This window comes from Lithobates pipiens, unplaced genomic scaffold (assembly GCF_037356315.1).
Source record: "Lithobates pipiens isolate NorthernLeopardFrog02 unplaced genomic scaffold, aLitPip1_a1.2 Scaffold_13, whole genome shotgun sequence".
Lineage (NCBI taxonomy): Eukaryota > Metazoa > Chordata > Amphibia > Anura > Ranidae > Lithobates > Lithobates pipiens.
The window spans coordinates 388,084,569-388,156,657 of NW_027507718.1; the positions used below are offsets into that span (position 1 = coordinate 388,084,569).

At 43.4% G+C, this 72,089-nt stretch overlaps 2 protein-coding genes across 2 annotated transcripts; both read right to left on the minus strand.

The window, feature by feature from the left end:
* Positions 1–568: 568 nt before the first annotated feature.
* CCDC110 (coiled-coil domain containing 110) lies at positions 569–38,017 on the minus strand. The gene is made up of 6 exons (XM_077478442.1): positions 37,987–38,017; positions 31,620–31,675; positions 27,441–27,506; positions 25,846–25,965; positions 21,494–22,597; positions 569–2,133 (listed from the first exon to the last, which is right to left on the minus strand). The coding sequence occupies exons 1-6, from the start codon at positions 38,015–38,017 to the stop codon at positions 2,074–2,076; spliced, it is 1,437 nt and encodes a 478-aa protein (XP_077334568.1). The 3' UTR covers positions 569–2,073.
* Positions 38,018–59,856: 21,839 nt separating this feature from the next.
* Positions 59,857–69,984, minus strand: LOC143975896 (uncharacterized). The gene is made up of 4 exons (XM_077478443.1): positions 69,961–69,984; positions 67,124–68,278; positions 62,092–62,260; positions 59,857–60,040 (listed from the first exon to the last, which is right to left on the minus strand). The coding sequence occupies exons 1-3, from the start codon at positions 69,982–69,984 to the stop codon at positions 62,219–62,221; spliced, it is 1,221 nt and encodes a 406-aa protein (XP_077334569.1). The 3' UTR covers positions 59,857–60,040; positions 62,092–62,218.
* Between the last annotated feature and the right edge of the window lie 2,105 nt (positions 69,985–72,089).

Below are 72,089 nucleotides of genomic sequence, written 5' to 3' on the forward strand. Positions count from 1 at the left end.
CGCTATCATCTCAGACACCATCCAGAGACAAACGAGTGGATTCCAAGTGGAGCGGAGCAGTTGCCGGCCACACAAATGTTATGCAGCATGGGTCTCATGGATCACACATCCTGAATCTATCCAGGTCATAGGTGAACTCAGAAGGAGCGAGTCTCCGTTAGTATCCAGCACAGGGAGCTCTGAGTAGAAAATGCACTAGTCTAGTGAGAACTGAACAGAAAGTCTCTATACAAATGCCCAAAATGGCCGTAAAGATGGGGGATCATGCAGGGGCGCACAGGAGGGGGTGACAGCAGCGCTAGACCACGCTAGGTCAACACGTTTCGTGCCCTCAAATGGCACTTCAACTGGACATTTTTGGATACCAGTGAGCGCTGTATAATCGACTAAGAAGGGAGTGGCACACACTGGGTCTCTGTTATCCTATATGATTGCACTACCAGATGACGGATGATACTTGCACTTTCAGGTAAACACACCAGACAGGTCAGGGATAAAGCTCTCCGCAAGTGGTTCTTGGCTCTTGCACAACTCTTCTGATAATTATTTTCACTCCTCTGCCCTCCGGGCGGCATAGTCTAGCCGTCTCTCATCTAGCAGTAAAAAGGGTCGCTTGTTCGAATTAAAACCACGACACTACCTGCCTAGAGTTTGCATGTTCTCCCTGTGCCTGCGTGGGTTTCCTCCGGGAACTCTGGTTTCCTCCCACACTCCAAAGACAAGCTGGTAGGTTAATTGGCTTCTGTCCAAAATTGGCCCTAGTATATTAATGTGAGTGGGGCACCTTGAATTGTGGACTCATTGAGGGTAGGGACCTGTGTGAGTGTGCAATGAATGTGTAAATTGACAGCACTATATGGGTATCTTAAATAAATAATAATATAATAGATGAGCATCTTGATGAGATGCAATGTACAGGGTTAGGGTTAATTGTAGACATACTCACTCAGGATGGACTGGTGTCTTTATTCAACCTTACTAACTATGTAAGAAATCATGTGAGAAGCACCTGGTCGTGGTCAGTTTATGATGAAATTATGTTCTTTCCACTTCTGGATTATTGCCCCAACAGTGCTCACTGTAACATTCAGAAGTTTAGAAATGCTTCTGTAACCAAGGGTATCAGTATGTTTTGCAACAATAAGGTTGCAAACGTCTTCAGAGAGCTCTTTGCTTTTACCCATCATGAGATGTTTTTTGTATGACACCTTGGTAATCAGACACCTTTTTACAGACCATCAGTTGAAACTGAACCAGTTGATATTAATTTGCACTGACAATGGCCAGAATTGCTTTCTAATTACTGATAGATTTCATCTGGTGTCTTGGCTTTCTGTGCCTTTTTGCACCTCCCTTTCTTCATGCGTTCCATACTTTTTCCCTGTGTCATTCCATTTTACTACACAACTTAATTTCTGAACTTATTTGTTTTTGGTTTCTTTGTATGTATGGATTGCATGGGTTGTTACCAACATGCGGGGAAAATGTAATGTCAATAGCAACTTTAGCAGTATATTTATCTAGAAAAATGGTTACGTGTTCAATACTTATTTTAACCGCTATATAAATGATTTTCTTTAATGCATTCACTGTTGTAACCTAATCCCCATGCTAAAACCATTGTAGTCAAACTGGTATAAAGGCTTAAGCCCAGTACACAAGGGCCAAAATTGTCTGGTTCAGCAGAAGCTGGTCTAACGTCTGGGTTCTGTTGAATGGAAAACCAGCATTAACTGATGAGTGTATTCTGGAGGGGGGGTCAGTAATACAATACAATGTCAGAATACAATGTCTCAGCAGGAGAGATCCCTGCATTGTTTATGTTGGTGTGGGTATCTGTCAAAAAATAAAAAAAATAAAACGGTGTGATTGTGTATCCAGCAGCCAGAGCAAGACATAATGGTTGTAGTTAAGGGGAAATGAAAATATAGATAGTATAAGTAAAATTTATCTTAACATCAGTAATAATTTAAAGTATGCATTTTTGTTTATGTATCTCTCTCATATTGGTCCTTCAGAATGTCATAATCAGACAATGCAAACTATAGATTTAGTGTTTATTCAATAGATCCATCACTCTGATGGTTCCTGGCCACTCTGGTCTTCTTTCTTTTTCTGGTATTCTTGTGTTATCTGAAAATAAACTTTCATGTAAGACACGTATTCTGCCGCAAGGAATTGTATAACAATTTTTGGATCATAAAACGACAAATTACTTTTTTTTTTGCAATACACAGAAAATATAATTCTCTTTTGGAAAGCTTTGATAGTATCCATGCTTAGAACTACTGTTACTACTTCTTTGATGTCAAGTATGAAATAACTACTTAACAACTTGAGCTCTGGAAGGTTTTAGCCTCTTTATGACCAGGGCATTGTTTACTATTCAGCACTGAGCTACTTTAACTGGCAATTGTGCAGTCATGCAAGATTGTACGCAAAATAAATTATTTTTTTCAAACAAATAGAGCTTTCTTTTGGTGGTATTTGATCACCACTGGGTTTTTATTTATTTTTAACGATATAAACAAAAAAAAGACAGAAAATGTTTAAAAAAACAAAACGTTATTTTTACTTTCTGTTATAATATATATATATAATAAAATGAAATGTTGTCAGAAATTTAGACCAAAATGTATTCTGCTACCTATCTTTGGTAAACAGAAATCCCCAAAAGTGTATATTAACCACTTCAGGACCGCCGTATTGCCATTGTACGTCAGCACAATGGCACAGGCAGGCATAATCACGTACATCTACGTGATTGCCTTCCAGCGGGTGGGGGGTCCGATCGGACCCCCTCCCGCTGGATACGGCGGTCCGGTTCGCTCCAGGAGCGCTCCGTGATGAGGGGATGGCCGTTGGTTTTCGGCCACCCCCTCTGGATCGCTCCTGGCCAATGAGAAGCTTCCTCCCCTGTGTATTGTTTACACAAGAAGGAGGAAGTGATGTCATTCTCCTCGGGGCGGTCTTTTTGACCGGACTACGAGGAGAACAGTAAAAGTAAGTGTGCACCAACACTACACTGACATGTAGGTACACACAGGCACACAAACCCCCCCCCCCCCCGATCGCCCCCCGATCCCCCCCCCCGCCCCCCCTCCCCCCCCAGTCACAGTGTCACTGATTGCATTGATCATTTCTTTACTGATCAATGCATTCAGTGTCAGTTGTGACAGTAAAAACTGTCAGGACAGTTAGTGTTAGGTCCAGGGTAGCCCCCTATCACCCCCCAATAAAGATTTAACCCCCTGATTGCCCCTAGAGTTAACCCTTTCACCCCCTTTTGCCAGTGTCACTAAGCGATCATTTTTCTGATCGCTGCATGTGTCGCTAGTGTCGCTAGGTAGCTAGTTATTTTTTTAGGTTCACCGCCAGGTTTTTATATCGCTAGGTACCCCGATATACTACCCAATAATGTTTTTAACCCCCTGATTGCCGCTAGTTAACCCTTTCACCCCCTTTTGCCAGTGTCACTAAGCGATCGTTTTTCTGATCGCTGCATTAGTGTCGCTACAGTCGCTAGGTAGCTAGTTATTTTTTTAGGTTCACCGCCAGGTTTTTATAGCGCTAGGTACCCCGATATACTACCCAATAATGTTTTTAACCCCCTGATTGCCGCTAGTTAACCCTTTCACCCCCTTTTGCCAGTGTCACTAAGCGATCATTTTTCTGATCGCTGCATGTGTCGCTAGGTAGCTAGTTATTTTTTTAGGTTCACCGCCAGGTTTTTATATCGCTAGGTACCCCGATATACTACCCAATAATGTTTTTAACCCCCTGATTGCCGCTAGTTAACCCTTTCACCCCCTTTTGCCAGTGTCACTAAGCGATCGTTTTTCTGATCGCTGCATTAGTGTCGCTACAGTCGCTAGGTAGCTAGTTATTTTTTTAGGTTCACCGCCAGGTTTTTATAGCGCTAGGTACCCCGATATACTACCCAATAATGGTTTTAACCCCCTGATTTCCGCTAGTTAACCCTTTCACCCCCTTTTGCCAGTGTCACTAAGCGATCATTTTTCTGAACGCTGCATCAGTGTCGCTAGTGTCGCTAGGTAGCTAGTTATTTTTTTAGGTTCACCGCCAGGTTTTTATAGCGCTAGGTACCCCGATATACTACCCAATAATGGTTTTAACCCCCTGATTGCTGCTAGTTAACCCTTTCACCCCCTTTCACCAGCGATCACAGTATAAGTGTCACTGGTGACGCTGGTTAGCCAGTTAGTTATTTAGGTTCCCCGTCAGGTTTTTATATAGCGCCAGGGACCCCCATATACTACCTAATAAAAATTTGAACCACCTGATTGCCCCTAGTTAACCCTTTCACCACTGATCACCGTATAAGTGTTACGGGTGACTCTGGTTAGTTTGTTTTTTATAGCATTTTATATTCAAATCCGGAAGGCAGTGCTTGGTTTTCGGGGTCCCGTACGTGGCTAGGCTCCCAAAAAGTCCCCCACATGTGGTATCCCCGTACTCGGGAGAAGCAGCAGAATTTATTTTGGGGTGTAATTTGACTTCTGCCCATAGCATGTGTGAGCAATATATCATTTAGTGACAACTTTGTGCAAAAAAAAAAAAGTTTGTAATATTCCCGCAACTTTTGGCAAAATATAAAATATTCCATGGACTCAACATGCCTCTCAGTAAATAGCTTGGGGTGTCTACTTTCCAAAATGGGGTCATTTGGGGGGGTTTTGTGCTATTTTGGCATTTTATGGCCTTCGAAACTGTGATAGGTAGTGAGGAGTTAAATCAAAAATTTGCACCCTTAGAAATCCTGAAGGTGGTGATTGGTTTTCGGGGTGCCGTGCGCGACTAGACTCCCAAAAAGTCCCACACATGTGGTATCCCCGTACTCGGGAGAAGCAGCAGAATGTATTTTGGGGTGCAATTCCACATATAACCATGGCATGTGTGAGCAATATATCATTTAGTGACAACTTTTTGTAAAAAAAAATTTTTTTTTTTTTTTTTGTCATTATTCAATCCCTTAGGACAAAAAAAATAAATATTCAATGGGCTCAACATACCCATCAGCAATTTCCTTGGGGTGTCTACTTTCCAAAATGGGGTCATTTGGGGGGGATTTGTACTGCCCTGCCATTTTAGCACCTCAAGAAATGAGATCGGCAGTCATAAATTAAAAGCTGTGTAAATTCCAGAAAATGTACTCTAGTTTGTAGACGCTATAACTTTTGCGCAAACCAAAAAATATTCGCTTATTGACATTTTTTTTACTAAAGACATGTGGCTGAATAAATTTTGCCCTCAATGTATGACTAAAATTTAGTTTATTCGATTTTTCTTATAACAAAAAGAAGAAAATATCTTTTTTTTTCAAAATTTTCGCTCTTTTTCCATTTATATCGCAAAAAAAAAAAATCGCAGAGGCAATCAAATACCATCAAAAGAAAGCTCTATTTGTGGGAAGAAAAGGACGCAAATTTCGTTTGGGTGCAATATTGCATGACCGCGCAATTACCAGTTAAAGCAGCGCAGTGCGAAATTGCAAAAAGACCTCTGGTCCTTAAGGTATTTATTGGTCCGAGGCTGAAGTGGTTAATTGGTTTGTGTGAAAGTTATAGCGTCTACAAACTATGGTCTATACCAGTGATGGCGAACCTTGGCACCCCAGATGTTTTGGAACTACATTTCCCATGATGCTCATGCACTCTGCAGTGTAGTGGAGCATCATGGGAAATGTAGTTCCCAAACATCTGGGGTGCCGAGGTTCCCATCACTGGTCTATACAGGCTCTCCTCACTTAACGACCAGGTTCCGTTCCAGCGACTAGGTTGTTAACTAATTGGTTATTAAACGAGGAGCCACAAGTAATTATTTTAAGCATCCTTAACTACTGTACTGTACTACATTCTGAAAAAAAGGTCTAAACACAAAACTCCAACTCAGTTACATTGTTTTACTTTGCATAAGTACAGAACACAAACATATAAACAACAAAAATCTTGCAATACAATGATGTACAGTGCACCAAAAGTAAAAGTTAGAGCTGGTCGCAAGTCCGCGTGGTCATTAAATAAGTTGTTAAATGAGGAGAGTCTGTATATATACACACACACACACACACACATACAGTAGCTCACAAAAGTGAGTACACCCCTCACATTTTTGTAAATATTTTATTATATCTTTTCATGTGACAACACTGAAGATATGACACTTTGCTACAATGTAAAGCAGTGAGTGTACAGCTGTAAATTTGCTGTCCCCTCAAAATAATTTAACACAGCCATTAATGTCTAAAACACTGGCAACAAAAGTGAGTACACCCCTAAGTGAAAATGTCCAAATTGGGCCCAAATAGCCATTTTCCCTCCCCAGTGTCATGTGAATCGTTAGTGTTACAATCTCTCAGGTGTGAATGGGGAGCAGGTGTGTTAAATATGGTGTTATCACTCTCTCATACTGGTCATTGGAAGTTCCACATGGCAGCTCATGGCAAAGAACTCTCTGGGGATCTGAAAAAAAGAATTGATGCTCTACATAAAGATGGCCTGGGCTATAAGAAGATTGCCAAGACTCTGAAACTGAGCTGCAGCACAGTGGCCAAGACCATACAACAGTTTAACCACTTGCCGACCGCCGCACAACGATATACGTCGGCAGAATGGCACGGGCAGGCATAAGGGCGTATATATAAGTCCCTGCCTTCCCACGGGTGGGGGGCCCGATCGGGCCCCCCCCCGGTGCCTGCAGCGGTCGGCATTCGTTCGGGAGCGATCATTCATTCATGGCCACCCCCTCGCGATCGCTCCCGACGAATGAAAATCCTCCGTGACATCACTTCCTCTCCTGTAATGTAAACACAGGAGAGGAAGTGATGTATTCTCTCCTCCGTGTCGGTATTTTTCGTTCCGGCACCGAGGAGAGAGCATCGGTGAGTTGCACCAACACACCACACATACAGTAGAACATGCCAGGCACACTCACACCCCCCCTTTACCCCCCGATTACCCCCCCAATTACCCCTGCCCCCCCAGTCACAGTGACACCAATGCATTTTTTTTTTTTTTGCATTGGTGTCATTTGTGACTGTAATAACTGTTAGGGCAGTTAGGGTTAGCCCCCTTTAGTTCTAATGTGCCCCCCTAACCCCCCCAATAAAGGTTTAACCCCGTGATCACCCCCCGTCGCCAGTGTCACTAAGGCTGGGTTCACATTGCAGCGGTTTATGAGAAAGGATGTGATTCGCACCGCACTGCAGTGCAAATCACATCCGATCTCTGTGCGATTCGAGTTCAGCCATACAGATAGTATGGCTGAATTCGTGTCGCACCCGCCGCAAACTCGCACGGGACCCTTTTTTTGGTCCGCAGCAGAATCGGATCGCATGGGTGTTCACACCATGCGATCCGAGTTTGCAGATCGCACTGCGATATGCGAACTGATCTGGGGGTGTCATTAACATTTCACTGACACTCCCAGCAGTTCGCATAGGGCAGTGTGAACTGCCGCCGGGAAGCATGCGATGCGGGAACCCGCGGCGGATTCGTGGCGTTCCCGCATCGCTCCAGTGTGAACCCAGCCTAATAAGCGATCATTTTTCTGATCGCTGTATTAGTGTCACAGGTGACGCTAGTTAGGCAGGTAGGTATTTAGGTTCGCCACAGCTTTTTATAGCGCCAGGGACCCCCATATACTACCGCATAAAGCCCCCTGATTGCCCCCTAGTTAACCCTTTCACCAGTGATCACCATATAACGGTTACAGGTGACGCTGGTTGGTTAGTTATTTTTTTATAGTTTCAGGGCACCCGCCATTTATTACCTAGTGTCACTAGTGTACCCCTAAATTTAGGGGTGTCTACTTTCCAAAATGGGGTCATTTGGGGGGGGTTTGTGCCATCTTGGCATATTATGGCCTTCAAAACTGTAACGCCCTTAGAAAGCCTGAAGGCGGTGCTTGGTTTTCGGGGCCCCGTATGCGGCTAGGCTCCCAAAAAGTCCCACATATGTGGTATCCCCGTACTCAGGAGAAGCAGCAGAATTAATTTTGGGGTGTCATTTCACATATGCCCATGGCATGCGTGAGCAATATATCATTTAGTGACAACTTTGTGAAAAAAAAAAATAAAAAAAAAAGTTTGTAATTTTCCCGCAACTTGGGGCAAAATATAAAATATTCCATGGACTCAACATGCCTCTCAGCAAATAGCTTGGGGTGTCTACTTTCTAAAATGGGGTCATTTGTGGGGGTTTTGTGCCATCTTGGCATTTTATGGCCTTCAAAACTGTAATAGGTAGTGAGGAGTGAAGTCAAATATTTACGCCCTTAGAAAACCTGAAGGCGGTTCTTGGCTTTCGGGGCCCCGTACGCGGCTAGGCTCCCAAAAAATCCCACACATGTGGTATCCCCGTACTCAGGAGAAGCAGCAGAATTTATTTTGGGGTGTCATTTCACATATGCCCATGGCATGTGTGAGCAATATATCATTTAGTGACAACTTTGTGAAAAAAAAATAAAAAAAAATTAAAGTTTGTAATTTTCCCGCAACTTGTGGCAAAATATAAAATATTCCATGGACTCAACATGCCTCTCAGCAAATAGCTTGGGGTGTCTACTTTCTAAAATGGGGTCTTTTGTGGGGGTTTTGTGCCATCTTGGCATTTTATGGCCTTCAAAACTGTAATAGGTAGTGAGGAGTGAAGTCAAATATTTACGCCCTTAGAAAACCTGAAGGCGGTTCTTGGCTTTCGGGGCCCCGTACGCGGCTAGGCTCCCAAAAAATCCCACACGTGTGGTATCCCCGTACTCAGGAGAAGCAGCAGAATTTATTTTGGGGTGTCATTTCACATATGCCCATAGCATGTGTGAGCAATATATCATTTAGTGACAACTTTGTGTAAAAAAAAAATAATAATTTTTTTTTTGTCATTATTCAATCGCTTGAGGCAAAAAAATAAAATATTCAATGGGCTCAACATGCCACTTATCAATTTCCTTAGGGGGTCTACTTTCCAAAATGGGGTCATTTGGGGGGGTTTTGTACTGCCCTGCCATTTTAGCACCTCAAGAAATGAGATAGGCAGTCGTAAACTAAAAGCTGCGTAAATTCCAGAAAACGTACCTTAGTTTGTAGATGTGACAACTTTTGCGCAAACCAATAAATATACAGTTATTGACTTTTTTTTTACCAAAGACATGTGGCTGAATACATTTTGGCCTAAATGTATGACTAAAATTGAGTTTATTGGATTTTTCTAATAACAAAAAGTAGAAAATATAATTTTTTTTCCAAATTTGCGGTCTTTTTCCATTTATATCGCAAAAAATAAAAATCGCAGAGGCAATCAAATACCATCAAAAGAAAGCTCTATTTGTGGGAAGAAAAGGACGCAAATTTTGTTTGGGTACAACATTGCATGACCGCGCAATTACCAGTTAAAGCATCGCAGTGCCAAATTGTAAAAAGACCTCTGGTCATTTACCAGCAAAATGGTCCGGTCTGAAAGTGGTTAACTGGACAGGTTCCCCTCAGAACAGGCCTCACCATGGTCTATTAAGGAAGTTGAGTGCACATGCTCAGCATCATATCCAGAGGTTGTCTTTGGGAAATAGACGTATGAGTGCTGCCAGCATTGCTGCAGAGGTTGAAGGTTTGGGGGGTCAGCCTGTCAGTGCTCAGACCATACGCCACACACTGCATCAAATTGGTCTGCATGGCTGTCATCCCAGAAGGAAGCCTCTTCTAAAGATGATGCAAAAGAAAGCCCACAAACACTTTTCTGAAGACCAGCAGACTAAGGACATGGATTACTGGAACCATATCCTGTGGTCTGCTGAGGCCAAAATAAACTCATCTAGTTCACAGAGTGTCAAGCGTGTGTGGCAGCAACCAGGTGAGGAGTACAAAGACAAGTGTGTATTGCCTACAGTCAAGCATGGTGGTGGAAGTGTCATGGTCTGGGGCTGCACGAGTGCTGCCGGCACTGGGGAGCTACAGTTCATTAAGGGAACCATGAATGGCAACATGTACTGTGACATACTGAAGCAGAGCTTGATCCCCTCCCTTTAGAGACTGGGCCACAGGGCAGTATTCCAACATGATAACGATCCCAAAGACACCACCAAGCAGTGGCGGCCCGCCCCCAAAGCCAGTCACAAAAAAAAGCCCCTTAAAAAAAAAGATCCTTTAAGTGCACTGTGTTCGGGGCATATGCCCGGACACAATGCACTATGGAAGCGTCATGCCAATGCAATCCCATGATTGCAGGCAAGACGCTTCATTTGTGGTGTTTTTTGATGCCCTGTGGTGCTGTGGAGTGCGCCTCTAGATGTTCATTGGGGCATTCTCCTTCATGCCTTCATGTCTGGGCGGTACTGTCCTCGGGGCGGCGTGTCACTTCCTGTTTCAGCTCCGTGTGAATGGAAAAGCCAGGTATGTGTTACAAAACAGACTAATTTTCTGTCCACCCCTGCCATATACAGCAGCACCTTGTGCTGTATATTTTCTTCTCAGTCTGTGATCAGAGGGAGCCGTGCTTCACCTCTGCCCTGCCTGGAATCAACCTCCTCTCCAGCCCTTCACTCAACAATGTGCTGGAGCCTTCATTACACATCTTCTGTATGTGTATACCATGAGGGCTCCCGTCCTGCAGTCATCCTGTACATTCTCTCATCTCTCTCTCTATCTGTCTCTCTCTCTCTCTCTCTCTATCTGTCTCTCTCTATCTAACTCTCTTCTCTCTATCTGTCTCTCTCTATCTAACTCTCTTCTCTCTATCTGTCTCTCTCTCTATCTCTCTCTATCTAACTCTTTCTCTATCGGTCTCTCTCTCTATCTAACTCTCTCTGTCTGTCTCTCTCTCTCTATCCGTCTCTCTCTCTCTATCTAACTCTCTCTCTCTATCTGTCTCTCTCTATGTAACACTCTCTCTCTATCTAACTCTCTCTCTCTATCCGTCTCTCTCTCTCTCTCTATCTAACTCTCTCTCTCTATCTGTCTCTCTCTCTCTAACTCTCTCTCTCTATCCGTCTCTCTCTCTCTATCCGTCTCTCTCTCTATCTGTCTCTCTCTCTCTGTCCGTCTCTCTCTATCTGTCTCTCTCTCTCTATCTGTCTCTCTCTCTCTCTGTCTCTCTCTATCTGTCTCTCTCTCTCTCTTATCTGTTTCTCTCTCTCTCTATCTGTCTCTCTCTCTATCTGTCTCTCCCTCTATGTGTCTCTCTCTCTCTATCCGTCTCTCTCTATCTGTCTCTCTCTATCTGTCTCTCTCTATCTGTCTCTCTCTATCTGTCTCGCTTTCTATCTGTCTCTCTCTCTCTTATCTGTTTCTCTCTCTCTCTATCTGTCTCTCTCTCTATCTGTCTCTCCCTCTATGTGTCTCTCTCTCTATCTCTCTCTCTGCAGATATATCTTTATCTATCTATCTGCATATATATCTATATCTAGCTATCTATCTAACTGCATATATATCTATATCTATCTGCATATATATCTAAATCTATCTATCTAACTGCATATGCATCTATATCTATCTATTTATCTATCTGCATATATATCTATCTATATCAATCTATATATTTATCTGCATATATATATCTATCTGCATATACATCTATATCTATCTATCTATCTGCATATATATCTATCTATGTAACTGCATATATATCGATATCTATCTATCTAACTGCATATCTATCTAACTGCATACATAGCTATATCTATCTATCTATCTATCTATCTATCTATCTATCTATCTATCTATCTATCTATCGAACTGCATATACATCTATATCTATCTAGCTAACTGCATATAGATCTATATCTATCTATCTAACTACATAACTATCTCTATCTAACTGCATACATATCTATCTATCTATCTAACTGCATATCTAGCTAACTGCATATCTATCTATGTATCTATCTATTTTTCGGCCCCATCACGGGCGAGTGACGTTGGGGGGGTGGGGTTGGTTGGGGTTTTGTGTGCGCCCCGCTAAATAAATGGAGCACCAGCCGCTACTGCCTTCAAGACAATCACTGCCTTACTAAAAAAGCTGAGGATAAAGGTGATGGACTGGCCAAGCATGTCTCCAGACCTAAACCCTATTGAGCATCTGTGGGGCATCCTCTAATGGACAGTGAAGGAGCGCAAGGTCTTTAACATCCACCAGCTCCGTGATGTCGTCATGGAGGAGTGGAAGAGGACTCCAATGGCAACCTGTGAAACTCTGGTGAACTCCATGCCCAAAAGGGTTGAGGCAATGCTGGAAACTAATGGTGGCCACACAAAATATTGACACTTTGGGCCCAATTTGGACATTTTCACTTAGGGGTGTACTCACTTTTATTGCCAGAGGTTTAGATATTAATGGTTGTGTGTTGAGTTATTTTGAGAGGACAGAAAATTTACACTGTTATACAAGCTGTACACTCACTAATTTACACTGTAGCAAAGTGTCATTTCTTCAGTGTTGTCACGTGAAAAGATATAATAAAATATTTACAGAAATGTGAGGGGTGTACTCGCTTTTGTGAGATACTGTATATGTGGAAAAAGCATCCCAGATTTGAAAACTCTATCCTGTTTATGTTTAAAGGATAAGTTTACTTTTTTTGCATTTTTTTTTTTTTTTTGAGCCTGTAAAGCACTCAACCAGCGATCAGCAGATCACTGGTGCCATGCAGGTCTCCAGCAGATCTGACAGTGTATCTAGGCAAGGAGATACAATCTGACAGAAAGAGAGAATGCACTACTATGGCGCTCCACACCGCAGGGGTGGGGGTGAAAGAGGGGGTGGAATGCTCTACATGCGGACATTCGGGGTGGGGGGTCTAGTCTGTTCGTAGCATGTTACATGTTATGAAAGGTGAACATATCCTTTAGGGTCTCCTTCAGTAAGGGAGCCTATTGTATTCTAATATTATAAAGCAATTGTGTTGGATCAACTGAGATATTGGTGGTCCCTCATTAAAGATAGACAATGGATACAAATAAGAGCAAGCTATAGGCCGTAAAATCTCCACCCATTGAGAGCACTTCTCATGGGCTATCTTGACTTCGGACAGTCACTGCTGCTCTTAAAGCAAAGTTCCACCCAAAAGTGGAACTTCTGCTCATTGTACTCCTTCCCCCCTCCGGCGCCACATTTGGCACCTTCCGGGGGGGGGGGGGGCAGGATACCTGTCCCCACTCCGGGGAGCCTCAGCCACGGGTATTTGCATCATCGTTCCCTCCACCCCCCTGGCCATCTGTCCAGTAGGAGAGAGGAGCGGAGCGCAGTAGGGTTCCCTTTGTGAAGCTGTAAGGCTACACTGCCTGGTTCTCTTACTCGCAATGGACGTAAATGCACCCGACAGCTGATGAAAACATCAGCTGCAGTGCCGACATCGCTGGACTCCAGGACAGGTAAGTATCTGATTATTAAAAGTCAGCAGCTGCAGTATGAGCAGTTGCTTGCTTTTCATGTTTGCAGTGGTGGTCAGACCTCCTCTTTAAGGCCCCCAATTCACTTTATCATATGCCTACCCAACACACCCTTTGGCTACCCTGGAAACTTTTATTTCTGAACTTTCTTTTCAGATTTGGCTATCCATAGGCGTCAAAGATATTGGGAAGCTTTATGAGAAAGGCCTACTAAGGTCATTGGAGGATTTAGATTACAGCTACCTCCTCCAAAACAAGAACTTTTACAAATATCTCCATATTACATCTAAGCCTTATGAATTCCAGACTTTGTTTACACATTTCCTTATAGCAGGAAGGAAAACTTTTGCTTTAGCCTGGACACAAAAAGTGACCCTAAAAAGATGTGCCTTCTAAACGCTCTTAAAGTGGATGTAAACCCTTTCATAAAATCTGACCTAGGCACATATATCTGCAGTGTTTACTTATCTCCCTCCAAAGCTCCCATGTCTTTTTGCTGCTCCGTTCCTCTGTTATCAGCATGATCACTTCTGATAAGCTCTCTGACACAGGAGTTAAAAGCAGCTGGAAATTTATGCCGGGGTGGGTGCATAGAGATAGATTATCAGAGAGCTGTTCTATTCATAACACAGCTCTTCATTCCCCTGCCTATGTGTGTGTGTGTGTGTGTGTGTGGGGGGTGCCTTTCTTCCAATCAGCTCTCACAAAGTGTATGTCAAGACTCCACACCCAGTGGTGGAACAGGAAGAATGGGATGTTCACTTTTTAAACAATGTAGAAAGCTGAAGACAGCAGATATACAAATAAAACGTATGTAGGGAGATTTGTTTCATCTCTGTGTATCATGCGAGGCTATTCACTTCACTGGGTATATGTGAGGGTTTACATCCACTTTAATGAACAACTCAATTTAAATATAGGTTTGTTATTAAAATCGGCAAGAGGGAGATATTCTGGAAGCAGTGGAACACATGGCTTATGCATTAGGAATGTACGGCAAGTAATTGAACCGGTGTTATCCTGCTCACAGTAGACCCGGTAGGCATCAAAAAAGCAACTAAGCAAAGTCACTTATGTAGATAGCTATAATCTACAGTACTTGTATATGCAACAAAGCATGTTTTTTATTTGTTGGTTCTGTTATTCTATCTGTAGTGTTATTGATCCAATGTGCATATCCCGTATAAGAAACCGGCAATATTATATTATACTGCTACTTGACTTAGAACAACTGAAAACCTTGCACTTTGCTAGTTTTTCACTTTGTAACTTTCCTCGTTGAAGTGTATATTCTGTTTCTTGTAAAACTGTAAACTAATAAAACTCAAGAAGAATTCCAAGTAAGGCATTTTGTACACCATTACACTGGTCCAGCGTGGACCAATCTAACTAGGCATATGCCATACCTGTGGGATCCTTCTAGTAGCTGGAAACCACTGCAGAATACACTGCTGCTTCACTAGCTTCCAGATCCAAAGCTGAGCGACTGCCCTGCTGCTTAGTGAACACGGGTCTGCTGCTAGGCACAGTGGCCAATCAGAGGACACTTGCAGTCACCACTCCACCTCTCTCCCTTGTCCAATCAGAGAATGCTTTGCAATCATTAAGAAATATGCAAAGCATATCCCTATATCTGTTTCATAATTGCACTATACAAGCTTTTCTGAACAATTTCAAGCTACTTGTAGTTCTATGTATAAAGCTACTGCAAAGAAACAACTAGAAAAAGTAGAAATACATTTTAAAAATTGTCTAGGTATGCAGCAAGAATGGGGACAAATAACATATAGTGGGGGGTCATCACCAGGGCTTGAAATACCTTCAGGAGATTCTTCAGACTCTGATGAACCGTCAGAATATTTGTTCGACTTCCAACTCATAGACCCTTACATTGTAGCAGTGAAGGAGGCCATAGACTGGGAACAAGACCCTCAGCCTCCGGAAAAAATTAAAAGATATTTCCCTAACTTGAAAAGGCAAGGGGCAACCTTCCCGTTCATGACGGAGATCCGCAAATTATTCGATGAGGAGTGGGGAAAGCCGGAAAGGAAGGCGAACATACAAAATTGCTTTTTAAGATTATACCCATTTAACACCCCAGAAGATGATTTTGGGAGTCACCTAGCATCATCTAGCAAGTCAGTTGTCCCTGTAATTGCAGGATTCTACAACCTTCAGAGACCCGATGGACAGACGCACAGACACAGATCTAAAGAAGAGCAGCTTGTCGCCCGGCCATAGCCCTAACCTTGATCTCCAGGGCTCTGAAGGTCTGGGTCACAAATGTGAAGACGGCCTTGAAGTCTGACGTAGAGACGGCCAGAATCATTTCAGCAATGAAGGAACTTTATCTCTCAGCGGCCTTGCAAGAATTATTATGAAGTTTTCAGTAACGGCGAAAAGGGCCCTATGGTTACGCCACTGGGTGGCAGACAGTACCTTGAAACAGGCACTTTGTAACATTCCATACAAGGGCAAGATGCTTTTCGGGGACACCCTGGAGGAAGCTATTAAACAAGCTACTGAAGGGAAGTCGGGTCTGCTACCACAGAGACCCAAAAGGAGACAGCAAACCACTCAGGCCAATCAGAGTTCAGAAGGGCGCAGGAGGCCAGGTCATATAGACCAGGCCGAGAATATACAAGACCCCAATGGAGAGGCTCACAAAGCTCCTTTCTTCATAACGTGAAGACTAAGGCCGCTCAGACCACTAAGAAACTGGAGAAGTCCTTTTGATGGGTTGACCGCCCATAACCCCCAGGTGGGTGCCAGACTGGCATCCTTTTGGAAGTTATGGGCGGAGAAGGTCAAGGACCAATGGGTCCAGAAAACAGTCAAGTGAGGGTACAAGATAATGTTTCAAGAAAAACCACCGGACATCTTTGTCCAGACAGAATGGCCACAAGATCAGAAGAAACAAAGGTGCTTGCAAGAACATGTGACCGAATTACTTCAGAAAGAGGCAATCTCAGCGGTTCCTCAAAAGCAGCAGGGAACAGGGGTTTACTCCACAATTTTTCTGGTGCCCAAAGCGTCCGGAGATCTCAGACCGGTCTTAGATCTCTAAACCACTACATCGACCCCAAGACATTCAAGATGGAATCAATATTTACAATTATATCAATTCTGCTACCAGGGGACTGGCTAATATCAGTCGATTTAGCAGATGCCTACCTTCATGTCCCAATCAACAGGCATCACCAAAGATCCCTGAGATTCATGGTAGGGGAAGATCATTTCCAATTCAAATGTCTTCCCTTCAGAATCAGCACAGCACCTCAAGTCTTTTCCAAGACCTTGCTAGCTACAATCGCTGTTATACGTTTGAGGGGCATAAAAATTTTCCACTACTTAGACGACAACTTGTTAGTCTAGGGCAGTGATGGTGAACCTTGGCACCCCAGATGTTTTGGAACTACATTTCCCATGATGCTCCAGTACACTGCAGAGTGCCAGAGCATCATGGGAAATGTAGTTCCAAAACATCTGGGGTGCCAAGGTTCGCCATCACTGGTCTAGGGCTTGTTTTCAACACAAGCAAAGGGCAGGTCTCGCTACCACATTGCAAGATAGCTGAGCTAGTAGCCTGCGTGAACAGCGTGATGGAGTCCTCGTCACTGTCGGCGAGGAACTGTATGACGCTTCTGGGAATGTTTACCGCAGCAACCCCAGCTGTTCTCTGGGCAAGATTCCATACAAGGGCATTCCAAACGTAATTTCTGAACCAGAGGGATGGCATATCACTCCACCAAAAAATATTCATACCAAGACGGATCCGCCAGGGCTTGGCGTGGTGGATAGCGCCAGGAACTCTGTCACAGGCATGCCTCTTAGCCCTGGAGATTGGATCCAAATAACCTTGGATGCCAGTCTCTGGGGCTGGGGTGCTCACTGCCTCGACAGACGGGTTCAAGGCAAATGGAGCAGGATGGAGTCCAGACACTCCAAACTTTTGGAGTTACAAGCAGCATACCTAGTCCTACTGGCATTCGAGAACCTGATTCAGGGAGCTCGGGTCAAGCTTATGTTGGACAACCGGACGGCGGTCGCTTATATAACCAATCAGGGAGGAACCAAGAGCTTGCCACTGCTGCAGCTGGCAACCGAGATATTCGTCTGGGCCAAGGCACATGTGGAAGCCTTGATGGCAGCCTACATTCCAGGCAGTCAAAACTACATAGCAGACCATTTGAGTCTGGATTTTCCCAACAAGAACGAGTGGGCACTCAACAAGGACTATCTGAAAACAATCTTTTACAGGTGGGGTACACACTCGGTTGATCTGATGGCGACCCCAGGGAATGCAAGGTACCCCAGTTTGTGTCAAGATTCCACTGCAACGAAGTGCTAGCTTAAGATGCCTTCTCAATCCCGTGGGAATTTCCCCTAGTCTACCTTTTCCCATCGGTACCTCTGATAATGAAAACCCTATTAAAAATTGTGAGGGCGAACGTCCATGCAATTGTAATCCTACCCTTTTGGCCAGGAAGGCCATGGTTCCCACTGCTCCTGCAGATAGCCGCAGTTCCCCCAATATGGCTGCCGCTGAAGAGGGACCTTCTACAGCAGGACCAATGGTGTCACCCAAACCCAGGCAGATTGCAACTGACAACATGGCTGTTGAATCAGCCAGACTGCAGTCTCAGGGCATCTCAGAGGAGGTAATCTCGACACTATTGAAGTCAAGAAGGGCCACAACTAATGACACATACACCAGGATTTGGAGAAAATTTACAGCATTCGCTTTACAACAAAATTTCTCCCCATTGTCTGCAAACATTGCTCAGATGCTGGAGTTTTTACAGTCAGCTTTAAGTATGGGCTTAGAATACAAGACCATAAAGGTGCAGGTGTCAGCCTTGTCTTGCTTCACAGGCCACAAATGGGCAGACAAGTCGCTAATAAAGCAATTTCTTAGAGGGGCCATAAGAATAAGACCACCAAGGAAGTCCCTGTTCCCAGCTTGGGACTTGGGCACAGTGCTAAAAGCTTTGCTCCAACATCCATTTGTGCCTGCGGAGACATGCCCACTATGGTTCCTGACAGTCAAGCTGATTTTACTCACAGCCATAACGTCAGCAAGGAGAGTTTCAGAGCTGGCAGCTCCATCTTGCAAAGATTCCTTTTGCATCATTCTCCCAGACAAAGTTATCCTAAAGCCCTCGCCAACCTTAACCCCTAAGGTGGTTTCCAAGTTCCATGTCAATTGGGAGACGGTCCTACCCAGCTTCGCACAACTGCGGAGACAAGCGGAGGAACTAGATCTCAGACCATTGGACATGGTCAACTTATTTTCAACCTACTTAAAGCGCTCTCTACAGATGCGCAAAATGGATACCTTGTTCGTCCTGCCGTCAGGACCTAGAAGAGGAGAAGCGGCATCAGCTACAATCATAGCTACCTGGATCACCAAGGTGATAAGCCTCACATATGAGAAACAGAGGCTGACGCCTCCACAAGTTATTAGAGCTCAATCTACAAGAGGGGTAGCAGCCTCATGGGCAGCTTCTGTTAATATATTGGTTGAAGACATATGCAGGACCGCTAGTTGGAGCTCCTGCGAAACCTTCGCAAGATATTACAGTTTAGATGTCACAGCGGCTAGTGCATCAAATTTTGGAAATGCAGTGGTGTCAGCACCCTTCCAAGCAAATTAAAATATTCACTAAAGCAGTATTACCAGTTGTTTTTTGACTCTTTTTTGTTATCCCACCCTATATCAGCTAAATCAAATCCTATTGTGTGCTGACGTGAGGCTGGCCAGGAAAAATTTTTATAGAAAGAATACACTTTAACCACTCCGCGCCTGTGTTATAGCCAAAAGATGGCTACAGCACGGGCTTAAAATGCCGGCAGGGCATCCATGGATGTCCTCCCGCGCTCGCATTGCCCTTGTGCTCCTCGTGCTTAAACTTTTAAATGTTTTCTGCCTTTCTTTGCTTGTTAAGCAAAAAAATAAACTGTGGTGATTAACCACTTCAATACCAGGCACTTTCCCCCCTTCCTGCCCAAGCCAATTTTCAGCTTTCAGCAATGTCGGACTTTGAATGACAATTGCGCGGCCATTCTACACTGTACCCAAACAAAATGTAATAATTTGGTTCTCAAAAATAGTTTTCTTTTGGTAGTATTTGATTACCGCTGGGGTTTTTATTTTTGCGAAACAAATAAAAAAAGACCAAAAACTTTGAAAAAATAAAAGTTTTTCATTGTTTCTGTTATACAATTTTGTAAATAAGTTTTCTCCTTCACTGATGGGTACTGATGAGGCTGCAATGACGGGCACTGATAAGGCAGCACTGATGAGGCGGCACTGATGGGCATGCATAGGCGGCACTGATATGCACCACCGATGGGCACTCATAGGCGGTACAGATGGGCACTCATAAGTGGCACTGATAGGCAACACTGATATGGAGGCACTGGCAGGCAATGCTGATGGGCACTAATTGGCATCATATGTGGACACTGATTGGCATCCCTGGTGGTCATCCCTGGTAGCCATGGGTGGCATCCCCGGTGGTCCTGGGTGGGCATCCTGGGGGGGGGGGGGGGCTACGCTGATAATCAATCAGTGCAGACGCCCCTGTCAGGAGAACAGCCATTTGTCTCTCCTCTACTCGCGCCTGGCAGACACGGGTGAGGAAAACCCGATACACGACTTTTCCTGTTTACATCATGATCAGCTGTGATCGGACACAGCTGAGCACGTGGTAAAAAGCCTCCATCACAGGCTCTTTACCCAGATCGGAGATGCAGTGTCAGACTGACACACAGCACCCCCGATCGCTGCGCTGCGTGCACACACCGGCTTGTTATCCTGATCATGGCATATGATGTCCGCTCAGAAGAACACAACCACTTTGCACATGTCATCTTGCTTTATGGCGGGTGGAAAGTTGTTAAATTCCACTAAAAGAAAGCTTTATTTGTGTGAAAAAATGATAAAAGTTTTATATGGGTACAGTGTTGCATGACCGAGCAATTGCCATTCAAAGTGTGACTGCGCTGAAAGCTGAACATTTTCCTGGTCAGGAAGGGGGTATAAGTGTCCAGTAAGCAAGTGGTTAATGGATAAAAAAAACAAAGGAAGACAAAACACAATAGTTATCACAATTTTTTTTTGTATAATGTGAAAGATGATGTTATATTGAGTAAATAGATATCTAACATATCATATCATAACATTTAAAATTGTCCATACTAGTGAAATGGTGACAAACGACGGTACTCCATAGGCGACGATTTACAGGCTACCTGTAACAGAGGAGGTCCAGCGCTAGAATTATTGCTCTCGCTCTAATGTCGCGATGATACCTCACATGCGTGGTTCGAATACCAGCTACATGTGCGTGTGTGCGCTACTTACATATGAGTTCGCTTCTGCGTGCAAGCAAAGAGGGATGGGGTCACTTTAAAAAATATTTAAAATGGACAGTTTAAAAATAAAAAGTAAAATAAATAAAAAAAAATTTTTTTATCACTTTTATTCTTATTACAAGGAATGTTAACATCCCTTGTAATAGAAATAAGGATGACAGGTACTCTTCATGAAATGATCTATGATGGTCAAAAAGGCCCCAAATCCCTTCTTTACCTTTAAAAGCAAAAGAATAATATCAAAATATTTTTTTCTGATCTTTTGTTTTAATTTTTTTTTCTTTCAGTCTGGACCAGAAGTGACATCATGATGTCGCTCCAGTCCTCTAAGGCCATAGAGTCGATCAGAGTGTTAACTCTTTGATTGCCTATGGGATCAGATGGTCGCATTATCAGATCATTTTTCGGGCAAACCGGTGGTAACAGTAAGCCCAAGAAGCACCAGCGGGAGAGGGGAACGTCTCCTCCCACTGTTTTGGACACAGGCCCAATGGCTCATAAGAAAGCTGGCTGTCTTCTGAAAAAAAAAGGTATCGGGGTTATGGCTGATATCTTCAGCCATAATGCCGTAATGCCGGTAAACCACTTGCAGGCTGTAACGTATATATACGTATTGTAGCTGGAAAGTGGTTAAAACATGTCAAAACTGAAACAAAATTACCATTCATTGACCCGAGCTGCTTGAAATTAGATTTTCCATAGACATTTTTCTCCTACCTTCAGGAGCTGGGTTCTACTTTCATCAGCTTCCCTCCTGAGATGGGAATTTTCCTTTAATGTCTTGTTCCACAAACAATGTATCACTTGTTTTTCTCTAGCGTAAGACAATGCAATTTTCTTTGAGGAATTTAACTTTTTTAAGAGCTCTTCGTTCTCAATATTAGCTGTTGATAAGTCTTTAAGAATCTTCTCCTTTTCTTCTTTCATCATCTCTAAATCTTTCATCAGTAAATACTTCTCAAAACGTAGATCGTTTCTTTCATCCTGAATTTGTTTCCTTTTTTTAAGAAGTTCTTCACATTTGTCAATCACGGCTTTCGATTGCTGATGATAGGCCTCTGCATCTTGCTCTGCTATAGATAACTGTTCACGAAGGGAGGTTTTTTCTTTTATGAGCGTGTTGATTTGCTCTCTGTACTGGAGATGTTCAGAATTTAAGGACTGGGCACAAATATGCAGTTGTCTTAAAGCTTTAAAAGCCTTACCTTCAGGTTGGTCTGGGTTTTTTGCTTGATCTGCTTCACTTGAGAAACGATTTAACCCTGCTGTTTCTTCATGTTTGCTTTTAAACAATGAGTTAAGGTTTCCCTTTTTAGGTGTGCTCTTATTATCTTCTATTTCTTCTAGTGATGGCCCACTTTCCACACACTCATGACTAAAGTAATTTGAATCACGGGGTTGAATAAGGTCCATAATGTGTAGTGTGTCATCCTGTACAATTTCCTCACATTCAGTATTTTTCATCGTACTGCACAGTGGACCACTTTCAATGGCATTAAACGTGCTATCAGATGTGCTTACATTTCCAGAGTCTACTCCTTCAGTCCCATTCATATGTTCAGTATAGGAATCTTGTTTCCAGATGTCCTGAAGGTTGACTCCATCATTTTTAAATGAAACATTCGACTCTCCTGGTTTGCGGTTGTCTGCATTCGTGTGCTGCAGGTTATAATTCTGCTGTGTGTCAGTATTTAAAGGTGAATTTTCATCACCATCTGAAAACGGTTCAGTTAAATCCGACTGTTCTGATGTTACCGTATCTTCCTCTACAGTACTATTAGGATGTTGACTTTGGTCTTCTATACAGATGATGTCCTTGGTCTAAATTACATAAATAACAACAATACATTTTTAACACACACAAAGGGGTTGATTTATTAAAGGCAAACAGGCTCACCTTGCAATAGAAGTTGCCCCAGAGCTTGCTGAATGTGGTGAACTGTCAATTACAAAGAATACCCAATCACATGTAAGGAAAGTTCGTAAAAATTGATTTTTGCATGTATATGATTGAACGATGGAAGTCAACAGAGCTTCAGCTCATTCACTAAGCTCTGGGGGAAAATCCCTTGCTAGGGGAACAACCTATTTTTCTTTAGTAGATCCGTCCCCAAATGCATTCAAATTTCTTTTTCAGCTACTCAGAACTTGGAAAAATAACTGTACTATTGTAAACAATTAAATTTTCAGTTGTGCCCATAAGTTTACATACCCTGGCAGAATTTATGATTTCTTGGCCATTTTTCAGAGAATATGAATAACACAAAAACTTTTCTTTCACTCATGGTTAGTGTTTGGCTGAAGCCATTTATTATCAGTCAACTGTGTTTACTCTTTTTAAATCATAGTGGCAAGAGAAACTAGCCAAATGACCCTGATCAATAGTTTACATACCCTGGTGATTTTGGCCTGATAATATACATATAAGTTCACACAAAAGAGTTTGAATGGCTATTAAAGGTAACCATCCTCACCTGTGATCTGTTTGCTTGTAATCAGTGTGTATGTATAAAAGGTCAATGAGTTTCTGGACTCCTGACAGACCCTTGCCTCTTTCATCCAGTGCTGCACTAATGTTTCTGGATTCTGAGTCATGGAGAAAGCAAAAGAATTGTCAAAGGATCGACAGTAAAAAGGTAGCTGAACTGTATAAAACAGGAAAGGGATATTAAAAGGAACTGGGAATGCCAATCAGCAGTGTTCAAACTCTAATCAAGAAGTGGAAAATGAGGGGTTCTCTTGAAACCAAACCACAGTCAGGTAGACCAACTAAAATTTCAGCCACAACTACTGGAAAAATTGTTCAGGGTGCAAAGAAAAACCCACAAATAACCTCAGGTGAAATATAGGACTCTCTGAAAGCATGTGGTGTGGCTGATTCAAGATGCACAATAAAGAGGCACTTGAAGAAAGATGGGCTGCATGGACGAGTCGCAGAAGAAAGCTATTACTACACAAATTCCACAAAGTATCCCGTTTACAATACGCCAAACAGCACAGAGACAAGCCTCAAACCTTCTGGCACAAAGTCATTTGGAGTGATGAGACCAAAATTTAGCTTTTTGGCCACAACCATAAACGCTACATTTGGAGAGGAGTCAATAAGTCCTATAATGAAAGGTACACCATTTCTACTGTGAAACACGGAGTTGGATTGTTGATGTTTTGGGGATGTGTGAGCTACAAAGGCACAGGAAATTTGGTCAAAATTGATGGCAAGATGAAAAATACTGAAGGGACATTTGCATTCTTCAGCCAGGAAGCTGCACATGGCACATACTTGGACATTACAATGATCCAAAACACAAGGCCATATCAACCTGTCATTGGCTACAGCAGAATAAAGTGAAGGTTCTGGAGTGGCCATCTCAGTCTCCTGACCTCAATATCATTGAGCCACTCTGGGAAGATCTCAAACATGCAGTTCATACAAGACAGCCCAAGAATTTCCAGGAACTGGAGGCTTTTTGCCAAGAGGAATGGGCAGCTTATCATCTGAGAAGATAAAGCGCCTCATCCACAAATACCACAAAAGACTTCAAGCTGTCATTGATGTTAAAGGGGGCAATACACGGTATTAAGAACTGGGGTATGTAAACTTTTGATCAGGGTCATTTGGAAAGTTTCTGTTGCCATTATGATTTAAAAAGAGTAAAAACACAGTTGATTGATAATAAATGACTTCAGCCAAACACTAACTATGAGTGAAAAGAAAAGTTTTTGTGTTATCATTCAAATTCTCTGAAAAATGGCAGAGAAATCATAAATTCTGCCAGGGTATGTAAACTTATGAACACAACTGTAATTACATTTGGCAAACTTATGTACTACAAAGAACAAAATGAATAGTAACACTTAATGTAAAATGTAAAAAGTATTTTGTTATAAAAGTTTAAAAAATGAAGGCCCCTTTCACACTTGTATGACCTGAAAGTTGCGTGAGTTTGATGTGACTTCAATCAATGTCTGTGTAGTCTTGAGGTCTGTGGACCTCAAACGCATCAAAATTGGACCAAAGTAGTGCAGGGACTACTTTGAAGTAGCACAGATGTGAACGGTACTGGAAATCATGGGGTACGACTTGTCATGCGACTTTACAGTCTCAAGTCACAGGACAAGTCGCACAAGTGTGAAAGGGGCCAAAAACAATTTACACTTTGCAACTTATTTCCTGAACCCTTCATTTAAAGGAGATGTATGGGGTTGTTAAAAAAACAAACTAAGATGCTCACCTCTATGCTGCAGTATCGAGCAGATGCAGCGGCTGTTCCCCGCTAACTCAAAGCCCAAGAACTGAGTGATCACATGACCACTGATTACTTGGTTCACGGTCTTCTCAGAGCTAAGAGAACTGTCAGTTACCGCTCTCCACTCTGCCCCTCCAGCACTCACTGGAGAACTGGGCTGGAGAGGGGACAGACACAGCTGGCTTTGGCTCTCAATCATGCAGTGAGAGGCTAAGTCAACTGTCAATCAGACAGCTAAATAGGTCTCACTGAAAGAAAGTAGACTGAACCTGTGTTGGTGTATTTTGGACATGGCCCCAGTCAGTCAAGCGTCAATTGTTGTCCTCCATTGATCCACTTCATTAAAGGTTTTGGCGCCTATGGTGCTCATCCAAGCCTGGTATGGATTATGAAGTAGAAGGATGCCGCATTCCAATCAGCTTGTGTGTAGATGAAAAGCGGCCTCAGCTTAGGTCCCACGCCCCCCACCCCCCCCCCGGGCCATGACATGTTTCTCCTCACCCACAGGGCGTGTTCAAGACCAGTAGGCAGGGCAAAACACGTCAGTCACGTGGCCTAGGAGGTACCTTGGTTGAGGCCACTTTTCTTCTAAATCTACTTTTGCAGAGTGCAAATGGCAGGTCCTTTGGCTCATAATAACCCCCGCATTACAAGAAGATTATGGTTGCAGGGGTGAAGGGGAGATCTGAGGACAGAGGATATCAATGCAGCAGCCAACACCATAAGGCTTTTCCTCTTTTTATATTCAAGCTGTTTGAAAAGCTTCACGCGTTAAACATTTAAAAGATGTAATGATATAAAAAATTATTTTAGTAAATTCACCTGACGTTCCTCATTCTCTTTCTCCATTGCAATGGTCATTGGAGCTATTAAAAGACTACTTCGAAAACTTTCAATTTCACCGATGCTTAGATTCAAAGTATCAGCAACCTGTGACTGAAGCTGAAAAAATTCAAAAACTCTTTATTGCAGTACAATGATGATAAAAATCAATCTTTTTTTACTAAGACATAAAACAGGGCCATCATATAAATAAGTCTGTTCATCATTGGAGGCCCCCCCCCCACCCCACGACAAGCGATCGCTCGTCGTCGTCCCCTTCCTGGCCTGCCAGGCTGCATGCTCGGATAAGGGTCTGGTATGGATTTTGAGGGGGGCTCCAAGCCATTTTGTTTTTTAAATTTTGGCGTTGGGTTCCCCTTAAATGGATTGGGGGGGGGGGGGCACACAGTTTTTTTTCTGATTGAATTTGTGTTTAAATCTGATGAGATGTGTCTGATGAGATGTACAAAGAATCGCACGGCAGTGCTCAGAAAATGCACAGAACACTTTTTAAATTTGCAGCAAATTCACATTGCCGCTGCACCACATATATGTAAACCAACTGCACAGAAAGACAGTTTGGTTCACGTCATGCGAATTGGATGCGGTTCAAAAAGCATTCAATTTGCAGACATGTGAACAGAGCCTAAGGCTGGGTTCACACTGCCACATGGAGCGGCTCACGGCAGGGGTCCGGTGCGCCCCTGTTCAACATTCCAGGTACGAATTCAGTCCGGTCCATTTCGAATTCAGTCCATTTGTGGCTCACTTCGGACCTGAAACAGACCAGAAGATGCATAGGACTCCTGTGCAATTCTCACCGGAGCTGCTCCAGAGATGTTTGAACCGGCTCTATAAAGAGCTGATCACAATCTCCTGACATGCAAATTGGATGCAATTTTCTCCGCATCCAATTTGCAATAGTGTGAACCCAGTCTCAATGTCTGCTCAGTGAGCAAAGACTCCTCCCAAGGTTATATATTACCTTCAGTGTTACTCCAGATTTCTGATGTCAGCTTCTCTAGTCTAGACATATCATCACAGACTTGTTGCTCCAGTTGTGCACACAAGAGGCACACTGGGGGTTATTTACGAAAGGCAAATTCACTTTGCACTGAAAGTGTACTTGGAAGTGCAGTCACTGTAAATCTAAGGGGTAGATCTGAAATGAGGGGAAGCGCTACTGATTTTATCATCCAATCATGTACAAGCTAAAATGCTGTTTTTTATTTTCCTTGCATGTCCCCCTCGGATCTACAGCGACTTTACTTCCAAGTGCACTTTCAGTGCAAAGTGGATTTTCCTTTAGTAAATAACCCCCACTGTACACCAAACAACCACTCATCCCAGTTAGAGGACAGCTCACAACTACTGAGTCCAACTGCTTGAGTTATCTTTTGTATATATGGCTCTTTCGTCTTAAAATTTTACAAATTAGATTAGAAGTTCTAAGAGTCAGTGCTCATACCAACAACGTATTCATACCATACTGGTATCTCTATATGAATCAATTCGTTTTATAATGAAAATAATAATAAAATGCATCATCAAATTTCTTCTATATGCAAGAAATATACAAGAGGAACAATTCTTACCACATCAACACCTTCCAAAGTTTGCTGTAGAAGATCACAAATAAACTGTAGTTGCTGTTGAAAAGCCTGTAAATATTAGCAATATACATTTAATTAAAAAAATACCTGTGTTGGTAATCCTGAAAAATAATAAAAATGCAATGGTAAATGCTATGACATTATCATTTGATGATTTGTTTTACCTAACAAACCAGTTATGCTGGCCACGGGGAGTGGCCGGATGGAGGAGGGTGTGTGTGCTGAGCTCAGGTGTCTTACCTCCGCTCTCTGGTTTGTATGCCTAGCCTTGCGCGTGCCTCTTGAGAGCCCCTGCTGCTCCTGGCGGTCTGTTCAGCGGTCTGCTGGTGAGTCGGGATGAGCCGCGGCAGTGCTGCTTCGCCCCCCCCCCCCCTGCTTTCCCCCTCGCTGGAGCTTGCCTCTCGGGTTCGGAAAGCCAAGTGTAGCCGAATGAGATCCCACCGATAATATCGTGGGATCTGCCGGCGGTACTGCCTGTCTGCCTCGCTGATATACTTAGAGAAGGGCGCAAGGTAATCGCGCTGTGGGAAGACCGTAGTTACGGGGTGTCAGACTGACACCCCGCATCAACGATCGCCGCCCCCGGTCAGGATTTTGAAACCACTATGCAGCCGTGTTTCTGCTATAGGGTGGGTGGCAAGTGGTTTATTCACTGGCTGAATTTGAGAAATGGCTGGAGGAACATATGCCCCCCCGCACAAATCAATTCCATGCAAATTTTGTGAATGGAATTGATTTGTGTGGGAGGGGGGGGCATATTGTACCCCTTCGGCTTTGTGTCTCTCCCCCCCCCCTTTTTTATTCAGTGTGTGTTTTTTCCTGTTTTAAACAACACTACAGCATCATTATATTATCACTGAAACACTATAGTAATATTGTCTAATAAGGGTTGTTTTTTGCTTGTGGGGGGGGAGGGGGGTGGGTGTGTCATACCCTGCCGGGCTCTGTACCCCTCCCCCCTTTTTTTTCTTTTCCCTCCTTATTTAGTGTGTGTTATTATATTATCACTGAAATGCTATAGGAATATTGTGGAACTAGGGTGGGTGGGGTTTTTCTTCCTCTAGTGTGTGTCTTTCTTATTTTTTAAATAACACTATTACTGCATTATTATATTATTACTGAAATACTACAGGAATATTGTGGAATTAGGGCTGTCTATTTAACACGCCTATTATTATTAAGGAAAGAGCGGGGGGGGGGGGGGGGGGCACTGGTAATGGTAAGGTCGCAGGTGAAGTCCCTAGGGATGGCCCAGTCGGGCATTGGTGGGAGGATAAGGGAGGACAGAGTGGGAGGGGGGTTAGGGGAGGCAGAGTTTAGGGGTGGGAGGAGGGTTAGGCACCACACACCACAAATTTTAGCATGTTGGAATGCACAAATAGTAAAATGGGGGGGAGGGAGAAATACTCAGCTTGGTGGCATCATATAGGATGGAGAGGGGTTGTGTAAGTGTACTGGCTCGATTATCGGGTCGTTCTTCTCTTCTTTATTCTTTCTTTTTCTTTCTGGGTTTCCACTTTTTTTAGCATTGTATTTCTTATTTTTCCATGCAAGAAAGTAAAGTAAGCATAACCTCATGGAATGTCTGGGTTTGGGTGATTCAAATAAAAGAGCTGTGGTCTTGTCAACACTAGAGGGGAAGGGACCTGGTTTACTGTTTCTGCAGGAAACACACTTAACCCCTGATACAGTGTCACAACTCAACAATCGGAAGTTCCAAGTTCAGTACCACTCATTCCACTCCTCTTATTCAAGGGGAGTGAGTATTCTTGTTGGGAGAGGGGTAGCATTTTCCTGTAGAGAGACTTGTATTGATGAACAGGGCCGGTATATATTTCTATTGTGTTTAATTGGAAAACAACCTTATGTACTGGCAAATATTTATATACCCCCCCCCCCTTTTAAGCTAAAGGTCTTGTATAAGCTACTTGAGTTTTTATTGGATAAGGCAGGAACTCTGATAATAGCGTTAGGTGATTTTAACGAAGTATTAGATAGGAGTTTAGATAGATTCCCCCTGTCTGACAGGTCCAATACAGCAGATGAGAGCTGGCTATTACGATTCTTGACGGAAATAGGTCATCATTGGTGTTCCTGGGGGTGGGGGGATAGTGCCCCATCATTGGTGTTCCTGGGGGTGGGTGGTTAGTGCCTCATCATTGGTGTTCCTGGGGGTGGGTGGATAGTGCCTCATCATTGGTGTTCCTGGGGGTGGGGGGATAGTGCCCCATCATTGGTGTTCCTGGGGGTAGGTGGATAGTGCCTCATCATTAGTGTTCCTGGGGGTGGGGGGATAGTGCCCCATCATTGGTGTTCCTGGGGGTGGGGGGATAGTGCCCCATCATTGGTGTTCCTGGGGGTGGGTGGTTAGTGCCTCATCATTGGTGTTCCTGGGGGTGGGTGGATAGTGCCTCATCATTGGTGTTCCTGGGGGTGGGGGGATAGTGCCCCATCATTGGTGTTCCTGGGGGTAGGTGGATAGTGCCTCATCATTAGTGTTCCTGGGGGTGGGGGGATAGTGCCCCATCATTGGTGTTCCTGGGGGTGGGTGGTTAGTGCCTCATCATTGGTGTTCCTGGGGGTGGGTGGATAGTGCCTCATCATTGGTGTTCCTGGGGGTGGGGGGATAGTGCCCCATCATTGGTGTTCCTGGGGGTGGGGGGATAGTGCCCCATCATTGGTGTTCCTGGGGGTAGGTGGATAGTGCCTCATCATTAGTGTTCCTGGGGGTGGGGGGATAGTGCCCCATCATTGGTGTTCCTGGGGGTGGGTGGTTAGTGCCTCATCATTGGTGTTCCTGGGGGTGGGTGGATAGTGCCTCATCATTGGTGTTCCTGGGGGTGGGGGGATAGTGCCCCATCATTGGTGTTCCTGGGGGTGGGTGGTTAGTGCCTCATCATTGGTGTTCCTGGGGGTGGGTGGATAGTGCCTCATCATTGGTGTTCCTGGGGGTGGGGGGATAGTGCCCCATCATTGGTGTTCCTGGGGGTGGGGGGATAGTGCCCCATCATTGGTGTTCCTGGGGGTAGGTGGATAGTGCCTCATCATTAGTGTTCCTGGGGGTGGGGGGATAGTGCCCCATCATTGGTGTTCCTGGGGGTGGGTGGTTAGTGCCTCATCATTGGTGTTCCTGGGGGTGGGTGGATAGTGCCTCATCATTGGTGTTCCTGGGGGTGGGGGGATAGTGCCCCATCATTGGTGTTCCTGGGGGTGGGGGGATAGTGCCCCATCATTGGTGTTCCTTGGGGTGGGGGGATAGTGCCCCATCATTGGTGTTCCTGGGGGTGGGGGGATAGTGCCCCATCATTGGTGTTCCTGGGGGTGGGGGGATAGTGCCCCATCATTGGTGTTCCTTGGGGTGGGGGGATAGTGCCCCATCATTGGTGTTCCTGGGGGTGGGGGGATAGTGCCCCATCATTGGTGTTCCTGGGGGTGGGGGGATAGTGCCCCATCATTGGTGTTCCTGGGGGTGGGGGGATAGTGCCCCATCATTGGTGTCAGGTTGAGAAATACACAGACCTCTCCCTTCCACACTCCGGTCTGGTTCCTCTAGTCCGCTTTGGTCAGGTCCCTTTCCCCAGCCCACTCCCCTCTTTTAGCTCTGGTTCCTTGTTCAAACAAACTCCCTTTCTATCGCAACCCCCTCAGGTCCGGTTCCTCTCTCACATTCCTATCTTCCAAACTCCCTCCCTCCCAACCTACTCCCTCTAACGCCTCCAAACTAGGTTACTCCCTCCCACTCGCCAATACGGTCCCCTCTCCCATTCAGGGCCAGCCCCCTCACTGCATTGTCAGTAATGAATGAGGAATTCACTTTAGTAGTTATGTCGTGATGCAGTTTGAGTGTTTTTTCATTATTGTTTGAAATAAACGAAAAAATTGAATATTATTTTTTTTTTAAATGATTTTTTTCCGATTAATCAAAACAATAATCAGCCAACGAATTGATTATGAAAATAATCGTTAGTTGCAGCCCTCAATATACAAAGACTTCACTTGTGCTGGTATGCAGCAATCTCAGCTGAAAAGCCATGCAGCAGCTCACAGCTATTCTGGTATAAATGGGTGAAAGAGCTCATCCTTACAATGTCCCAAATAGTTGTAGAGAGTCAGGCAGGATGGAGCTCTACTTTAAATTAGATCATGACACAAAATATATACCTCTAGGGTGTTTTGGAAGCTTCTGTTCAAATTCGACACAACTTGAAAGCCAGTCTCTGTAAATAAAAAAGTTTGTTTTCTTAAGCTCATTTTTCAAATGTAATATATTTTCCACTTTTGCAGCTAAATTGGGGTAACACCTACTTATATACACTATTCTCTTTCAAACAGCATAACAAAAAAAATACTCTACATTTTACTTACTCTTTTCTGAAAACTCCAAAAATGAAGTGCTATGCAGAGGGAACTAGGGAGTTGGGCTATATTTACATGAGCTAATCTTCAGATTTAATGTTTACCATAACTAACCCTGTCTGTACTCTGCTGGCAGATCTCATTATCAGTTGTGGATGTCTGTCCTAACCAAAGATCTAGAAAGTTGGCCTTCTCCATTGTATATTAATAAGGAGCAAACTCAGTCTGTTCCTCTTTTGTTAGTGGGGAGAGACTGAGGCCGCGTACACACGCGCGGACTGTTCGCCCAACTTTGTCCGTCCAACAGTTTCGGCAAACAGTCCGCTCAAAATTAGCATGGACGGACATGGCCACACACGACGAACGAACAGTTTGCTGAAACCGTGCGCGATGACGTGAACGGCACGTACGACGGGACGAAAAATACGACGTCCTATACACTGCATTATAACTTTCGGCGTGTAAATCCTTTCTGAGCATGCGCGGAACTTAGTTTGACGAACAAGCCTACACACGGGCGGACTGTTCGCTGAAACAAGGTTTCAGCGGACAGTTTTTCGGAAATTCCGTAAAACCTTGTTCGTCAAACTGTCCGCTGAAACTGTCCGCTGAAAGCCCACACACGAGCGGACTGTCCGCCCAAACACTGTTCAGCAGACAAAGTTGGGCGAACAGTCCGCCCCTGTGTACGCGGCCTGAGTTTTCTCTCACTTCAAATTGGTCAGAGTAGTTTGCAGTCTCCCCAAGGCTGCTTTACTAACTAACTAACTAACTAACTAACTAACTAACTAACACATAGAAAGGTAAGAAAGATTTTTTTCAGATGTGTGAGTGGAGAAACATAAACAGTCATATAGGGGGTTATTTTTTACGAAAGACAAATCCACTTTGCACTACAAGTGCAAAATCCACTTGAAATTGCACTGAACGTGCACTTGAAAGTCCAGTCGCTGTAGATCCGAGGGGGATATGCAATAAAAATTAAAAAAAACAGCATTTTGGCTTGCACGATTGGATGATAAAACCAGCAGAGCTTCCCCTCATTTCAGATCTACCCCTTAGATTAAACAGCGACTGCACTTCCAAGTGCACTTTCAGTGCAATTTCAAATGCACTTTGCACTTGTAGTGCAAAGTGGATTTGCCTTCCGTAAATAACCCCCATAGTGGAGATTTCTGAAACCTGACTACAAAAGTGATATATACCATTACCTCTGTCATACACTAAGATTGGAGGCTGCCATCGCTGACCTCTCCTTTTGAAAATGCTAGCTGCCTGGCTCTCATGCATATGCTTCAGCATTTTCTGATTCACTGACCCAAGAGCTCAATATACTGTCGAGGACCCCCCCCCCCCCTTATGATATATTTGCCACATGTTTTTTTACCAGTCTGTTTATCAAAAGTACCAAAAGTATAACAAAAGACAAAAATTTAGTTTTTTTAAGATTTGGAGTAGAGTTGGCTTAGAATCACTTCCAGATTTGTACTGCTGTGTACTCACCAGGGAGAGGTATGCTTTCCAACTGCTCTGATCATCAATGATGCCAGTAATGAAAATGAGGGTAAATCCAGAACAGCAATAATCTTTCAATGGGGACATTTGTGGCTGTGACACTAATGTCGCGTACACACGATCAAACAATCGGGTGGAAAAGTCCGGCAAACTCAAGTCCGCCGGACAATCCCCCCGTGTGTAGCCTCCGGCAGACTTTTGGACCCAAAAGTACGGCGGACTTAGAAAGTAGTTTTGCACTCCAATCTTCCCGCGGGACTTGCATTTCGGCAGACAATCCGGCCGTGCGTATGCCAGTCCGCCGTACTTTTGAAATGAACGGACTTTTCCCACCCGGAGAAAAGTCTGCTCATTTTGAGCGGGTCTCCAGGTAGGCGGGGCCCGCCACCTGGTATGGACTTAAAGGGGAACCCCAACGCCGAAAAAAATCGTGGGGGTCCCCCCAGGTCCACATCAGACCCTTGTCCGAGCGCGCTACCCGGCTGGCCAGGAAAGGGGGGACGAGCGAGCGCCCCCCCCTCCTGAGCCGTACCAGGCCGGAAAGTACGGCGGATAGTACGGCGGACTTAGTCGGATTAGTCCGCTGAAAAAGTGCGTGGGCAAGTAGCCCGTTCGGAAAGTCGGACGGACAGTCTGACGGGAAGTCGGCCAGACTAAGTCCGCCGGATAGTCGGCTACGTGTGTACGCAGCAATAGAGGGGATTTCCTCCAAATTGGAAAGATTTCCACTACCTGTTGAGCCTACAGGATAAGGGAAGAAACATCTTCCCAATGAGACAAAGATAGCAAAAACTAAAACAAAAGAAAAACAAATGCAGTTTTAACCCTCCCCTGTAATGCCTACAATGTAAAAAAATGTTGGCTTTAGATAGACATGAAACCAGCCAGGCAATAATCATTTTTAGAAAGAAACCAGCAATGGTGGCCCTCCACATTTCTCATGGCAAGCGTATGCTGTTTTGTGTGTGAGCGGAGAAACATAAACAGACATATAGGGGGTTATTTACTAAAGGCAACTCCACTTTGCACTACAAGTTTGCATTTGTAGAATCTTTGAAAAATATATACAAATATTAAAACTTGGGAGCAGCCTTTGGACATGTCCTATAACTGTCCTACATCCTGTCTGCTCCATTATTTGAATAGAATCTCCAAGGTTCAGTCCCGCTAAAACCAGTAAACAGGTGAACACTGGGCCAGGATAACTGAGGGTTCTCCGACTGACGATGGCGGCATTTCCCCCCTACTGGTGCCAAGAATATTTTACTATGCCTATTTCCAGTAATTAGGCCTTGTGCACACTGATGCCTAAAACTAGGGCTGTTACTAAAATTTTCGTGTTTAAAAAAAAAATGATTAATCAACTAATTTCTATTAATTATAACGCAGATATAGATCCAACTACTTTTAGCTGATTTATCTCCTTTGTTATGGCAACGGCCGAAGATGGACACAGCGGGGCATGGCTAGGACGTCACACGTCAAAAACTCAGCCTCATCGTGCTATAATCTCAGCCTTACCGTGCCCATAATCGCAGCCTCACCATGCCCATAATCGTAGCCTTACCGTGCCCATAGTGCAGTCTCACTGTGCCCATAATCGCAGCCTCACCGTTCCCATAATGCAGTCACACCATGCCCATAATCACAGCCTCACCATGACCATAATCTCAGCCTCACGTGTCCATAATCTCAGCCTCACCGTGCCCATAATGCAGTCTTGCCGTGCCCATAATGCAGTCTCACTGTGCCTATAATGCAGTCTCACTGTGCAGCCACCTCGCTGTAGTCCGTGTCTGTGCCTGGATTACACAGTCTGCGGACATCTCCCACTGTGTGTCTCGGAGCTGAGTGTGAAAACGTTGGCCGCGCTGAGAAAAGTCCCGCCCTCCTCCTAGATCAGCTTGTGTAATAGACAGAACACTGCGTCTATCACATGAGCTGATCTAGGAGGAGGGCGGGACTTTTCTCACAGCGCGAACAAAGTTTTCACACTCAGCTCGAAGACACACAGCGAGAGATGCCTGCAGACTGTGTATGACGTATAGTGGAGGAGGAGCAGGAGGGAGCGGAGCGCTGCAGCCACAGCTTGGCCCTGCCTCAGGGCAGGCAGCCTACCGATCAAAAAAATTTGATCAATCAAAAATATTAATAATTAATCGAGGAATTAATCGTTACTTTCTGCAGCCCTACTAAAAACAAGTTTTAGGCATACAGGCATTTTTCACATCACCCATGCGATCCGATTTTGATGCGGAACAAAAAAGGGTCCTGTGCGAGTTTGGCCAAATTCGATGCAAATTCAGCCATACAATCTGGGCGATATCGCACTTTAAGAGTAAACCTTTTTTGACACTTGTTGCTTACAAGTTAAAAATCTGTATTTTATGCTTTATTACTTAGAACCCCCAAACATTATATATATTTTTTAGCAGAGATCCTAGAGAATAAAATTGAGATGGTTGCAATATTTTATGTCACACTGTATTTGTGCAGCAAGCTTTCAAAGGCAATATTTTAGGAAAAAATATACTTCAACTAATTTATAAAAAACGAAACAGTAAAGTTAACCCAATTCTTTTGTATAATGTGAAAGATGGTTACGCCAAGAATCAAGATCTTTATTCTAAGCAAAAAAAAATTGCGATTCTCATTTTATCCAGAATCGACTATACAAATAAGCATCATAGGCATGCGCACAGTGTGCGCCGGCTGTGTCTGGGCACACCCTAATCAACCCAAGCATATTGTCATTATCGCTCTTTGTGCCAGCAGGAAGATGGGAAAGATCTCCATCTTACCGACTCTGTCATAAGAGAAGTGCTTATTCACTTCTCTTTCACTGTGCCGACAGGGAAATTGATCTCCCTGCTGGCGCTCATATATATGTAGACACGTGTGTACTTGAAGGGTTACTAAGTCCTGTTTTTTTTAATAAATAACAAACATGTCATACTTACCTCCTTTGTGCAGTTGGTTTTGAAAAGAGTGGCCCCGATCCTTGTCTTCTGGGGTCCCTCAGCAGCCCTTGTGGCTCCTCCTCTTCTTGAGTACCCCGTTTGAGAAGCGCTCGAATCAAGGACACCCGTGCGGGCGCGATCCCGTGTCCTGCTGCTGCTAGGTCTATTGACACAGACAGCAGGACTCGGCTCTGCCCCATTGGATTTGATTGCCAACAGCGGGAGAAAAAGGCTGTGCTGCTGTCAATCTATCTAATCAGGACCTGAGACACTAGCTAAAGCTGGTGTGCTCATCCCTTGGGGAGAGAAAGAACGGGTTCAGGTAAGTAAAACGGGGGGGGGGGGGGGGGTTGGGGCAGGTGCTGCATGACAGAATGTTTTTCACCTCAATGCATAGGATACATTAGGTGAAAGAACAGTAGGGTTTACAACCCCTTTTAATGCAATAGGCTGCGCACACCTATGATAAGCATATAAGCATGCACTGTGTATAGATCAGTATAAAAATTGAATAAAATACATCAATATGCATTGCTGGACTTATTTTACACACATAGGCACGTATGACACATTCCAACAAAATCTAGAAGATTTATACAGGTTTTATATAGCGCCAACAGTTTTGTGCAGCGATTTACAACATAATTTACTACTATAAATCCCATCCTCTCATTTTTATGCAGTCTTGTACCTCCTTTACATGGGCATACTAACAGTAGAATTTCAGATTAAATCAAACTATTCTTTAAAATGCTGTCTCCCCCCTCGTAACACCTATGCTGACCAATCCGTGCCCGGTCACATGATCAGCCAGCAGGGGAGGAGGGAGTGTGGAATAGGAGCCTCTAAATGATGTCATTACCCCCAGCTGTTGTTGGAGCGCTCTCTCTCCTCTCCCCTGCAGCCTCTGCTGGCTGACATTGGGGAGATCACGTGATCTGACCAGAGCGCCCCGAAAATAGGTAAGTTCTGTACATCTTTCTTATACGGGTTAGTCAGTAGAGGTGTTAGGAGGAGGGAGGGAGTATTTTTAGGGGTAGATGGGTTTAGCCTGGAGGACTACTTTAAGCGTACACTTGTGTGATGGCCGTATTTTCCCATGCAGGCAGCCTGTGTGAACAAGGACTTAAAATCCCAACTCCAGGCTAATCATTTTCTTCTATGTGCTTCTTCGGCTGGTTTAAAGCATAAAAAGAGAGCAGCTCTCCCTGCAATTATCACCTTCTATTTGGAGCTGTCCTCCTCACTACATCTATTCCTCCACACCATGTCCTTCCGGGTTCAGTGACACCCAGCTTCCTTCACACTGAGTGCAGGTTGTCATGGACCCGCCCCCTGAGGGGTTATCACCATGGCGCCCACCACTCCCAGTGTAAAAGCACTGACTTCATCAAGGGGCCCCCATTACCAGGAGAATAGAGGACCCAGCAGAATGTGAATGGCTTTCTAATAGTCAGGGTGTTCCTGATGCTGGAGGTCAATGTCCGCTGTTCTCCCCCCATAGTAATAAGAAATGATGGGTGATGATGTATACCACCTTGCAATATACCAGCAGGGGGCGCTCATTAATAGTCCTGAGTACCTTACCTCTATTATCTGCCCCCAGTGCCTTTTAGTAATAAGAAATTATAGGTGATGATGGTATACACTGCAATATACCAGCAGGGGGCGCTCACTAATAGTCCTGAGTACCTTACCTCTATTATCTGCCCCCGGTGCCTCCGCCATCCTCAGTCCTTCCAGAAACCCGCTACTAACCGCTCTACTAACTCCCAACCAAGTGACGCACTCCGCATCGGCTGGAGGGGGAGGGGTTCGCTGACTACCACGTGACAGGCTGCCAATCTCTGGCTGCAACGGTACCTTAGGAGATCCGCCCACACCTCGCGCTTTCTCGGTTTACAGCTAAGGGGGAGGAGTCGCGGAATTACCAGTGACGTGGAGCGCCCATTGTCTACCTCAGGAGACCCGCCCACATCTCGCGCCTCCTCCGTTTATAGGGAGAGTCACGGAGTTGACTGGGAGCCCTGATTGTCGTTACATTAGGAGACCCGCCCACATCTCGCGCCTCCTCTTCTGACTTGGTAGGGGAGGAGTCGCGGAATAGCACGTGACAGGGAGCGCTTTATTTATATTTAATTTAAATATATATAAAAAATAATAATATAAAATAAAAAAAAAGACTTCAAGACTGGACTCACATATTATCTAACACGTATATTCCTCAAATATGTGGGGATGCATTCTATTTTCTATTTTTTTTTTATATCATTAATCTTTATTTTTTTATGTATTTTTTTCATCTTCACACATATGTGTGCTTTGGACATATACACACATATCATAGTATTGGTGGTTGTAGAACCATCAGGTACATCACATAACAGGATTGGTACCATTGCATTTGTTCAAGTTTATGAGTTTATTATTATTTTATGCACTTTCAGAGTTTTTTACACCTTGATCACTGGTATTACACTAAATTCTTTGTCATATATATATATATATATATATATATATATATATATATATATATATATATATATATATATATAGTGCAAGTGTTAATATAACCAACAACAGTATATATATATATATATATATATATATATATATATATATATATATATATATATATATATATGTAAGACAAAAAATTTAGTGTTTTTATATATATATATATATATATATATATATATATATATATATATATATATATATACTGTTGTTGGTTATATTAACACTTGCACTTGAAGTGTGATTCTCCTTTGAAGGTCACTCTTTAGGTGACAGGTAGCGCCACCTACCTTTTTTCAGTTTCCAATTTTGGTAGTATTTGATCACCTCTGCGGCTTTTTTTTTTTTGCACTCTTTGCTATAATAAATATTCCAAAAAAAAGTTATAAAAAAAAAAAAATCTTCATCAGTATAGGCCAATATGTATTCTTATACATATCTTTGGTAAAAAAAAAAAAAATCACAATGAGCGTATATTCATTGGTTTGCACAAAAGTTATAGTCTACAAAATAGGGGCAATATTTATGGCATTTTGCTATTAATTTTTTTACTAGTAATGGCGGAGATCAGCGGTTTTTAGCGGGACTGCCACATTGCAGCAGACATATCGGACACTATTTTGGGACCATTGACATTTATACAGTGATCAGAGCAAAAATAGCCACTGATTACTATATATATGTCTCTGGCAGGGAAGAGGTTAACACTAGAGGGTGATCAAGTGTTCCCTAGGGAGGTGTTTCTAACTGTGGGGGGAGTGTACTGACAGGGAGTACAGAGAGATCTGCTGTTCTTGTTAGGAACAGCAGATCTCTCTTTACTTCCCTGACAGAATGGAGATCTGTCTGTTTACATTGATAGATCCCCATTCTGGCTCTCTGAGGAGTCGTCGCGGGTCACTGGCGGACATTGCAGCGAGCGGTGTCGTTCCTATAGACCTTAAAGCAGCCGCTGTACACCTACGGCGATTTGCCATTAGCTCCCGCTGCTGTCAATCAAATCCAATGACACAAGGGGGCGGGGCTGAGTCCTGCTGTCAGTGTCAATGGACGCAGCAGTGGGACTCGTGAACGTGCCTACATGGGTGCCCCCAGCGAAAACGGCTCCCTGTGGGGGCACCTGATGAAGGGGAGGAGCCAGGAGCACCACCAGGGTACCCCAGAAGAAGAGGATCAGGGCTGCTCTGTGCAAAACCCTTGCACAGGGCAGGTAAGTATAACATGTTTGGTATGTAAAAAATCTAACCCTTACAGTAACTTTAAGAGGAGTCCACCCCCCCCCCCAGCAAAAAGTCAGCAGCTACACAGTGTAGTTGCTGACTTTTAATATTAGGACACTTACCTGTTCTGGAATCCCAGCCAATGTTTCCATCGGTTCTCAGGTGCTGACGCCACCATTCATAGTAAGGAAACTCAGCAGTGAAGCTTTGTGGCTTCACAGCTGATTCCCTACTGCACATGGTGAATGGCCCGACGGCAGTGGAAGGAGAAGGGGGGCCAAACTTCTGAATGATTTCGCTATGGCGAGATTTCCTGGAAGTGGGGATGGGTACCTGTCAAAATAACCACTTTGCGCCGGTAGGACGTCCAGGGACGGCCTCGGCTTTCGGTGGTTATATCTGAATGATGCCTGAGGCCACAGACATCATTCAGATATTGGCAATTTCAGCCGGCGATTCCCTGCACCATAAGAATGATCATAGTGGCTGTTCCGCCACTTGATTGTTCTTACGGCCAGCGGGAGGGGACGTCCCCCCCCTCCCGCCGACCTCAGGTGCTTCTACCGACTCACCGCTTCCATCGATGAGTCGGTCACAGGATCCGCCGTCCCCTGGATGATACCATAGAGATTTGTGGTGGACCAGATGGTCCCCGGAGTCTCTATGATCGTTCGGAGGTCGGGCGCGATGTTATGACATCACGCCCGGCCTCTGCATTCAAAATAACGGCGCCGATTTGGCTGGGAGGCCGTGATCATTTTTTATTTTTTTATTTTAGGCTTCCCAGCCTAGAGGTGAGATATGGGGTCTTATTGACCCCCAGATCTCACTGTAAATATGTCCGATCGTGCCATATTCCTATTACAAGGGATGTTTACATTCCTTGTAATAGGAATAAAAGTCATCAATTTTTTTTTTTTTTAAGTGTCAAACTAAAAAAATTAAAGTAAAATTACCATAAAAAATAAAATAAAAAAAGTTAAAGTGCCCCTGTCCCTGTGGGCTCGTACGCAGAAGCGAACGCATACGTAAGTCCCGCCCACATATTAAAACGGTGTGCAAACCACACATGTGAGGTATTGGCACGAACGTTAGAGCGAGAGCAATAATTCTAGCACTAGACCTCCTCTGTAATGCAAAACATGTAACCAGTAAAAATTTTTAAAGCTTCGCCTATGGGGATTTTTAAATACCAAAGTTTGGCGCCATTCCACGAGCGTGTGAAATTTTGAAGCGTGACATGTTGGGTATCTATTTACTCGGCGTATCTTCATCTATCACATTATGCAAAAAAATTGGGCTAACTTTACTGTTTTTTTTAAGCATGAAACAGTTTTTTTCTGAAAAAAAACGTGTTCGAAAAATTGCTGCGCAAATACCGTGCGAGATAAAAAGTTGCAACAACCGCCATTGTATTCTCTAGGGTCTTTGCTAAAAAAAAAATATATATATATAATGTTTGGGGGTTCTATGTCATTTTCTATCAAAAAAATGCTGAATTTTACATGTAGGAGGTAGGAGAGAAATGTCAGAATTGGCCTGGATGCGAAGTGGATAAGGTATTATTTTCTGATATGTCTCACCAGATAACAAATTTGCCCTGAAAAAGACAGTGATTGGTCAAAACGCGTCGGAAAACTCACATGGATGACAACTCACCTTTTGTATACAATGTACCTGTTGATCATTTATTCATTATTGATGGTATATGTCATTAACTGTCTGCAACCAGAGTTCATATACTTCTCATGTTATATTTCATATATTGTCTGTAACCAGTGAGTGAATTCTCATAATTTATAAAAATCCAATTGTATATCCATTTATTGTATAATTAAAAAATAAAAATAGATTTTATTATACTGTCATTGTTTTGACCTACACATCCATTTCTACATGTCACCTCCTTATCACCTGATAATTGCAATACTACTACACAATGCATGTGATTGTAGTGCATTTCCAGCCTGACCCCATAGAGCTGGTACTCCCCACCGTAAGCAACATGCTGTTTCAGTTTTGCAGTGGCTGCAAAGCATCATGGCTGCGGCACATGTACAGACATGAGGATAGAGTTGAGGTGAATTAGAACCCCTGTCAGGTTTTTACTGCTTCACCCTCTTTGTTTACCATTATCACCGAAAGTGACAGTAAAAAATCCTACATTTTGGGTTGTCACCAGAACAGTAATAGAGGGGAATCTTCTAATGGGGACACAAATTCTGGTGACAAACAGAAATTCCTGCACTTTGGAGGGATTTCCTGTCACTTCCTGTTTTGGCTGTGGGACAGGAAGTGAAAGGAAATCTCAAACAGAGACAGATGGCAAAAAAAACCCAGACAAGGGTTAAAAATCATCTCTTATTCAATACACAAAAAAAAAAAATGGCCTTTTAGTGCTACTTTAACTACTTGCCGACCGACTCTTGCTGATATACGTCGGCAAAGTGGCACGCGTGCGCAAAACGACGTACCCGTACATCACACCATCACTGGCGGCTAGCACTCGCGTGTCCCTGGGTCCCAGCAGACTCGATGTTCGCTGGTGGCCCACGATCGTGACACAGAGAGGCAGAATGTGGAGGTGCCTATATAAACGAGGCATTTCCCTGTTCTGCCCAGCAATATGACAGGGATGTACTGCTCCCAGTGATCTGGAGCAGTGATCTCTGTCATGTTCTAGTAAGCCCACCCCCCCTGCAGTTAGAACACACTGAGGGAACACACTTAACCCCTTGATCGCCCCCTAGTGTTTAACCCCTTCCGTGCCAGTGACAATTACACAGTAATCAGTGCATTTTTATAGCACTGATTGCTGTATAAATGACAATGGTCCCAAAATAGTGTCAAAAGTGTGCGATCTGTCTGCCATAATGTCGCAGTGACAATAAAAATCACAGTTTGCCGTTATTACTAATAAAAAAAAAAAAAATACTAATATAAATGCCATAAATCTATCCCCTATTTATTAGAAGCGATAATGACGTGCCTGTATGTCGGTCCATGCATGTGATAGTGTGGCTGATTCATGCCTAAATCTATCACTTATTTTTGGACACTATAGCTTTTGAAAAAAACAATTAATATATAGTTATTGGGATTTTGATTTTTTTTAATGAAAAATATGTAGAAGAATACATATTGGCCTAAACTAATGAAGAAATTCGATTTTTTTTTTTTTGGATGTGTATTATAGCAGAACGTAAAAAAAATATTTTATTCTTTCAAAATTGTCGCACTTTTTTTTGTTTATAGCGAAAAAAACAAAACACGCCGTTTGGTTAGATGTGTTGGGGTTATAATTTTAAACCACTTGCAGACCGCCCACTATAAATTTACTGCGGCAGAGCGGCTGCTCTGTGTCATATCACGTGATCTGACACTTCCGGGTCTGGGACCTGCACGTGCGCTGCTAGCGACCCGCTACTGCTGTGATCACACACAGTAGGAGCCCAGTGGTGGGTACTGCAGACTCAATGTCTGCTGGCACCCGCTGATTAAACAGTGCACAGGCAAAATGACAATCGGCATATGTATATTGTGTGTGTGGCTAGGGACAATCCCTGCCGAGAACGGAATGGACTATCTCGGTATCCAAGGACTAACAATATATATGGTAAAATATTTTTCTACAATTTTATTCGTACAAAATGGTTAAAATTAGGACAAATTACAGTATCTCACAAAAGTGAGTACACCCCTCACATTTTTGTAAATATTTTATTATATCTTTTCATGTGACAACACTGAAGAACTGATACTTTGCTACAATGTAAATTAGTGAGTGTACAGCTTTTATAACAGTGTAAATTTGCTGTCCTCTCAAAATAACTCAACACACAGCAATTAATGTCTAAACCGCTGGCAACAAAAGTGAGTACATCCCTAAGTGAAAATGTCCAAAGGGCCCAAAGTATCAATATTTTGTGTGGCCACCATTATTTTCCAGCACTACCTTAACCCTCTTGGTCATGGAGTTCACCAGAGCTTCCCAAATTGCAACTGGAGCCCTCTTCCACTCCTCCATGATGACATCACGGAGCTGGTGAATGTGTACACACGACCGGACTTTCCGGCAGACAAGGTCCGACAGTCTTCCCGACTGACTTTTTGGCGGAGTTCCGATGGACTTCCGAACGAACGGACTTGGCCACACAGGAATGAAATGTTCGAAAGTCCGTTCGTTTTGAAGGTAATGACGTAAGACGCGACTAAAAAAGGAAGTTCAATAGCTAGTAGCCAATAGCTGCCCTTGCGTCATATTTGGTCAGTCGGACCAGCATACAGACGAATGGTTTTCCTGATAGGAATTGAGTCCGTCCGACAGATTTGAAACATGTTCTATTTCTAGGTCTGTCGGATTTTTTTAATGAAAAACAATCGGATTAGCCCACACACGATCGGATTATCCGACGGACTGATTCCGTCGGACCTAGTCTGCCGGAAAGTCCGGTCATGTGTAAGTGGCATTAGAGACCTTACGCGCCTCCACCTTTCCGTTTGAGGATGCCCCACAGATGCTCAATAGGGTTTAGGTCTGGAGACATGCTTGGCCAGTCCATCACCTTTACCCTAAACTTCTTTAGCAAGGCAGTGGTCATCTTGGAGGTGTGTTTGGGGTCGTCCTCATGTTGAAATACTGACCTGCGGCACAGTCTCTGAAGGGAGGGGATCATGCTCTGTTTCAGTATGTCACAGTACACGTTGGCATTCATGGTTCCCTCAATGAACTGTAGCTCCCCAGTGCCGGTGTTCTATCGATTTGTGTCCTCTGTAGAAAAATGCCTGTGCATGCGCAGAATGGAAGGGCACTCCAGCTGATTTACCGATCAGCTGGAGTGACATCACCATAGTGCATGCGCACATCAAATGAGTTTTTTTTTGGACGGGAGCTACAATGTCACGGGCACAATTGAAAGCTATGCAAAGAGCAGAGGGACACCATAGATGTCAGATTGTGCCTCACTGGAAACCCGCGGTACAACAGCGACACACAATATGACAAATACAGTGTACCTCCGCTGTTTTCATAGCATTAAATTGTGCCCGTGAAATGGTACCTTCCATAGAAAAAAGGCTCCTATGATTTGCGCATGTGCTATGGTGACGTCACTCCAGCTGATCGTGAATTTAGCTGGAGTGCCATTTCATTCTGCGCATGCGCGGGCACTTTTTCGACGGCAGGCACATGTCGACAGAACACCGGCTGCACTCATCGATACCATGACACTCCCACCACAATGCTTGACTGTAGGCAAGACACACTTGTCTTTGTACTCCTCACCTGGTTGCCGCCACACACGCTTGACACCATCTGAATCAAATACGTTTATTTTGGTCTCATCAGACCACAGGACATGGTGCCAGTAATTCATGTCCTTAGTCTGCTTGTCTTCAGAAAACTGATTGCGGGCTTTTTTGTGCATCATCTTTAGAAGAGGCTTCCTTCTGCGATGACAGCCATGCAGACCAGTTTGATGCAGGGTGTGGTGTATGGTCTGAGCACTGACAGGCTGACCCCCCCTTCCCTTCAACCTGTGCAGCTTACTTAAATTTCCCAAAGACAACCTCTGGATATGATGCTGAGCACCTGCACACATCTTCTTTGGTCAACCATGGTGAGGCCTGTTCTGAGTGGAACCTCTTCTGTTAAACCGCTGTATGGTCTTGGCCACTGTGCTGCGGCTCAGTTTCAGGGTCTTGGCAATCTTCTTATAGTCTTTATGTGGAGCAACAATTCTTTTTTTCAGATCCTCAGAGAGTTCTTTTCCATGAGGTGCCATGTTGAACTTCCAGTGACCAGTAAAGAGTGAGAGCAATAACACCAAATTCAACACACTTGCTCCCCATTCACACCTGAGACCTTGTAACACTAACAAGTCACATGACACTGGCTGATGAAGGAGGTGTGGTTAAGCTTCAGAGGGGCATCCCGATTGGCTTGAGCAGCGGTTGAACGGACGGCTCCTCTCGCTGCTCTGGCTGGGCGCGTTGTCTTTGGGAGGGCATCCGGTTTCTGTATATACCATCGTGGACGCATGGGGCAGCCTGACGCCAGTCTTCTTGCAGGACTTCGGCCTCGTCTTGCTCCCTGTCGTGGCCAGCTTCTCCTCCAGGGACTGCCACCTAGTTCCCAGTTCGTTACAGTCCACTGAGGACTGTCATCCTCTCTCTCACCCACTTGTGGGTTCCATTTGTTTTATATAGTATTTTACTAAATAAATTGTGCTACACTATGCCGTTTGGAGCTTTTTTTTCCCTTCCCTTCCTAGTTTAGACATTAATAGCTGTGTGTTGAGTTATTTTGAGGGGGCAGCAAAGTTACACAGTTATACAAGCTGTACACTCACTACTTTACATTGTATCAAAGTGTCATTTCTTCAGTGTTGTGAAAAGATATAATAAAATATTTACAAAAATGTGAGGGGTGTACTCACTTTTGTGAGATACTGTATATCTGTATACAAGAATGAACACATAAACAATGCTTGTGGTAATATTGTTACATCAATGGTGCTGATGGAATAGAAACCTCAGGTGATTCCAAGGGTACAAAGTAATTGATATGGAGCGGAATCCTCTACATGTTTCACGGTGAGGAACCAATTACTCTATCTACAATAAAGACAATATATCATAATGCTGCACATATACAATTTTGAAACAAGATTATTGGGAGAAAACAAGTGGGGGAGGCGTATAGTTTCTCAAGAAGACATATTATTGCTTACCCATGGAATACCAGCATCCAGGATTAGGTGGAAGCTGCAGGAGCACCCACAGGTACTTACCCCCGCCCAACCCCCCCCCCCCCCCCCCGGCGGACATGGGAGGCAGACCATAAGCACAAATATCTAAAAAGTATTCAAAAAGAAATAAAGGGAGATATATATATATATATATATATATATATATATATATATATATATATATATATATATATATATAGTACTCCATACCTTCCACATCTCTGATTAATAAAATATAGATTATAGATGAACAACGTGAAAAAAAAGGATAGAAAAAAGAATAAGGAAAAACAAAAATCATAAAGGAACAAAAGGCAAGAACTATATACTTTTATAGTCTTCAAAATCTCACCACTGCAATTGTCCCCAATTCATCTACAGCTAACAATCTCCACAAATGCTCAATCTCAGAATCTCAGTAGTGGACAAAGACACTTATGCCACGTACACACGACCAGACTTTCCGGCAGCCTAGGTCCGACGGTCTTCCCGACTGACTTTTGGCGGAGTTCCGACGGACTTTCTGAACCAACAGACTTGGCCACACACGAACAGACTAAGTCCGTTAGTTTTGAACGTGATGACGTAAACGGGACTAAACAAGGAAGTTCAGTGCGGTCGTGTGTACGAGGCATTAGTACCTATTTTTTGCAGATGATCTAATCTTTCTAGCATCATTACTTTTTGTTGCACTGTCTTTGTTTCTTCTGATTATTGACTGACCCACTCAGGGCTCACTTTATACATGCTTATGTTATAGGGGTTCTCAAGTGTTTTGGACCTCTAGTTGCTGGTGAATGAACCGTTTGACGCTGACATCTTACAGCATTCCCCCACAGCATCCACCTCTTTGTGGGATGTTCAGAGGCTCACAATAATCTGGTTTCAAAATTGTATATGTACAGCATTATGATGTATTGTCTTTATTGTAGATAAAGTAATTGATTACTCCTGAAGAAGTGGTTGTCACCGAGAAACATGTAGAGGATTCCGCTCCATATCAATTACCTTGTGCTCTTAGGATCACTGGAGGTTACTATTCCACCAGCACCATTGATGTAACAATATTGCAAGTTATAGCAAGCATTTTTATGTTCATTCTTGTATACAGATATATGTCCTAGCCTTAACCATTTTGTGTCAATAAAATTGATAACCTATTACCAAATATATTGCGTTAGTCCTTGGGTACTGAGATAGTCCATTCCGTTCTCGACAGGGATTATCCCTAGCCACTATTATACAATATACCATTATTAGGATGATGGTACCCAATTTTGTATACATACCAGTTTGAGACACACACACTCTTTGTATATAATCTGCCTGTGTAAACAAGGCAGATTGTCATTCTGTTAGAAAGGAAGGTATTAATCCTGTGTTTCTGCATCCATGTCTTCCCTTAGTAAAAGCACTTCACACACAGTACAAAAACACTGGTTAGGCACACAGTTAACCCTTTGATTGCCCCGATAATAACCCCTTCCCGGCCATTAGTACAGTGACAGTGCATATTTTTTAGCACTGATCATTGTATTAGTGTCACTGGACCAAAAGTGTCAGGTATCCGATTTTTCCGCCGCAATATCGCAGTCCCACTATACATAGTTACACAGTAGGTGAGGTTGAAAAAAAAAACAAGTCCAACCTATGTGTGTGATTATATGTCAGTAGTACATTGTATATCCCTGTACAGTGGTGTGAAAAAGTGTTTGCCCCCTTCCTCATTTCCTGTTCCTTTGCATGTTTGTCACACTTAAGTGTTTCGGAACATCAAACCAATTTAAACAATAGTCAAGGACAACACAAGTAAACACAAAATGCAATTTGTAAATGAAGGTGTTTATTATTAAAGGTGAAAAAAAATCCAAACCATCATGGCCCTGTGTGAAAAAGTGATTGCCCCCCTTGTTAAAACATACTATAACTGTGGTTGTCCACACCTGAGTTCAATTTCTCTAGCCACACCCAGGCCTGATTATTGCCACACCTGTTCACAATCAAGGCATCACTTAAATAGGAGCTGCTTGACACAGTAAGGTCCACCAGAAGATCCTTAAAAGCTACACATCATGCCGAGACCCAAAGAAATTCGGGAACAATTGAGAAAGAAAGTAATTGAGATCTATCAGTCTGGAAAGGGTTATAAAGCCATTTCCAAAGCTTTGGGAATCCAGCGAACCACAGTGAGAGCCATTATCCACAAATGGGGAAGACATGGAACAGTGGTGAACCTTCCCAGGAGTGGCCGGCCGCCCAAAATTACCCCAAGAGCGCAGCAACGACTCATCCAAGAGGTCACAAAAGACCCCACAACAACGTCCAAGGAACTGCAGGCCTCACTTGCCTCAGTTAAGGTCAGCGTTCATGCCTCCACCATCAGGAAAAGACTGGGCAAAAATGGCCTGCATGGCAGAGTTCCAAGGAGAAAACCACTGCTGAGCAAAAAGAACATCAAAGCTCCTCTCAATTTCTCCACAACACATCTTGATGATCCCCAAGACTTTTGGGACAACATTCTGTGGACCGATGAGACAAAAGTGGAACTCTTTGGAAGGTGTGTGTCCAAGTATATCTGGCGTAGAAGGAACACTGCATTTCATAAAAAGAACATTATACCAACAGTAAAATATGGTGGTGGTAGTGTGATGGTCTGGGGCTGTTTTGCTGCTTCAGGACCTGGAAGACTTGCCGTGATAAAAGGAACTATGAATTCTGCTGTCTACCAAGAGATCCTGAAGGAGAATGTCCGACCATCTGTTTGTGTACTCAAGCTGAAACGAACTTGGGTTCTGCAGCAGGACAATGATCCTAAACACACCAGCAAGTCCACCACCGAATGGCTGAAGAAAAACAAAATGAAGACTTTGGAGTGGCCTAGCCAAAGTCCTGACCTGAATCCTATTGAGATGTTGTGGTATGACCTTAAAAAGGCCGTTCATGCTCGAAAACCCTCTAATGTAACTGAATTAGGACAATTCTGCAAAGATGAGTGGGCCAAAATTCCTCCAGGACGCTGTAAAAGCCTCATTGCACGTTATCGCAAACGCTTGGTTGCAGTTGTTGCTGCTAAGGGTGGCCCAACCAGTTATTAGGTTTAGGGGGCAATCACTTTTTCACACAGGGCCATGATGGTTTGGATTTTTTTTCACCTTTAATAATAAACACCTTCATTTACAAATTGCATTTTGTGTTTACTTGTGTTGTCCTTGACTATTGTTTAAATTGGTTTGATGTTCCGAAACACTTAAGTGTGACAAACATGCAAAGGAACAGGAAATGAGGAAGGGGGCAAACACTTTTTCACACCACTGTATGTTGCGGTCATTCAGGTGCTTATATAATAGTTTCATGAAACTATCAATGTCCCCCGCCTGTGGAATGAGTGGCCCTGAGTCTTGTTAAACTCCCTTTTGCGAAAAAGTTGTATCCCTATTGTATATTGAAATCATATCCCCTCTCAAGCGTCTCTTCTCCATAGGGAATAAGTTCAGTGCTGGCAACCTTTCCTCATAACCAATATCCTCCACACCCTTTATCAGCTTTGTTGCCCTTGTTTGTACTAGCTCCATTTCCAGTACATCCTTCCTGAGGACTGGTGCCCAGAACTAGACAGTATATTCCAGGTGTGGCCGGACCAGAGTATTGTAGAGTGGGGGAATTATCGTTTTATTTCGCTTAACCACTTGCCTACAGGGCACTTATACTCCTTTCCTGCCCAGGCCATTTTTCAGCTTTCAGCGCTGTCACAGTTTGAATGACAATTGCGCAGTCATGCTACACTGTACCCAAACACATTTTTTACCATTTTCTTCACACAAATAGAGCTTTATTTTGGTGGTATTTAATCACTGCTGGGTTTTTATTTTTTACAAAAAAAATTTTTTTTTACTTAGTTTCTGTCAGTAAATTATTTAACCAAGTAATTTTTCTCCTTCACTGATGTGCGCTGATGAAGTGGCACTGATAGGCTAAACTGGTGGCCATTGATGAGGTGGCACTTATGGCCACTGATGAAGCAGCATTTATGGGCATTGATAGGGATGCACTAATATTCTGCACTTATGGGCACTGTTAGGTGGCACTGATAGGCAGCATGGGTGGGCACTGATAGGTGGCACGGATAGGCGGTACTGATGGGTGACACTGATGGGCATTGATCGACAGCAGTGATGGGCATTGATGGGTAGCAATGATAGATGGCACTGATAGCCAGCACTGACTGGCATCGCTAATGGCACTGGTGGCATTTGTGGGCACTGATGAGCACTGATTTCTGGCACTGGTGGGCACTAATTGGGGCCACAGTTGGCGCTATATTGTAATCGGTGCACTGATTACATGTGTAGATGTCCCCCTGCGTTTAGATGTCGCTGATTGTCTCTCCTTGCCACACACTCTGCTGTGTGAGGCGAGGAGCGCCGATTACTGGCATCTGTGTTTACATGTGACCAGCTGTGATTGGACACAGCTGTTCATATGGTTAAAGAACCGAGGGCGCGGCTCTTTACAGAGATCGGGGTCGCACAGTGTCCTTGCAACACAGCCACGATCGCCGTGCTGCGCACTCCTGCGGGTGCATGAGAGCGGCCATTCTGGGACGCCATCATATGACGGCGTCCCAGAACGAGAGAAACACTGCCCCGTCATTTGACGGTGGACGGGCGGTGACTAGTTAATGGGGTTTTTCTTTTCAAAAATATGTAGCAGAATACATATTGGCCTAAAATGATGAAGAAATTTGATTAAAAAATTTTTTTTATTGGATGTGTTCTATAGCAGAAAGTTAAAAAAAATTTTTTTTTTTCAAAATTGTCTTTTTTTGTTTATAATATAAAAAATAAAAACCACAGAGGTACTCAAATACCACCAAAAGAAAGCTCTATTCGTGGGAAAAAAAGGACATACATTTTATTTGGATACAGCCTCACACGACCGCGCAATTGTCAGTTAAAGTAACGCAGTTCCGTATTGCAAAAAATGGCTTGGTCATGAAGGAGGGTAAATCCTCCAGAGGTCAAGTGTTTAATGGCACCTCAGTTCATGGTCATGTACCACAGTACACAAAATTTTATGCCTCATGTGGAAAAGGGGTCCTGTGCATTTTCAGGTGCATTGGCAGCCCATTCATAATAGATGGGCTGCCTTAAAAAGTAACTCCACTTTCAATGGACCAGTGTAACACACTCAATGGACCACATAGTTTTAAACGGGCCCTTAGATCATATAAGCTAGAAAATCAGTTAGGACCTCATGAAGAATTTTTCTCAGCTGCCTTAGATGTGAGCCGTTTCCAGGTTTATGTGACATGGAATGGAGTTTACCTCCTAAAACCTTAAAGTATATATCACTAAAATTTTAAAACTTCATGTACCCCCCCCCCCCCCCCCCAGTAATTAGTGCATGAAGTATTAAAGTAAAGGGTTTTCTACATTTGAGCTGCAGGTTCACCCCAGACTGATGTCCAATCTTTGGGCATTCCTATGGGAAAATTAGCAGAACATGCAGCCATACATATGGAGTGCAGCACCAATTCACTGTCACTGCCCCCTCCATTCTTTGTGCCTGGCCACCCCCTCTCCTTTGTGTATCTGATTGTTACTGCCCCTTCTCCTCTATGTATCTGTAGATTACTGCCCCTTTCCTCTGTATATCTAGTTGTTACTGCCCCCTCTCTTCTGTCTATCTAGCTGTAACTGCCCCCTCTCCTCTATGTATCTGGTTATTACTGCCCCCTCCCCTCTACCTATCTGGTTATTAATGCTCCCTCTCCTCTATGTATCTAGTTGTTACAGCCCTCTCTCCTGTGTATCTGGTTTTTACTGCCACCTCTTCTCTAATATATCTGGTTTTACTGCCACCTCTCTTTTATATATCTGGTTGATAATACCCCTCTCCTCTGTGTATCTGGTTATTACTGGCCCCTCTCCTCTGTGTATCTGGTTATTACTGGCCCCTCTCCTCCTTGTATCTGGGTATTACCGCCCTCTCACATCTATCTAGTTTTTACTGCCCCCTCTCCTCTACTATATGTATCTGGTTATTACTGCCCCCTCTCATCTGTGTAACTGGTTATTACTGAATATACAGGAACCGATCCTTTCCATTTTCCTCCTGCAACAGCCAAAATAAACATAGAGTTCTTGCAAAAAGTAAGCAAAGCCAGTGTTCACACTAATGTCACCCATTCTTTCTTTTTGTGATTAGTGGGTAAAAATCCAGCTAGGATTGGTCTCACAAAAAAAGATAAACCTGATTGTTGTTTAAAATGTTTATTATGCTATTAAAAAAAAAATAGAAATTCTGGTGCATTTCATTCCATTGTGGCCTGTGACCGGCTACCAAATCATGTAAGTAGTAAGAACCTATTATCTCCACTGAGGCCGGAGATCTGGCAGTGTCTTCTAGCAATCAACCTCTACAGTTTATCACTTTCCTGAGGGGATTAGGATTGACTCATCATAAAAGTATAACAAAATCCTTCAGTTCTGTCACCCATGGTTTGTAGGGCAACTAAATCCATTAGGAATACTTAGCGCATGGTAAAATCTCTACTCATAACAAATGGGTATCAAAAAAGGCATTCAGGGCCAAGAGGAGACCTTTCAGAGACCTCTGCCTCATTCACTATTTCAAAGAACCTACATGCAATTCATAAAATCAAACAGGACCAAAACACTTAATATTAGGTATATATTTGATTTGAGAATATCATACCCAACAAATCCAGGTCATACATGACTAAGCTAGAGCATACAGAAGGTGAAATAGCTGACTCCTACCTCCTGGGTGAGTCTTATCTGAGATACCCTGGGTTTAGTGTCCCTGGATACAAAATTTAATGCTGAACAATAATCTACCAGTTTCCACAATGCAACCTGTACATATGGAAAGTTATTAATATTAGTAAAAAACTGTGCGTAAGGGAGGGCCATGATACAGTCATATACCAAGTGACATCCCATGGCCACTTCTCTGCTGGATACTGGGCAGATGGTCACCCTTTTGATACCAGAGAGAAGGGGAATGCCAACACATTTTGACAGCTCTTGTTTACCATCAAGCAAACAAAGACCTGTCAAGTTATGAGAGCCAATCTAACATCTTATGCCGCGTACACACGGGCGGACTGTTCGCCCAACCTTGTCCGCTGAACAGTGTTTGGGCGGACAGTCCGCCCGTGTGTGGGCTTTCAGCGGACAGTTGGACGGACAAAGTCTTTCGGAAATTCCGAAAAACTGTCCGCTGAAACTGTGTTTGAGCGAACAGTCCGCCCGTGTGTAGGCTACTTTCGAAATGAGCAAACTGTTCCCGCTCGGAAAGTCAGCCCATTTCGAGCGCGTGTACAGGTAGGCGGGGCCCGCGAAGGAGACGTCGCGGGCTCCGCCGCCTGGAATGGGCTTAAAGGGGAACCCCAACGCCGAAAAAAATCGGCGTGGGGGTTCCCCCAAAGTCCACACCAGACCCTTGTCCGAGCACGCTACCCGGCCGGCCAGGAAAGGGGGGCGAGCGAGCGCGCCCCCCCTCCTGAGCCGTACCAGGCCGCGTGCCCTCAACATGGGGGGGTGCCTTGGGGAAGGGGGGGCCGCGCGGCCCCCCCACCCCAAAGCACCTTGTCCCCATGTTGATGAGGACAAGGGCCTCTTCCCGACAACCCTGGCCGTTGGTTGTCGGGGTCTGCGGGCGGGGGGCTTATCGGAATCCGGGAGCCCCCTTTAAGAAGGGGGCCCCCGGATACCGGCCCCCCACCCTATGTGAATGAGTATGGGGTACAATGTACCCCTACCCATTCACCTGTGAAATAAAGTACAAAAAAAAACACAACACAGGGAAAAAATATTTTATTGCACAGCTCCGGGGGTCTTCCGTCTTCGGGGGTCTTCTCGCCGGACTCCTCCGCTATCTGTGTGTAGCTCTTTTACTAGCGGAGGAGTCCGGCTTTCTTCCTCCCCGCCGCCGGCCTCTTCTCCCGACTTCGGGGGTCTTGTCCCCCTCTTCGGTTCTTCTGCCGGGCCACCGCGCCTTCTTGTAGCTCTTTTGCAGGCGGTGGCCCGGTCTTCTGTCGCCGCTGCCTTCCGTTCTTCTGTCGCCGCCTTCGGTTCTTCTGCCGGGCCACCGCGCCTTCTTGTAGCTCTTTTACAGGCGGTGGCCCGGTCTTCTGTCGCCGCTGTCGTCGCCGCCTTCCGTTCTTGTTCTTCTTCTTGTTCTTCTTCTCCTGGAGATGTTGACTCGACGAGCTCTCCGGCCGGAATGCCAGAGCCGCACTGTGCGGTCACTTATATAGTGACAATGGGGCGGTGTCACATGGTATATGTCACATGGGTTGGTCACATGGGTTGATGTCACATGGGGACTATGACATCGTAAGGGGGCGGGGTCACCATGTGACCAACCCATGTGACATATACCATGTGACACCGCCCCATTGTCACTATATAAGTGGCAGCGGAGCGTGTCCCTGGCATTCCGGCCGGAGAGCTCGTCGAGTCAACATCTCCAGGAGAAGAAGAAGAACAAGAAGAAGAACAAGAACGGAAGGCGGCGGCGACAGAAGACCGTGCCACCGCCTGTAAAAGAGCTACAAGAAGGCGCGGTGGCCCGGCAGAAGAACCGAAGGCGGCGACAGAAGAACGGAAGGCAGCGGCGACAGAAGACCGGGCCACCGCCTGCAAAAGAGCTACAAGAAGGTGCGGTGGCCCGGCAGAAGAACCGAAGAGGGGGACAAGACCCCCGAAGTCGGGAGAAGAGGCCGGCGGCGGGGAGGAAGAAAGCCGGACTCCTCCGCTAGTAAAAGAGCTACACACAGATAGCGGAGGAGTCCGGCGAGAAGACCCCCGAAGACGGAAGACCCCCGGAGCTGTGCAATAAAATATTTTTTCCCTGTGTTGTGTTTTTTTTTGTACTTTATTTCACAGGTGAATGGGTAGGGGTACATTGTACCCCATACTCATTCACATAGGGTGGGGGGCCGGTATCCAGGGGCCCCCTTCTTAAAGGGGGCTCCCGGATTCCGATAAGCCCCCCGCCCGCAGACCCCGACAACCAACGGCCAGGGTTGTCGGGAAGAGGCCCTTGTCCTCATCAACATGGGGACAAGGTGCTTTGGGGTGGGGGGGCCGCGCGGCCCCCCCTTCCCCAAGGCACCCCCCATGTTGAGGGCACGCGGCCTGGTACGGCTCAGGAGGGGGGGCGCGCTCGCTCGCCCCCCTTTCCTGGCCGGCCGGGTAGCGTGCTCGGACAAGGGTCTGGTGTGGACTTTGGGGGAACCCCCACGCCGATTTTTTTCGGCGTTGGGGTTCCCCTTTAAGCCCATTCCAGGCGGCGGAGCCCGCGACGTCTCCTTCGCGGGCCCCGCCTACCTGTACACGCGCTTGAAATGGGCGGATTTGCCTCCTCCTTACGTGGGCGAGTCCGTTCATTTCAAAAGTTGAGCGAACTGTTTGGCAAACAGTTCGCTGAAACAGTCCGCTCGTGTGTGGGCAAGTCCGCTCATGCAAATTTTGAGCGGACTGTTTGCCGAAACTGTTTGACGAACAAGGTTGGGCAAACAGTCTGCGCGTGTGTACGCGGCCTTGCTCATTCACTGAAATCTGCTGAAACAAGACGTGCAAGTATTCTTCATTTTCAACTCCTTTTTATTTTTCTGTTGCACTGGTCTCTTTGTTTATTTGCACATATATGTCTGAAAATGGAAATTCCATATCTTAACTTCAGTTACTGCACCAGTGAGTTCACGGGAAGAACATTAGATGAAGGGACCTAATTCCCATGCTAAAACCAAAGCAACCAAAGGTGTATAGCTATGGCAAGATGTAGTGGTTGTAGTTAAAGTGGAACTTTAGTCAGAAAATTAAGACCTGCTACATCACTTCAGGCTGGTCCCTTTTGCAGGTCAAGCTATGTAAAACATAAAAAATAAGTGCCTATACTGTTTAAAATCCAGTGATACAGTCACACCCTGCTCTGCACATGCTCAGTTGCTCTCTACTTAATCACTGTGCCAAAAATCAGAGCCGCTGAGGCTGATCTGCTGACAGCTGAAATATTTACTGCTGCTCCAGGGCTCTGGGGCTTCAGCAAAATGGCAGCCTCCGGCAAGAAGAAGCAGGAGAAATCCTGGAGGCAAATTACAGCACACACTTATTTTGGTAACAATTATTAACCACTTGCCACCCGCCCTATAGGCAAATGACAGCTGCAAAGTGGTTTCAAAATCCTGACCGGACATCATATGACATATGACGCAGCATCGCGGCGATCGTTGTTGCGGGGTGTCAGTCTGACACCCCGCAACTACGATCTCGGTAAAGAGTCTCCGACAGAGACTCTTTACCACGTGATCAGCCGTGTCCAATCAGGGCTGATCAGTGTAAATAGGAAAAGACGGTGATCGGCTTTTCCTCACTCGCGTCTGTCAGACGAGAGTAGAGGAGAGCCGATCGGCTGCTCCTCTGACGGGGGGGGGGGGTCTGTGCTGATCGATCATCAGCGCAGCCCCCCCGAGGATGCCCACACTGGACCGCCAGGGACGCCACCAGGGATGCCCAGCACAAGGTAATCCTCCCTAGACCACCAGGGATGCCAGTCAGTGCCCACAATGGATGCCAATCAGTGCCCATAATGGATGCCAATCAGTGCCCACAATGGGCATCACTGATTGGCATGCATTATTGTTTGGTACTGATTGGCATCCATTAGTACAGAATAACATAATACAATGCCGCCTATCAATGCCCACCTGTGCCGCCTATCAGTGCCCACCTATCAGTGCCCATCCATGCCCATCTGTGCCACCTATCCATGCCCATCTGTGCCGCCTATCCATGCCCATCTGTACCGCCCATCCGTGCCAGCTATCAGTGCCAATTTGTGCCACCTATCAGTGCCCATCCGTGTCGCCCATCAGTGCCACTCATCAGTGCCGCCTATCAGTGCCGCCTATCAGTGTCCATCAATGCCACCTCATCAGTGCCACTTCATTGGTGCCACATCATTGGTGCCCATCAGTGCCGCCTTATCAGTGTCCATCAGTGTAGCCCCATCAGTGAAGGAGAAAACGTACTTATTTACAAAGTTTTGAAACTGAAACAAAAAAAAACATTTATTTTTTCAAAATGTTCTGTATTTTTTTAATTGTTTAGCAAAAAATAAAAACTGTAGAGGTGATCAAATACCTGAAAATGATAAAAATTGAATTTGGGTACAGTGTAGCATGACCGCACAATTGTCATTCAAAGTGCGACAGCTCAAAATTGGGCAGGAAGGTGTTTAAGTGCCCGGTATTGAAGTGGTTAATGTGCAATGTATGCTAAATTTTTTATCAAGTTGTTATGGTATGGTGGCGAGCTTTTAATTTATGTAGCACTAAGCATTGGCAGACGGTGAGAATTAAGTGAATGAGAAGGTAGCAGATACACAAATCCCTGGAGTACAGGAGCTGAGGAACTTGCTACGGCAAACCTCCCATTTTCATCAATTGACGAAAACTATGATGAAAATAAATTGCCATTCTATAAACAAACAAAAACGGAACGAAAATGTGAAGGAAGGATGTTTACCCACATGAGCTTCAGTTTTCCTTGGAGCTCCACCTGTAAAGCAATAGTGTATTTAGTGGTGAGGCATACTTAGCAATGTACAGTATTACAGGCCTCCTCAAACCACCGTCCAGAGCACTGTGCATTACAGGCCTCCTCAGACCACTGTCCAAAGCACTGTGCATTACAGGCCACCTCAGACCACTGTCCAAAGCACTGTGCATTACAGGCCTCCTCAGACCACTGTCCAAAGCACTGTGCATTACAGGCCACCTCAGACCACTGTCCAAAGCACTGTACATTACAGGCCACCTCAGACCACTGTCCAAAGCACTGTGCATTACAGGCCTCCTCAGACCACTGTCCAAAGCACTGTGCATTACAGGCCACCTCAGACCACTGTCCAAAGCACTGTACATTACAGGCCTCCTCAGACCACTGTCCAAAGCACTGTACATTACAGGCCTCCTCAGACCACTGTCCAGCATGTCTGTGAGTTTGTTCAAACCATAATACAATAAATAATAACATGATATAATTTTTTTTAACTCCAGCAGTATAAAATGAGTTTGGAAATTCTAGAGAAATGTTAAATAATAATAATAAATAATGCATTATAATTTAACTGAAACCATTTGATTTTATTTGACTAAAATGTACTGGAGATTTTAGTTGACTAAATACGACTAAAACAATTCAGACAACTAAAATACAACAAAAATGAAATGGCATTTTAGTCAAAAGACTATGACCTGCTCTCTTGCTACCTTGTCACCTCCAGGACTTCCCCAGAGCCTTTCTGATCCTCTGGAACTCTCTACGCCAAGGTGCCCAACTATCTCCTACTTTTTCCACTTTCAGACGATTCTTGAAAACTCATCTCTTCCGAGAAGCCTATCCTGCCCTCACCTAACTGTATATTTATTTTCTCCATCAGCACATCCCCCACAGTTATTACCTTTTGTATATTTTACCTTTCCTCTTAGATTTTAAGTCTAATGAGCATGGCCCTCTAATTCGTCCTGTATTAAACTGTATTGCAGTTGTACTGTCTGCCCTCATGTTGTAAAATGCTGCTTAACTGTGAGTGCTGTATAAATTCCTGTACAATTTTAATGACTATATGGAAATTTGATGCCGAAATGAACACCGGAAGCATGTAGAAGCAGTTGGGTGACAGAGTTGAAAATGTGGAGGCAGAAATTAAACCTACTAACACTATACGGTACTTTTAGCTAGGGATATAATCATTTCCTTAACAGATCACACACATTTTTTGCATAAATACATCTTTGTTCTTCTTTATCCAGCTACTTCCTCTGTGCCGCTTTGAGAGAACAGTCGGGAGGCAAGCATGTATCCAGTTACATAGGATTATACTATTTTTGTGATTAATAATTGTAGACTGCTATATTCTGTAGTAGATTTATGTAAAGTCACCCAAAAAAACTTCTAGTTGTAAAGTTAAGTAAATAAAGATGTATTTGGGTGACACCAGTCTTCCTTCTGTATTCCAACCTTTTATTCCATTTGGGGTTAGTATCATGTTTTCACTATCCTATTTGATTTCTATTGCTGATATATGGAAATGAAAAACAAGAGTTCATCAAATGTTTGATATTGAAAACACAGACAGTAAAATTGATTTATTTTTGTTTAACAATATCTCTCAAACAATGCAAACTATATCCTCTGGTCTTCTTTGGTTTTCATGTATTTCTGTGTTTTCTGAAAATAAACAACCATGTGATACAATAAGTATTCTGTCATAAGGAAATGTTTTGTTATAAAAACTGCCAAATTACATTTTTTGTAATACAGTATGCAGAAAACATATAGCAATTATCTTTTGGAAGGAGCTATTTAATCATGTGTTGACTACTGCAAAAATAAGTAACCTTTCAAACCCAGCTGTGCAGAATATATCAGCAATTATGCTTTCTGAATAGCCAAGATTACAAGTAATTGTGTCTGAAAATGACTTTTGGTGTTCTGTCGAATACTGCTTCCTGCAGAAAAATGCCTCCAATGGGTTTGCGCATGCGCAGTACGAAACGTCACTCCGACTGATATGCTGATTAGCTGGTGGGCGCAAAAACAACACTGTACATCACCAAAAGACCACCATACCCACACTGAAGCATGGTGGTGGCAGCATCATGCTTTGGTGCTGTTTTTATTCAGCTGGAACAGGGGCTTTAGTCAAGGTAGAGGGAATTATGAGCAGTTCCAAATACCAGTCAACATTGGCACAAAACCTTCAGGCTTCTGCTAGAAAGTTGAACATGAAGAGGAACTTTATCTTTCAGCATGAAAACAACCCAAAGCATACATCCAAATCAACAAAGGAATGGCTTCAACAGAAGAAGATCAAAGCTTTGGAATGAGCCAGCCAAAGCCCAGACCTGAATCTGATTGAAAATCTGTGGGGTGATCTGAAGAGGGCTATGCACAGGAGATGCCCTCGCAATCTGACAGATATGGAGTGTTTTTTCAAAGAAGAGTGGGCAAATATTTCCAAGTTAAGATGTGCCATGCTGATAGATAGATAACCAAAAAGACTGGGTGCTGTAATAAAATCAAAAGGTGCTTCAACAAAGTATTCGTCTATGAGTGTGCACACTTATGCAACCATTTTTTTCTACTGCCCTCCACCTAAAAGATTCAGTTTGTTGTTTAACTGAGTTGTACAGTTTATAGGTCACATTAAAGGTGGAAAAAGTTCTGAAATTTGTTATCTTTGTCTACTTTTTTTTTTTACATTACAGAAACCTGACATTTAAACAGGGGTGTGTAGACTTTTTATATCCACTGTATATACAATATAAAAACAGTTTTTTTATTTTTTTTTCTAGTTCAGCATGCAGAGCATTTATTGGTGTTGCTCCTTTCCTCTTTTTTTCTCATTTTATGTTGTTACCTGGGCTTTATCTCTTTCATAGTCTAGTTTTTTAATTTAGCTTAAACTCTTATTGATGGATAAGTATGAGAATATAATTATTTATATCGTCATTTGGGTCTGGCTGTACTATTTTACATGTTTTTATCTTGTATATATATATATTTTTGTAACATTTTGTATGTTTTTTTGTGAGTAAAGGCATTTGGATCCCAGTTTGTTGTGCAGCAATCTTGACTTTCCTTTCATTATTGCTTCAGCTGTGACTGGGCGAGCACACTGCAGTGAGATCATGCCTTTGGAGCCAGTTCACCTGTGAGCAGCATGGATCTTTTGTGCATTGGCCGAGAGCACTGATCGGGAGGCGGTCCGCAGACCTTTTTCAGTCATGACCCTTCAACAGCTTTTGGACCGACTACAGTACACATGGGCTGAATGCTGGCCGGTTGCTGCCTGACATTCGGCTTGTGTGAACGGGGCTTTAGCCTAAATTACCAGTCAATGACCAGAGTTGCATCATTTCTTTAAAATTCCCTGAGAAGCAATTAATACTTGGCGTGAATGAGGAATTCTTCGAACTTCTTCCCCCAAACTTCCTCCAAAAGGTATCACAGGACTAGATTTCAATATCACAATATACTGCTGTATATCAGTTATAGCTAACTTTATTGTTGGTCATAATTGTTATTAAAAAAAGACCAGAACTTACAGACACTGCTCCACTTTCCACTCTTACAAATATTAAACTTTTAAAAGTTGTTCACTAAATGTTTTGGCAATAGAGTTCAAGCCCTGTTTATACATTTTTGCTCTTTAGTTCACAAGGGCAATTTTGTCTCTTATTGTACTTTACTTACAGTATACGGCATCTTATTTGTACCTTTGATGCCTTTAATGTAGCACGGATATTCTTTAAGTCAAACCCTAGAGGCACCATTTCTTCTCGGTTATGTTAGGCTACTTCAAGCATCCTCATGAATCCTAGATGGCTCTTAAAATCAACTTCTTTAAATGTAAAAAGCCTGAATAGACCATTTAAATGTTCCATTCTATGAAGAGAAGCAAGCACAGAGAAATATGACATTACATGCATCCAGAAAACCCATCCTCAAGCAGTCAAGTGCAATTTCTCCTACTGCTAGCTTGCATGTTATACCAAAGCTCACCAACCACTTTTTACTGAGTGTAATAATGGAGGCAGGTATATGATTCTAGGTGAGAGAATTAACAATCACACCACAATACAATACTACTATTACACTAGTAAAAAATATATTTAAAAAAAATGTAGCTGTATATTTCTTGTTACTGCCATAACCTACCACCAATGAACAACTCAAAATAAATTCTCCTGCTCCTGATGATCACAGCAATACCACATATGTTTATGTTATTTATTGTTTGTACCCATAGTACAGCCCAGAAACAATAGTGCGCATTTTGTTTTTTCTTTATCTTACCTAAAACAAACACACTGGGGGTTATTTACAAAAAAGGCAAATCCACTTTTCACTGAAAGTGCGCTTGGTAGTGCAGTCGTTCTAAATTTAAGGGGTAGATCTGAAATGAGTGGAAGCTCTGCTGATTTTTCATCCAATCAGCAAGCTAAAATGCTGTTTTTTTATTTTCCTTGCATGTCCTCCTCGGATCTACAGTGACTTTAAAGGGCACTTGCAGTGCAAAGTGGATTCTCTTTTAGTAAATAACCCCCAATGACACTGATATTAATTAATTTTTTGTTTTAATCCTGCCCAATATATACTGTTCATGATCTTTGACCCTTACTTGACCCAAATACTAACCCTGGCATTAATCTAGATCAAACCTTGATTTAGGTATTTTTTCTTTATTTTATATTATTTTATTATTATTATTTTACACACAGTTGTTTATGCAAGCAGAGAGAGAGATGCATTGGGGGTTATTTACAAAAGGCAAATCCTCTTTGCACTGAAAGTGCACTTGGAAGTGCAGTTGCTTTAAATCTAAGGGGTAGATCTGAAATGAGTGGAAGCTCTGCTGATTTTATCATCCAATCTTGTGCAAGCTAAAATGCTGTTTTTTATTTTCCTTGCATGTTCCCCTCTGATCTACAGTGACATTATTTGCAAGTGCACTTGCAGTGCAAAGTGGATTTTCCTTTAGTAAATAACCCCCAATGCATCTTTCCTCTACATTCACAGATAGAGAGAAACACAGGGGCGGGCTTTACAGTGACTGATCACTGTGATATCCAATCAGAGACTCCCTATTACAGGGAGAGCTGATCAGTGACAGTATCACTAGGCAGAACGAGGAGATGTTTGTTTACATTAGCATCTCCCCATTCTTCCTCACCATGAGACGACCGTGGGTATCGCCGTGGACATCGGGTCCGCGGGACCCGCGATCGCGGTCATGGATCTCCCGGCGCGCACCACCTCTTAAAGGGTAACGTACTGGTACGTTGATCTGCCTGTATGTGCCCTTCTGCCGCAGTACATCTGCGTGAGGCGGTCAGGAAGCGGTTCATCTTTTATAGAATACTCATAACGAATATGTTATGGTATATTAATAAAACTTGGAACCCAAAATTATTAGAATGCAACACATTACAGATTCCACTAGCTTTAGGCTCCATACACACTAGTGTTTTTTTAAGCTCCTAGAAGCTGTTATTGCTTCTTTTTTTTTAAGCTCCTAGAAGCTAAATAGTGTTATCCTATTTGTCCATGCAGACCACTTTAGGCTATTAGCATTTTTTGAGCTTCAGCGTCTAGGAGCCTTTTTTTTTTGTTTGTTTTTGTAGAGTTTCTTGGAGTGTTTTCCCAGCAGAAATGCTCCTAAACACCATTAATAGCATTTTTTTTGGGCTATTTTTACCCTTTTACTGCAAAAATGCCAATAAAATGCTAATGCTCCTAAAACGCTGCTAAAACACTACTACAAAAATCTATTGTCAGTGTTTTTTTATCCAGTGATTTTTCCAGAGTTTTTTTTAGCTTAAATTAAACACTAGTGTGCATGGAGCTTTAGACCCCTTTCACACTGGGGCGTTTTTCAGGCGTTTTTCATGCTCTTTAGCGTTAAAAAATACGCCTGAAAGAAGCCGCAACTGCAATCCCAATGTAAAAGCCCGAGCGCTTTCACACCAAGGCGCTGCGCTGGCAGGGCGTCAAAAAAAGTCCTGCAAGCAGCTTCTTTGCAGCGCTTTTGGAGCGGTGAATACAACGCTCCTAAAGTGCCCCTTCCCATTGAAATCAATGGGAAGCGCCTGTAAAACGCCAGAAAAACGCTACTGGCAGCGTTTTGTGGGCGCTTTTAACCCTTTATTTGGCCACTAGCAGGGGTTAAAGGCGCCCCAATAACGCTCGAAAAACGCTGGTAAAGCGCTGCTAGTTTAAGCAGCGCTTTACGAGCGTTTTTCGGGCGCTGACATTGTGAAAGGATTCTTAAAGCACTTGGGCTTTCACATTGGGACTGCAGATGAGGCTTCTTTCAAGCGCTTTACAGGCGCTTTTCTTAACGCTAAAGCGCTTGAAAAACACCTGAAAAACGCCCCAGTGTGAAAGGGGTCTAACTGACACACTAGAAGATTTTAAAGTGATATTAAAGTTGTTATTTGTTTTTCAATAAAATAAAAAACATGTTATACTTGCCTGCTCCGTGCACCAGTATTGCACCTTACCTCCTCTTCTGGAGTCCCTCGCCAGTGCTCTCCACTCTTTCTCTCATGCAGGCACGTTCCACAGACACATACAGCATAGGTAGACCACTCCCCCTGATCACCCCTCACAGGATTTGGATGACAACAGCAGAAGCCAATGGCTCCCGCTGCTGCCTGTGGTGTAGGTAGGCACACGATGGATCAAAAGAGCAGAAGGGTATTTAGGGACAGGAAGGGGCGGAAACTAGTATTATTACAGTGTTTTTTCCTTTTCCCAGTTGGTGCCTGCACTATAGCCAAAAGACGGCTACAGCTCAGGCTTAGATTGCCGGGAGGGCGTACATGGACGTCTTCCGATGCTCGCACTGCCCACGTACCCCCTGTGATTACCAAGTCCTTGGGACTCGGCTGATCACAGATCGGAGTAAAGGGCCGATCCCAACCCCTTAACATGTGATCAACTGATAGCCAATGACTGCTGATCACATGATGTAAACAGAAGCCAGTAATTGGAGATTACTGGCTTTTGTAACAGGGACATCAGTCCCACTCAGTAAACACAAGTGCTGCTAACCAGTGCCACCTATCAGTGACCATTACTGCTGCCAATTAGCGAAACCTATCAGTGCCACCTATCAGTGCCCACCAGTGCCACCTATCAGTGCCCACCAGTGCTGATCAGTGTCTCATCATCAGTGCCACCTACCAGTATCCATCAGTGTCACCTATCAGTGCCTCCTGATCAGTGCCCATCAGTGCCACCTATCAGTGCCTATCAGTGGCGCTTTATCAGCGAAGCCTTTTAGTGCAGCCTATCAGTGCCCATCAATGCAGCCTGATGAGCGCACATCAATGAAGGAGAAAAATAAACTTTTTGCAAAATTTTATAAAAAAACTATGAAAACTGTTTTGCTTTTTTCCTAATTTTCGGTCTTTTTTTTTGTTTAGCAAAAATGTAAAAACCCAGTGGTGATTAAATACCACCAAAATAAAGCTATATTTGTGTGAAAAAAAAAGAGATAAAAAATTCATATGGGTATGCTGTAGCATGACTGTGCAATTGACATTCAAATAGTGACAGAGCTGAAAATTGGCCTGGGCAGGAAGGGGGTATATGTGCCCAGTAAGCAAGTGGTTAATGCAGCAAATGCATTAAGGTAAAAAACATTAAGACTTTAGAATCACTTTAATAATGAGTGTAATTTTACTGATAAGGGATAGATAACAGAGCACAGAGACATACGATCAGCCTTTCTTTTATTAATCAGTATGACTTTTACTTGGAAAAATGCATGCTGAACTTTTACACCTGCAGCAAAAAGCTGATTCTCACCTAGTGAGTTAAAAAAAAAAAAATGGTAAAAGAGAATATAAGGCCCACAGGGATGACTTAACTAATGAGGTGTTGGAGGCTCTAACACTTACTATTCTTAAGCCAGGCAAAGCTCTGATGACCCCTGCAAATTATCTTCAAAAATAATTTCTCAACACCAATATTAAAACCTATGCCAAGATCATATCCACTTGGTTGGAAGACAACCTCAGCTGATTAAGACCAAATAGGTCATCAGGTTCCAGATGGTACTGGTTGGATACCTTCTCTACATGAATCTAAGAACACAGGGGATAGCCAAAAGATGTCCAAGTTAAAATTAGTCTCAAATTTCATCGGCTCTGCTATCCAGGTTCTTTACATTACATCCAGAGCCAATGTTTACACTACAGGGCTGCTATGCACACCTTTCAAAATCATTACTATTGGCACTAGACAAGCGTAGCCCCTTTCCACCTTAATTTTTGTTGAAAAGGTTGTTGAAAAGGCAGGTCTAAGGCCTCTTCTGGTATGGGAATCCTTAATGCATTCTACTATTATAAAGCAACGGTGCTGGAACAACTGAGCCATTGGTAGTCCCACACTACCAATGGATACAAATATATCTAGCTATAGACCCTAAACTCCAGTGACCTATTGGGAACAATTACCCTGGGTTATTCTTCTCCACGTGCCTACCCATCAACAAACGGGCCCAGCTAGGTAATATGCACACAATGAAACTTTGAGAAAGGGAGTTGGACCAGAAATTTCCAACTAATCACTGGCAGAGAACAATGGCTTTAAAATCCCGGACATTTCTTACACATTGTCTTATAGCAGCAAGGTAAACTATTACTCTGGGCTGGAACAAAAATTACTCCTGAAATTATAGGCTTCCTAAACCCTTCCTATAGGTTTGCAAATCTGCTTAAAAAACATCTTTGGCCCTACCTCTAGGTTCTGGTCTCTACGTTCTTCTTTTTCTCTCCTGAGGTTATAATTTTCCATTAATGTCTCGTTCCATAAGTGGTGTATCTCTTCTTTTTCTCTAGCGTAAGACAACGCTGTTTTCTGTAAGGACTCTAACTTTTTTATGAGCTCTTCTTTTTCAGTATTGGCTGCTGCTAAGTCTTTAAGAAACTTATCTTTTTCTTCTTTCAATAGCTCTATTTCTTTTGCCAGTAACTGCTTCTCAAGCATTAGCTGGTTGCTTTCATCTTGAATTTGTTTCTTTTGCTTAAAAAGTTTTTCACATTTGTCAGTCAGAGCTTTTGCTTGCTGATGATACACCCCTGCCTTTTGCTCTACCATGGATAACTGTACATGAAGGGAGGATTTTTCAGTTCTGAGCTTGTTGATTTGTTCTCTGCACTGGAGATTTTCAGAGCTTAAGAACTCTGAATCAGTATGCAGTTCTCTTAAAACTTTCTGAAATGCCTTACTTTCAAGGTGGTTTGGGATTTTCACCTCATCTGCAATACTTAAAGTTTTTAACCCTGCTGTTCCTTCATGCATGCTTTTACACAATTTGTCAAGATTTTCATTATCAGATGTGTTCCTATTATCTTCAGTTTTTTCTAGTGTTGACTCATTTTCCTTACACTCAGGACTAAAGTAATTGAGATCACAGGGTTGTATAAAGTCTGTAATGTATTGTAGTGTGTTATCTTGTATAATGTCTTCAAATTCACTATTTTTCATTGTACTACTCAGCAGACCACTTTCATTTACATTAAAGGTGCTATCAGATATGCTTAAACTTTCAAAGTCTACTTCTTCAGTCCCCCTTATAAGTGAAGAATACAAATATTGTCTCCAACAGTCGATTCCCTCGCTTTCAAATGAAGCATTTGAATCAGCTGGTTTGCAGTAGTCTGTATTAGTGTTTTGCAGGTTATGGTTCTGCTGTGTGTCCATATTTATAGGTGAATTCTGATCCCTGTCTGATGATGGTCTAATGGAATCCAGTGTACTCAACTGTTCTGAGGTTACAATCAATGGCAATTCAACTGCCTGATGCAATAAATTATGTTTGCCTTCACAAACTTCATCTTCAATATTTTCAGTACATTGCTCTTTGACTGCACCATAGATGAGGTCATTACTCTGAAATGATAAAAAAACATTGGAACTTACTCATAAAATTGATGTCAAATGTTTACTACATACAATGGGGTTAAATTACTGAAGAAAAAAAGGCTATTTATTTTGCAAGGGAAGTTTCCCTTAGCTTAGTGAATTAGGTGAAGTTCCATTGACTTTTATTATCCAAACACGTGCAAGCAAAAAAAAACAAAAAACAATTGTGCGATCTGTGGTGCAATATCACACCTAGTAATCCATGGTTGGGTTTTAGCATCAAACTGAAAACGTTTACACTGTAGTGATTACAATTCAAATATGACGGGGGAACCTGTCTTACCTGTTCACGTCATAAATTCCAACTTTACCAGTCACAGTAGGCATACCCCAAAAGGTGCTTTTGGAGCCTGGGATCCATAGGGATGAGCCACGGCCCTGAACCTGTATGGCACCCTATGGCTGACTACACATGTTGCACTACGCGTCAAGGTGAGTGACCACGCAGGATCCAGCAACATTACAGGCCATCCCCATCGGGAGGGGTCTAGGTTGCACTGCTTCCTTTTGTGGCATTACAAGGCAGTGGGGAGTTGATGAAAAAAAATCAAAGATAAAATAATAAAGAAAAATATAAAAGTGGGGAAGCTAAGAGTGATTTCTCCATGAAGGGAAAGAGGTCACTTTAGGTAGGACACTAGCAAAATATAGAGGACTCACAGAGTGGGTAGGGTTATAGAAAAGATGGCCAGCAGTTGCATCCTTATTTTCCTTTCAAGTGACTGGGTATTCTTTGCAAAGTAGTTTTACACCACATTCATAAAGCCAGGGGAAGGTTCTCTTGCAAAGTGAAATTTCCCTTGCAAAGTAAATAGACTACTTTCCTTTGGTAAATCGACCCCTATTTATTCACATTTCTTTTTAGCTGTTCAAAACATTACAAAGAAGAAAATTAAGACAAACACTGAATATAAAAGAAAAAAAATCTCCTGCTAAAGAACAAATACTTTTTTTTTAAGCCAACTTATATTTTAATGATTTGAGGACTATGTACCTCAAGGCGGCTTTTTTCACATTTGTATATCTGTGTTTTAGCTTTTTAGAGTCACAAGGCCAGCTCAGGTGGGGCTGTGTTATGTCTGCTGGTCCCTGTTCTACAGGTCAATCGAGCTGTTGTCAATTACTCAATAACTAAGGCTGTAACTTTCTTAGGTGGACAGTTTCAGTAAAAGAACGTAGGGTGAACTTATACGGGAGAATTTCAAACATGGCTTCAGTCAAGCTACATGCTTGTTCTTCTCAGCATCTCCAATCCTGTAGAGTTAATACCCTGTTTCCCCGAAAATAAGACCTAGCCTGATTGTTGGTGATGGCTGCAATATAAGCCCTACCTCCCAAATAAGCCCTAGTTAAAGTCCTTGTAGGTCTTATTTTCAGGGTAGGGCTTATTTTTGGGGAAACAGGGTAGGGCTTATTTGGGGGGTAGGGCTTATATTGCAGCCATCACGACAAACACGCTAGGTCTTATTTTCGGGGGAAACGGGCTAAACATGAATGTGTGGAAACATGTGAAAGGTTATCTTGTTCCAAGCGCCTTGGTATAGCTAAATAATGAGACTGTTCTAGAAATTGACAGAGTTTGGCTGCCCAGAGGGTTACATGAGTGGGACTGGTTGGTATTAATGGAAGGTATGTGAAAATATTAATACGCTTTTTTGCAAAAGTACAAACATGTTCCTGAGATATCCTGAGAGATTCTAGCACTTTCCCTTTGCTTTGAAAGTGCCACGTATATATGTATTATTACAAGTATATATATAGCACTGACAATTTACACTGCGCTTTAAATATTGTACATTCACAACAGTCCCAGCCCTCAAGGAGCTTACGATCTAAGGCCCCTATCTCACATGTATACTTACACATACAAGGAACAATTTCAGATAGGGTGACAATTAAGCTACCAGCCAGTCTTTGGATTGTGAGATAAATTCAGAGTATCCAGAGGAAACCCACAAAAGCACCGGGAGAACAAGCAAACTCCATGCAGGTGCCCTGCTTGGGATTCAAACCAAGAAACCAAATTCAACAAACTTGGATATTATTTTCAACACACAAGACAGTGAAATTGGTTTTTAGCACACTGTGCTCTGGCACATCAGTTTAAACCCACAAAGGAAGCCAGCATCCCAGGGTGACAAAGCTTTTACTACATAGACAGAACCTGAGATAGCGTTGACAACCTAAGAATAGAAGCTTCCCCAGACGGTCTAAGATTGATCTACAGTGAGTTGTAGTTTAGTCTGCATTCCTGTTAAAGGGTCTACATGTCTGTTTTTGGGAGATACATTTATAAAAGTGATTCTTTTTCACTAGAGTCCTTAAAATAAACTTCAAATATATGAACAGTAGATCATGAGATAAGGGGAAATTTACACGAAAAGTTTGTAAAATTCAAGAAAGTTTACTCCTTCTTCCTCCTTATTGGTCGGTGAGCCCCACCAATTAACAATTAGACTCCCAGGGGCAGAATTAAATCAGAATTTAAATAAAAGTTCAGCTGTCTAAATGTGTGTGTTAATTGATGGTTTTGATATCAGCTATTCCCAAAGACAACTGTTGCTTGAGCACTTTTAATCATATGCTTATTTTGATTAGTCTAAGTATGTGGCATTTACGTCAGCAATTTCACTAAGACCCCTTTCACACTACTGCTGTGCTTTTTAGCGACGCTTTTCGGCCGCTAGCGGGGCGGATTTTACCTTAAAAAAGGTAAAAAGTCCAGTTTTGCAGGGGCTTTTTTGGAAGCGCTCCCAACCCACCCCAAAGATGCTGCTTGCTAAAACGCCTGAAAATTGCCTCAGCGTGAAAGCGGTTTAAAAAGAATAACTTTTAGTATGTAATAATTGTAAGCTACAATAAAAAGTTTGAATAGCTTGTGCTAGACTTACTTTAAAGCAAAGGTTAAACACTCATTTAGGTCCATGGGGCCACCAAAAGCAGTTTTACCTATCCGATTCCCTGCTTCGGTAGACTCCCCTGTGTTGTAAGATCCTGCATGTCATCAAGATCAATATAGAGCCCATAGTCCTGCATTGAACATGAGAATGTGGAGAGACAGTATTTTGCCAAAGCATAGGGGAGGAAAGCAGAGCACTGGCTGCCAGGGGATTGTGTAAGTAAAACTGCTTTTAGGTGCCCCTAGACCAATGATGGTGAACCTTGGCACCCCAGATGATTTGGAACTACATTTCCCATGATGCTCATGCACCCTGCAGTGAAGTTGAGCATCATGGGAAATGTAGTTTCAAAACATCTGGGGTGCCAAGGTTCCCATCACTGCCTTAGACCTAAATGAGCATTTAAGCCTTTTTTGGTTCAGAAACAGCCCCTCTGGAAGGAAGCACTTTTTTCTTTCCTCAGAGATGGGCTTTAAGCTGAGGAATACTTCTCTTTTTTTGATGGAAGACTGTTTAAAAGCTTTACATGCAAAACAATACAAAACTGAAACAATATATCATTTATTTTGGTAACTTGACATACCTCATTTTCTTCTTGTATTGCACTAGTTTTATGAGCTGTTAAAAGATGACTTCGAAAATGATCAATTTCACTGATACTTTGATCCAAAATATCAGCAACTTGTGAACGAATCTGAGAAATTCAATTCAAAAATGTTGAGATCGTTGCAGAATGCCGATCTTTAATTATCAAGACATGAAAAAGGGCCATCATATAAATAAATCCAATACAATAAATACTGCGCTATTAATCAAGAACTCAAAACTGCTAGCCCCACGACTGACGAAACATTGTGTAACTAACCAAATAGAAAAAC

Excerpts from the sequence above, each read along its gene's own strand:
- CCDC110 (XM_077478442.1), bottom strand. The coding sequence starts at position 38,017 with ATGGCGGAGGCACCGGGGGCAGATAATAGAG. Across the intron at positions 25,966-27,440 it reads CTTTGGAAGGTGTTGATGTG|CTTCAGTCACAGGTTGCTGA; the intron begins GTAAGAATTGTT and ends GAATTTTTTCAG. Across the intron at positions 22,598-25,845 it reads AAGAGAATGAGGAACGTCAG|ACCAAGGACATCATCTGTAT; the intron begins GTGAATTTACTA and ends TATGTAATTTAG.
- LOC143975896 (XM_077478443.1), bottom strand. The coding sequence starts at position 69,984 with ATGTTTGTACTTTTGCAAAAAAGC. Across the intron at positions 68,279-69,960 it reads TTGTACTTTTGCAAAAAAGC|AGTAATGACCTCATCTATGG; the intron begins GTATTAATATTT and ends TTATCATTTCAG. Across the intron at positions 62,261-67,123 it reads GTAGAGACCAGAACCTAGAG|AATGGAACATTTAAATGGTC; the intron begins GTAGGGCCAAAG and ends TTCTCTTCATAG.